Source organism: Coffea eugenioides, chromosome 1 (genome assembly GCF_003713205.1).
Source record: "Coffea eugenioides isolate CCC68of chromosome 1, Ceug_1.0, whole genome shotgun sequence".
In the NCBI taxonomy this organism is placed as follows: domain Eukaryota; kingdom Viridiplantae; phylum Streptophyta; class Magnoliopsida; order Gentianales; family Rubiaceae; genus Coffea; species Coffea eugenioides.
The window spans coordinates 30,252,181-30,324,269 of NC_040035.1; the positions used below are offsets into that span (position 1 = coordinate 30,252,181).

General features: G+C 35.9%; 2 protein-coding genes across 8 annotated transcripts; one reads left to right on the top strand and one right to left on the bottom strand.

Annotated features, from left to right (window-relative positions):
- Nucleotides 1-15,384: 15,384 nt before the first annotated feature.
- On the top strand, nucleotides 15,385-22,852 carry LOC113761951 (ABC transporter G family member 15-like). The gene is made up of 9 exons (XM_027305157.1): nucleotides 15,385-15,676; nucleotides 17,709-17,788; nucleotides 18,909-19,370; nucleotides 19,925-20,047; nucleotides 20,179-20,310; nucleotides 20,531-20,824; nucleotides 21,208-21,480; nucleotides 21,576-21,683; nucleotides 22,312-22,852. The coding sequence occupies exons 1-9, from the start codon at nucleotides 15,421-15,423 to the stop codon at nucleotides 22,672-22,674; spliced, it is 2,091 nt and encodes a 696-aa protein (XP_027160958.1). The 5' UTR covers nucleotides 15,385-15,420; the 3' UTR covers nucleotides 22,675-22,852.
- On the bottom strand, nucleotides 22,523-30,542 carry LOC113761958 (probable GTP diphosphokinase CRSH, chloroplastic). Of its 7 annotated transcripts, none has more exons than XM_027305203.1 (8): nucleotides 29,931-30,542; nucleotides 28,240-29,172; nucleotides 27,472-27,756; nucleotides 26,926-27,021; nucleotides 25,961-26,051; nucleotides 25,277-25,327; nucleotides 25,058-25,160; nucleotides 22,523-22,600 (listed from the first exon to the last, which is right to left on the bottom strand). In XM_027305203.1, the coding sequence occupies exons 1-5, from the start codon at nucleotides 30,462-30,464 to the stop codon at nucleotides 26,001-26,003; spliced, it is 1,899 nt and encodes a 632-aa protein (XP_027161004.1). In that variant the 5' UTR covers nucleotides 30,465-30,542; the 3' UTR covers nucleotides 22,523-22,600; nucleotides 25,058-25,160; nucleotides 25,277-25,327; nucleotides 25,961-26,000. The 7 variants fall into 7 exon arrangements, with proteins under 7 accessions (XP_027161004.1, XP_027160996.1, XP_027160979.1 ...); XM_027305195.1 differs by lacking the exon at nucleotides 25,277-25,327 and adding an exon at nucleotides 25,818-25,869; XM_027305178.1 differs by lacking the exon at nucleotides 25,277-25,327 and adding an exon at nucleotides 25,818-25,890.
- Nucleotides 30,543-72,089: the final 41,547 nt, after the last annotated feature.

Below are 72,089 nucleotides of genomic sequence, written 5' to 3' on the forward strand. Positions count from 1 at the left end.
TAATATCTGCATTCACATGATAAATTATGTATAACATATGGAAGATTTTACTACGTTTGCGCCTCACCTCCTTTTATTAATGTTCAAATATGTGAAAGAACACCTTGAACAATAACAAGATGTCTGAGTAGTGTTACTGAATTTTGTTGAATGTCGCATATACCTCAATACAAATAGTGCGAGCTATAATTTCAATAAAAACTTTTAGTGCAGATCCAATTTTAATCTCTAAGCAGGACGCAAACTCAATTACATGTTTAATTGAACAAACGATTTTCTATGTTTACTCATTTAATCAATAGAAACAAAACATTAACAACAGAACCAGATGCTATTGCGCTCAATTTAGGTTAATTAAAATTCCTTAAGAACTACAATAAAATGAGTAAACAAATTGCTAAAAACCAAGAAGAAAGCTCACTTTATAATAGTTGTATGTATTCCAAACCACGAGTGCAGTGACAACATGAACCTTCTAATTTTGGTGACTTTGATACTAAGAATGTACAATGGAAAAAGATATAAGCCTTTAATAGCTAAGCAAGACTTCCACCGAAAAAAAAGAGAGAGACAGAATTGAACACATATATAACCAGTGCCATTGAATGTAGTCTATTTAGTTCGGTGGTCAAAAAAAGAGTCTTAGAGTCTTTAAGTTTCATGGTTCAAATTCTATGCTTGGCACGTGAAGGTAGGAAGGACAATTGGGGAGTGGGGGGTTGGGAGGGTTTAAAAAAAATGTAGCCTATTAGTATGTTTGTCAAGTTAATTAGAAGAGAATATAAGTCAAGTGCCTAACACTATATTTAGTGAATTGTCAAAATCAGTCCTCTATAACAAATGCTATTATTAGAAAACAAATCGTACTGCAATGGTGTGTATGAGAAAAGAACATATGTCAAGTGCCTAACACCATATCTATTGAATTGTCAAAATCAGTCCTCTATAACAAATAATAATATTGTTAGAAAGCAAATCGGACTACAAGGGTGTGCAACTGTGCATGTATGTGTATGTGGGAATGCATGCGCGCACATGCTTATACATAAGATATGTATGTGTCTATTTAAGGTTCTTATAAAGTGAAATTAATTTAAAAATAAAAGGATGTAGTATCTAACTTCATTGCAGAAAACATTATGTCGGGTTACCCAAAAAAAAAAAAAACTTCAACAGCAACGCTACGAGCAATTGTGTAAGACTTGAAAAAATACACGCGCTTGCACGCACACACACAATTTTTACCCGATATAATGAAAAAAATTAGATGAGTACTAGGTTCTTATTTATAAATTAGATAAGTGCAGGTCAAGCAATTAAATGAAGAAAATTTTACCCGAGGGACTAGGGTGAGGATTGTATGATAATTTTGATCAAGCCCTAATCATAAGAGAAGAATAAACCTGCGTTTTTCACCTTCTCTCTCTCTCTTGAATAAAAAGAGAAAAGCGCGCCTAATTCTTTCAGTTCAAAGTGACGAAGAAGGACAGGATTTGGCGAAAGAGCGGACTATCAAGAAGAAAGCAAAAAGTTCCACTGATAAATTTTTCAAGAAAGCGTTTCTACTTTCATTGCAGTGAGTCTCGAGTTCCTGATGAATCAAATTACTATAATAGCTTTAATGTTTTATGCCACGAAGTGAACAATATTTGGGTACAAAGTTATTAGCGAGTCTCATTCATATGTTAGGCATCCACAGTCGCAATAATTTAATGCAACATTGCTCGAGTAACCTAACACCCCTTATCGATTAAATTGCCATTCAATTGATTATAAAGGAATTGAGGCAAATAGGTTACTGTATCCGAATTCATGGGTTATTCTGAGGATGGATTGTGGTCTTCACGTGCTTAGTTAGGTTGGGTGGTATTAATTTATTAGTCAATCACTTCACATTCATCCTAGTTCTCTTTGGAAATTTCTACCAAATGTGTACCATTGTTAAAGCTGGAAGAAGCGAAATTGCATTGCATGTGTGCTAACATGATTGGGGGTGATTAGTCATCCTCTTAGGTAAGCTAGGATTGAGCAGTATCATGGTGACAGTGAAGGTGAAAGGTAACCAGTAGGGTGGTCAGTACTTCTAAGCAGTCATGGTGGTGGTTTCCGACAATAATTAAATTAGCTAACGTCTTCCTCTTCTTTAAACTTAGGTTCCAATTTTTCATTGGGTTGACTTCATGGTTTTTCTAGTGCAAAGAATTTGAGGTAAGTGGCCTGTTCCTAACCAGTGTTTTCTTAAATGTATAAATTCATTTCGACTAAAGCTGTTATCGGGAACTTTGATTGTTCATGTACTCCAGAAAATGGATCATGTATGTAATTGTGTGACTTGTTTGGAGGTGTTAATTCTTGTGGTTTTGCTGTAACCTGTATTCTGTGGTTGGTTGATAAATTGGTGATTGTTGAGCCGCAAATGTTGATTAAGTTGAATTAGACTTTTTCAAAATTGGCTATGGCAACCAAGCTATATTGGGGTTGGAACTTGGAAGAGTGAAGTCTAACCTATGACCCAAATTCAGAGGGTTAAACCTGACTCCTGACCCAAGTTGCCAGTAGTAGTTGTTGAGTAAATTATTAATGGGACTTTTGTTGTGCTCTTAGTTGATTAATGTTGTACTCGTTTATTGAGTTGTAAAACTTTATTCTATATACTATATTAGTATATATTATGTGTATACTAATTGATCCAATTGATTAGGAGCTTGGTTGCTTACTAAACTGTGAACTCACCCCATGCTTTCACTCTTTTTTTTTTTTTTAAATCCTCAGGGATATTCCATTGGCGGCATTGGAGTAGAGTGGAGCAACGTAGAAGCAATTTTTTTTTTGTTTTTCATTTATTCATAGTGATAGTGGTTGAATAAATGTATTTCCTTTTGTTAAAGGAAACAATATCTTTTTATTTGATTATTAGACTAAGTTGAATTATTTGGTTGAAACATTCGGGAATTGATGTTTCCTTTAGAAGTTGGATAATTTTCTAGACACACTTTTACATATAATTTGGTGAATAAATTTTTTTCAGCTATTGGACATTTATGCTAGTTTGTAAGATTATGTTATTATTATTTTATTGGAGTATAGATGCTCTAAACCAAGTTTTTGGTTGTGTAGATAAATGGTTAGCCTTACACACTTGAATAGTATTGCCGAGGGTGTCTGATGGTTGTTATGTCCTTATTTGGGGCATGACAAATTGCTACCCATCACTTGGCTACTTTAACAAATGAACCTTTAGAGAAAATCGAAGACATTGATGCAATACCTATTGGCAGATCTAACCACAAGAGGGACCTTCTCTAAGACTTCCATATAGATAAAAAGCAAACGGCAATCTTTTTTTTTTTTTCTTTTAAGTGTAAGTAGTGGGAGGTCTCGAATCTGAGATTTTTCACTTATATTCTCTCTTTTTGAATCATCCAACTCATTTCTTCTGCAAGCAAATGGCAATCTTAAAACAACTAATCACTGAAAATTTCTAGAAAGAAAAGATATTAAGGGAGATTACGAAAGGATAGTGCTCTTCGGTTCCGAATTCAGCATTTACCTAAAAGAACCGATCTCATTTTTTGTAATACCCACCAATTATTTTCCTGATACCATAATTGAAACATACACTGTTGACATGTGACAGCACTTAAAGAAATTCTATATTTTTAAATATAGGAATTACATATGGAATTGAAATGTCACATACAGATCTAAATCTATATTTTTAAACTTGGATTAAATTAGTTAGTTTGACAAGTTGAACCGAGAACCGAATAAGTATTCGGTCTGAGTCCTCCTTAAAAGTTGCTTAAAACTAATTCGGTCAAACCCGATAAAAAATCTGGTTAAAGTATGATTTAGTAAAACAGGTAAGAATTGGCTTTTTTCATTTTTCCTTCTTGCTGCTTTTTTGTTTCAAAAAACAAATTTCCTTTACCCTACCGAGATTTCATCCCTTGCAAACCCATTTGCTTAAAACTAATTCGGTCAAACCCGATAAAAAATCTGGTTAAAGTATGATTTAGTAAAACAGGTAAGAATTGGCTTTTTTCATTTCTCCTTCTTGCTGCTTTTTTGTTTCAAAAAACAAATTTCCTTTACCCTACCGAGATTTCATCCCTTGCAAACCCATTTCTTTCACGCCCACTTCTTCCTCTTCAGTCAGCCAGCCTCGATTCCATCAAAACCAACCTCACATTAGTTTCTTAAACAAAATTTAATCATAGATCTTGTACCAAAATGCATTGTTTTGAAAATCGGATCGGATTGACTGGTTCGATCGTTGGACCACGAACTGTTCATAGCTTCGGTCTGGTTGATACTTTGGGTTGGTTAGACTTAAAAATCGGTACGAACTGTACAAATTGGATTGAACCGTTGAACCAACAATTTTTTTATTTTTGTTTATTAAATTGAAAAAAAATTAAAAGAAAAAAACGAATAGGTTTTCCATAACCCTAAAGACAAATTATTAAATGTCACACCCACTCACTTTCTTCTCATTTTTTTGCCTCTTATCAAATTTGTATCAAGTTTGCTGACATTATCTGATTTTTTGTAGTGATTTGATCAATTCAACCTTTGATACTTGAACCTAACCTCGTTTGAGTCATTGTCCAGTCTAAATTTCAAAATACTAATCTATATTGGATATCATGCATAAGAAGTGCCCTTTTGATTGAAAAATTAATCGCACGTACAATATCGAACATGTTGCCATTCTCCAACAACTTACGTTAATTCGGAAAACTATTAAGCATATGGATCATACCAAGATCATCCTGGAACATACCATTTCTTGTAACATACTATAAACTACTAGCTGATGCAAATTTCAACACTTGTTAGAGAATACTTTATTAAGTATAGCAGTTGATAAAATTAGCCTATTAGCTGATTTATTATCGTGCATATGATAATATATACAAAAATATAGGACAACAAATTATTAGGAAGAAAAACTTGAGAAAATCCACGAAAAAAGACTCAGTATCTAATTCAGGACCCCAATTTTGACTCTAAAATTTAATCTATTGGATTTCGAACCATTACTTACATATTAAGTGTCTTTTTTTCATTTCTTGAACCAATGTGGGACATAATTTTCTACTCGTAAACCTAACACCTAACAATCTCTCTCTTCATGAGTAGCCCTTCAGATTAAACCCAAGTTTGAAACTCTATTGAACTAGAACATCCGGTGAAACATGTAGTTCCATTAAACAGTGTGAAACTTGTAATTCCATTAAACAGTAAAATTGAAAATTGTATATTTCTAAACGCTATGGTATTGTCACCAATCACTTAATTTCAAACAGTTAACTAGATGTGACAGCCTCACCTTCCCCTAAGGCGAACCAAAGGGGTTAGCGGACTGCCTGCCCAGCTCTCGCCAGGACTAACGGTACGGTTTACGTCAATCTAAAACGTTCCGGAACATAACATCGCGCGCAAACAAGTCAAAACACAAAATAAAATAAAATAGAATAAAACGAAAACCGAAGCCGAAATTTATCTAAACCATAGCCAAGCATATATGTACAACGGAAAATAATATTTACAACCATAATGGCATGCCAAAACTATCCATTAAGGAGTACACATTCGATTTGCCTATCAAAAGGAAATGAACCCGTTATACATTAGGGTTTCACTTCAAGAGCTATACAAAAGACATTTACAAGCTCAGTATGGCAATTGACTATCCAGTCCATTTTCAAAAGCAATTATATCCCTGTAAGGAAAACAAATAACATGGAATGAGCCAAAGCCCAGTGGTATACTACCCAATAAGCAATCAAAGTCATATAAGAATGAACCTTCATTTAAAGTGCACAAATAAGCAATGAAGCAAACCGGTAAAAGGATACGGTCGGCTCTCAAGAGCCCTTTCCACGCTTGCAATCTTGAACCAACCTCATTGACTCTCCGTCAATGTTAAAATACCAAACCGTAGACAACTCTTTACTTCCATTCCTTCCACCCAACATACCCCAACCGGGCCCGCACTCCATTTCAGTAGCTTTTGGTAATACTCGAGTTTACCGGAACCAAGGGTCTCATTACCACAAGGTTCCCCAATACAGTCCCCGTGGCAATTCAATGTTCACGACCAAGCCCTCGCCGGCTCGATCCAATTGACTACCAAATGGGGTTGAGCTCAGTAATGCAGTAAGGCCGTTGGACATCGTCCAAACGACATCAATTCAGTTTCCATGAAATGGAATTCACCAACCAATATATCAAGTTCAGTAATGCAATAAAACGGTAGCCAATCAATGACAATATCAAAAGAGGTGAGGGCGGTCAAGTACACCCTCACCTTAATCAATTCCAATATGCAAGTAAGCCATCAAGGCATCACATAACATTTAACAAAGCCACATAGTAACAATTTAGTGAGTGGTATACTCACCAAGCAAGTAAGTGGTTTTTCATGTACCACGATCACCAAGCCGTCGAGCACTACCTTCAAGCCCTAGAACATGTAACACATACAATGAGACTCGAGAACGAGTCACCAAACAATGCTAAACACAACCCCAATAGGGTTTCATATGCATAAATGAACACGATAGCAAACCAGAAATTAAAATTAGCAATAGTCTTGGCCCCGATTAGGAAAAACTGTTTTACACTTATTATGCGGTAATGACACAACTCTCACTACGAATATCGATTGGGGGTGTAAGACCCACCGTTTCGAAGCTATGGAACAGGGCTACAACAATGTAGAAGGTCACTCAATCCAGTTCCTAGCTTAACTAGGTCGAAAATACGAAATACTATACCAGAATTCCCAAAACAGGTTTGCAAAACGCAGAAAACTGTAATCGGTATATCTCAGTCCATACAAGTCCAAATGCCGAAATTCCAAAGGCATACGTTAGCTAAGACATTCAGCTACATTTCATCAGAAGACATCAACTTCAAAATCCAAACCAAAACCAGTCAAAATGGCCAATCACTATCGCAGTTTTCGCATTCTGTCCAAAGCAGAACAGCTACAGTAATTTCGTCATAACTCACTCCACACTAATCCAAATGCCCTGAAATTTTACAGGCATCTCCATCACATCAATACCTACAACTTTCATGTTTTGAGCAAAGTCAAATTCGGCCTCTAACCCAGTGATCAAAAACCGGACAGAATTGGGGAATTAAGAACCCTAACTTTTCAATTTCACACCAAATCCAAAATTAGTTGCATTTTCCTATCCAATACACCTCATAGAGTCATTATCAACCATTACAATTCATCATACAAGCCCCCAACATCAAGATCATATTAAACCAGAAAAATTCTCAATAAAATAAAAACTTCACCATAACAAGCCAAATCAAGAAACAAATCACATATTACTCCTCTCATGCCTCCATTAAGCACAAAATAAGCATCATTAGAGATAGTAGGGTGTTTCAAGCTTCACTTACCAAGAACCAAGAGAGAGAGGGATGTGGAGCACCTTAGTCTTTCAAACAAAGTTCACCAAAGCTCTCACTATCACTAAAAGGTGAGATTTTATGGAGCAAAAACTAAGTTAATCACTTGAGTTGGTGGATTTGGTCTTGTTAGAAGCTTGAATGTTGAAGAGTTTTGTCTTCCTTGAAGCTTGAGAGGGCCGGCTATGGTGGAGAGAAAAATGAAGAAATTTTAATGAATTTTGAGATATTTAACCTTTGGGTCAAAAGGTCAAAAAAATGTCAAAAGGTGAATAGTGATTCATAAAAGGTATCCAATAAGAAAGTGACATGTGTCACCCTATTAAATGCAATCTTATCATTCTTTTCTCTCTCACATCAATCACTCCACACACTCCACTTATCTCTTAACACCCGATAATTATACACAGTATTCGAAACTTAACCTTATTGGCCGACTTTTTCCGAACTTTTCGCACTAGTGGGTCCCACGTCCACTATTTACTCTTAATTTTCTAAAAATTTTCCAATGCTAGAAAAATCCTCTTAAAACTATAACTGCGCATAAAATCCTCTCAGAAAATATTTCTAAGCCAGAAAATGCAAAATTATGCAATTAAAGGGGAAATAACCCTAGGAAAAATATTAGGGTTTTTACGGGCTCTCACACTAGAACCCAAACATAAGCTCTGATACTACTTGTTACAGAAAAAAACTCAAGAGAATTCATCAAAAGAGTCCGATATATAAGTCAAAACCCAACTTTGACATAAAAAGTTATTTGGTCTCAGACCTTTACTTATATATTAAGAGTTCTTTCTTCATCTTTCAAGCCAATGACAATTCCCTATTCATGAACCTAACACGAATAAGTTTCACAGAATTAGTATTTGAGCAAATTTTTTTACGACTTAAGGAGAAAATGTGCATGTTATAATAGGAATTTTTTTAATCCTTTTTATTTGTTAAACATATTCACTCCTATTGTTCATGGACACAAGTAAATTTTAGAACTTCATTCCAAATCGATATAAATCCACTTGTATATCAGAACTTTTTAAATCTGTTAACTATTTCTAATTGGTTTCTAGCTAGATTAAGGGAACAATATTAAATATCAAAACTTTTTCATGCCACCAAAGAGCACTTACTTTAAATCTTTTACTGAATTGTTGTGTCCTTAAAATCGGATTAGGTTGGCTGGTTCAGTCAATTGATTTAGGAATCAATTTGTTGTTCATTCTGACTTTTTTGAAAATTTAGGATGGTAGAGACCTTGGTCAAATTAAAAAAAATTTAGGATGGTAGAGACCTTGAGCTTAATCTAAAAAAATTGAAAAAAAAACAATTATTTATTTTTTCTTATATTGTACCTTTTTGTTTTTTTGTTTTTAAATTTTCTTTAGATTCTCTTAGCTTGAGTTTGATAGTTAAAATATACTATTTATTTTTTGCCTCTAGATAATTTAGACAACTAAAAAATCTCTCATGCACTTTTATTTTCTAGTTTCACTTACAATTTTAATTTCAATATTTTTTCAAGTTTTAAATGCATTTAGTACCCTTAACATTTCATACAATTTGTATTTTCTCCCTTAAAATTATTTTTGTTACATTTTCTTCTCTTGACTAGCGTTCAATACCAATGATTTAGAAAAAGACATTAATGCCCTCATATTAGCCTATCAGTGGAGGTAATACTCGAAAAAAATATGATTTGTTTTCATTTTGAGAAAAAAATTTCTTTAAAATATGATCTCAGCACTTGAAAGAACCACATACCTCTGGAATTTACTCGAAAATGTAACTATATAATAATTTCATGTTAAAAAAAATAAATAATTGCCAAAAAAGAATATTATGTAATTGTGGGAGTAGGGTTATGTTGGGTGACGAGATGAGAGGAATTGTAAGTAAGAAATTTTGGATGTGTGTGTGTACATGTCAACAACATGTGCATAGAAGATTTTAGCACATTTGCACCTCATCTTCTCATTTCAACTGTGATCTATTTTTCTTCAATGGAAGTGAACATTTTGGCAATATAGTTCATGATTTTCCAAAAGGAAAACGGAAAAAATCAGTGCCAAAATTGGGTGATAGGAGAAGTTTGGGTGATGAGAAGAAAATAGGAGAAAAATGGAAAACAGGGCAAACTTGGAACTTTGAACATTTTTTTACGATCAAACCTGCACTTGAGAGAGGGGGTAAAGTGGTTGCGTTACTGCTGCAGAGGTTGCGTTAGCTAGTTCTTCGGAGTTGTTGGCTTCCTTATCAAGGTCTCCAGGTCAGGAACAGGTCTTGGCATGCCCTAATTTGATTTCGTCCGAGGCTAAAGGTGATACTTCTGTGGCTACTGTTACAACTTCATCTGCTACCTTTGTGAGTAAGGGGTTGGGAACGCAGCCGCTTGTAGAACCAGCGATCACTACTGACACAGCTGTGGTTGTTACTGACCGGGTTGCGAGCTGGGAGGTAGTGCTTCCTGTACCTATGAGCTTGCCTTCGTTGGTTGATGATGGTATTCAGGCGGTGGCTACTGGTATCATTCACGACTTAGCTGGTCGGGTAGTGGAGGAAGAATCTTCATCAACGGAAGAGGGGGATGATGAGTCAGAAGGTGAAGATCATGATATTGCGGCCGACTTACCCAGTAGCGCGGGTTGTCTCTCTCCTCGGTTCCCAGGGTCACACGCGGGTGTACCTGGTTGCTCCCAATCTTTGCTTGAGCCTATGAATATTGATCAATTAGCAGTGCTTGAGCAGGATATTCAACCAACTAGGAGTCGTGCTATACGGGCTAAGTTCCCTTCAGATAGAGAGCTCAGGTCGGTAAAACAAAATTCTCAAAATTCTTTTCACTGCTTATCTAATGATTAATGCACTTTTCTGGAACATTCGTGGGATTTCTAAATCCCCAAATTTTCAAAGATTGAGAAAATTAATTGTGATGCATAAGCTGTCGGTGGTTGGAATTTGTGAGCCTAAACTTTCGACATATGACATTGAGTCAATTCGTATTCGTTTGAATTTTGATCATGTGGTGTCTAACCTATCAGGGGATATGTGGGTCTTCTTTAGCTTACCTTTCTTCTCTGTGGTCGTTGGGGATTCGGATCAACACTTATCCATTTCGTTTGGTCATCCACAATGCTCGTGTCCTTTTACGGTTTCCTTCGTTCATGCTAAGTGTACTGCTGTGGAAAGGAGGCGATTATGGCATGCTTTGTTAAGTGACAAGCCTTGCCAAGAGCCGTGGTATATTGTGGGAGATTTCAATCTTATTCTGTCTACGAATGAGAAAAGGGGTGGCCGGCCTTTCCAGCCATCTCAGGGATCGGAGCTATCCCATTTCATGGATGAGGCTGGTGTGTTTGATGCAGGTTTTTCTAGGTCCAGTTTCACTTGGTGTAATAATAGATCTGGGCAAGCAAGAATCTGGAAGCGTCTAGATCGGGTATTAATTAACATGGCCTGCTTAAATGCTTCGGCCTCGTTGACTGTTTCCCACTTGGTCCGGGAGCCTTCCGATCATGCCCTGCTTCTCATATCCTTCTCTACCCGATTGGACAATAAACCTCGCACCTTTAGATTTCTCAATATGTGGACATCTAATGCAAGCCTGCTGGATGTGATTAAGGTGGCTTGGCAAGTCGAAGATAGTGGCTCGCCTTTTTTTCGGGTATGGACCAAATTGCGGAGGGTCTCCCGAGCCATTCAACTTTGGAACAAGGAGACGTTTGGTGATGTGTTTCTCGTCGTGAGGAGGGTTGAGGCAGCGGTGGCTCATGCCGAGCTTCAGCTGCAATCAGATAGCTTGGATGAAAACATTGTCGAATTGCAACGGTTAAGAGCCGAGCTGAGGAGGGTACTAGCTCTTGAGGAGCAATTCTGGCAACAAAAGGCCAGGGTTAAGTGGCTTCAGCAGGGGGATAAAAATTCTAAGTTCTTTCACTCGGTGGTGAAGCAGCGGAGGTATCATGCAGCTATTCACAAGATTCGAGATTCGCATGGCACTTGGCTTACAGATGATGACTCCATCGGAGTGAGGTATTTTGAAGAATTGTTCTCGGAGGATTCTAGTTCGGATCCCCGATTGATCCATGTTATTCCCAACTTGAGCTCCGAAATTGATAATATTTGTCTAGAAGAGGCCCCGTCTCTAGACGAGGTTAAGAGTGTGGTCTTTTCTATGGATGGTGATAGTACAGCAGGATCGGATGGTTTCACAGGAAAATTCTTTACTTTTGCCTGGGAGGTGATAGGTCTTGATGTCTACCAAGCGATTCTAAGTTTCTTTTGTGGAGCAGAACTTCCTCGATTTATTATAGCCACCTCAATTATTCTTATTCCAAAGGTCCTGAATCCTCACTCTTTCTCTCAATATCGTTCTATTAGTGTGTGTAACTTTTTGAATAAAGTTATTTCTCGAGTTTTGGTATCACGGTTAACTCCTATTCTACCTCGTATTATCTCTCCTCAGCAGAGTGGGTTTGTGCCGGGTCGAAGTATGTCTGATAATTATCTCCTAGCTCAGGAGTTGATATCAGACATCGGGAAGAAATGCAGGAGTCGGAATGTGGTGCTTAAACTTGACATGGCCAAGGCATATGATAGGATGTCCTAGGTGTTTGTTCTTAAGGTATTGCGTCAATTTGGATTTGGGAAAAGATTTATTGATATGGTGTGGCGATTGCTATCAAACGTATGGTTTTCGGTGATTGTTAATGGTGTTTCACATGGTTTTTTTAAGTCCTTCCGGGGACTTCAGCAGGGAGATCCTCTATCACCGGCGCTTTTTATCATTGGAGCTGAGGTTTTGTCTAGAGGGTTGAATTTGCTTTACTCGCAATCAAAATTTGTGGCATACAAATTGCCGCGACACTGCCCTGCTATTTCTCACTTGGCTTTTGCAGATGACGTTATAGTGTTTGCCAATGGGTTGGCTTCTTCGCTAAGGAAAATTATGCGAGTGCTGGAATTGTATCAATGTGCATCTGGCCAATTGGTGAATACTAGTAAGAGTGGTTTTTTTATTCATCCCAGCATGTCACTGGCTCGAAAAAGCGTCATTGAACGGATTACTAAGTTTTCTAAAAAAGAATTTCCGGTCCGTTATTTGGGTTCTTCATTGTTTACTGGTCGGTGCAAGAGAGTGTATTTTGCGGATTTGTGCCAGCAAATTGTTGCTAAGGTGCTCTCCTGGAAGAACCGTCTTTTATCATCTGGTGGTAAGATCATTTTGATCAAGCACGTGCTGTCGAGCATTCCCCTTCACCTGTTGGCGTCAGCGATACTTCCAAAATGCTCCTTCCGCATGATTGAACGAGTCTGTGCTAATTTCTTGTGGGGAACGACTAAAGACTCAAATAAGTTTCACTGGATTAGGTGGAGAGATCTATGCTATCCTCCAGATGAGGGTGGTGTTGGATTTCGGTCGATTTATGACACTTATCGGGCCTTTTCATGCAAACTGTGGTGGAACTTTAGGAATGGTATCTCGTTATGGGCTTTATTCTTGCGGGCCAAATACTGTCACTTTTCTCATCCTTGTCAAGTGTCCATGGTCTCTACTAGTTCTGCAACGTGGCGTCGCATGTTGGATATTAGGGATTTACGAAGCTATTCATAACGTGGAGACCTTATAATGGCAATTGTCATTTCTGGTTTGATAACTGGACGAGCTCAGGTGCTTTCTACCTTAAAGTGGAGATGCAGGAACATTTGTCCTTTCAAAATTTTGTAGCTGATGGTATATGGAATAGGCAGTTGTTGGCTCAAGTTTTACCATCTGATATAGTCCAGGCTGTGATGAAGGTGCCAGTCCCTTATTCTTCGTCGGTGGGTAGAATGGTTTGGACGGCTTCGTCGTCTGGACGTTTCTCAGTATCCTCGGCCTTCCAAGAGTTGAGGGAGGCCAAGCCATCCTCTTTCATGTATAGGCAGGTTTGGCATCCGCACCTACCTCAAAAAATTTCCTTCTTTATGATGCGGTTGTTGCGAGGACGGTTACCGTTGGATGATATTTTAACTAAGCTTTTTCTTCACTTACCATCCAAATGTTTTTGCTGTGTGGAGTCTAGTGTTGAAACCCGACAGCATGTGTTCATGGATGGTGAGGTAGCAAGGGCGATTTGGAAGTTTTTCGGATCTCTCTGTGGTATTACATTTGGTCAGGACCACTTAAGAGTGTATTTGGCGAATTGGTGGTACAAACCTACTAAGTCTGAGAGGTTAAAGTTTGTCTTTCGACTCTTGCCCATTTTTGTGTGTTGGAATTTGTGGAAGGCAAGGAATTCAGCAGTGTTTGAAGGAATTACCAAGGATGCCCGATCTATCTGTGGAGCAGCTTTTCAAAACTTGAAGGATGCCTACTGGTTGCAATTTGGTGAATTTAATCAGGTCAAGACTTGGCCTCAGTTCTTGGGATTGGTGGAGCGGCGAGCAGAAGTGTTTAGGATTCGTCTGGTTCATTGGCAATCTCTAGTCTTGGGAACGTTTAAGCTAAATATAGATGGGTGTTCTAAAGGAAATCCGGGTCTGAGTGGTGGAGGGGGGATCCTTAGGGATGTTTCGGGATCCTTTATCTTTGCCTTCGCAGGATGCTTTGGCTATGGGACTAGCTTGCAAGCTGAAGCTAAAGCGTTATTGCTTGGGTTGCAACTGTGTGTCCAGAGGACGATGGTCAGGCAGCTGGTTATTGAATCGGATTCAAGGTTGTTAATAAAGATTCTGACGAATAATTCCCAATGCCCGTGGTCAATTAGTGGTGACGTCGAGCAGTGCTTCACACTTTCTAAGGGGAGTATACAATTCAAGCATTGTTACCGACAAGCCAATTAGGTGGCAGACATTCTGGCCAATGTCGGGTGTACCCTGTCTGAGTCGATCTGTCTCTATGAACATCTAAGTAGTCTCCCAGGGATAGCCAGGGGCGAATATCGGTTGGATAAATTGGCTTACCCATCTATTCGAAGACGTCGCATTAAGTAAGTTTCTTATTTTGGGCTTGTATGGATGAGGTCAGGTTTATGCCCCCCTCAGGAACTGATTTAAAGTAATAAAATTGGGACTGGCATCCCAACCCCAGCTCTGGGGATTGCCAAAAAAAAAAAAAGAGAGAGAGAGAGGGGGTAAAGTGCAATAAAAAGTAGCGTTAGGGGAAAAAGGATGAACTAGACCAAACTTTGCAGCGGTTTAGTGCATTTAACCCTTTTGTCAATTAGGTTTAATAGTATTCGTTGTAAACCTATCCACCTTTATTTAAAGTTTAAAAATATTGCAGTATATATTTTCTCTGCTATTTTATTTTATATTACTAGTATTACAATGAGTGTGTTTGGATTGAGATGATCTGAGATAAAATAATTTGCTTTACAAATTTCAATTACCTTTTTATCTCACATATATCATATTACAAAAAGTATTACAGTAATTATCTCAAATAAATCATCCAAATAAACTCTTATCCAGACAAACTCAATGTTTTGTGATGCCATTAGTTGGTTTTCTAATATTTTGAATCTCGATCCAACCAGTCAAATCTGTTAACCTTTTCTATTTTACTCCGGTCCAACCGACCAAACTCATTAACCCCCACATTGGACTAGGCTAGATTGACCAAATCTGTTAATCTTTTCTTACATTAGACTAGAATGGATTATACAAATATTATCGTTGTGACAAAAAAAAAACAAGTTTGTTTTGTTAGCATTACGAGGCATCACTAGACTTCAAACCATCTGCAAGTAATAAAAGCAAATTTTTCTCGTCACATCTTCTCCAATCTCCACTACACAAGCTTTATCACAGCATTGAATGGATTAGATGTTTGGTACCAGTATTAATTCTTATTCGACAGCAACATTGCTCGGGGACCAAAAATGAGGTGGCTTTTATCATGTGTACTGGCCATCACTTTCTACGTTCTATATAACCATGAGAGTTGTTCTTCCTCAGTATTACTTTCATGCCTTGAGGCCCCCAAAAAAGAGTTGTAAACATATGGAGATTGAAACAGCAACTGCAGCTAGGGTTAGCAATGCAGATCTTGAGAAAGGGGTTTCATCAGAGCATGATGGAGATAAAAGTGCAGCATATTTGGTATGGCAAGATCTCAGTGTTCTGTTGCCAAACTTTGGGAACGGCCCTACTAGAAGGTTACTCAATGGCCTCAATGGCTATGCTCAACCTGGTAGAATCATGGCTATTATGGGTCCTTCTGGTTCCGGCAAGTCCACCCTTCTTGATTCATTAGCAGGTCCCTCCCTCTCTCTCTCTCTCTCTCTCTCTCTGTGCAGAGTTTGTGTGCGTAAATGGGGTGCATTTAGCAGGTCACATCTTCACAGTTGTTCATGCACACAGTTGTTCTTTTACTGTGTGTAATAGAACACCTGTCTGGTCATCTTTTTTGCTTTTCATTTGGCAAGTTCATCTACTTCATCTCCCATTTTTCTACTTCAAATACTTGAAAAGATGTGGTTTCACATATTCTGAAAAGGCTGCTGTTCTTGCTCTGATGTATATAATACTGTTTTTGGTTTGACATGCTGTCTTTAAGATGCAAGAATTCAGTTGTACCCAAAGCATGGCTCCTAGATGGTAAGGATTTTTTCTTTCTTTCTTTTTTTTTTTTTTTTGTATTTATCTAGATGGTAAGGTGAGGTAAAGAAGATCCCTTCTACCTAATGAGAAAAACAAAAGATAAAATCCTGGATCCCAATCATTCTACTTTAACCTTCAGTTTATCATTTTTCTGTACGTAAAAGTTACATTCGAGGAGAAAAAAATTGTATCAATTTTTGTGATCTAGCTAATTCATGGGATAAAGGGTTGAAAAATCTACAATGGGTTGAAGACGACCCCATGTTTGGAACTTTTCCCAGTGCAAAAATGCAGACCTGCTCTTTAATGATTACAATTTTATTTTTAGTCATAGACAGAAGAGAAAAAAAATAGAAACTACAACTAATTCTTTTTTTTTAATTGCAACTAATTAATAGAACATCTTACCAAGTACTGTTATTCATAAAGTATCTCAGCTGGAATATAAAACTTTAGTCACCGACCAATTTTCCTCCACAGTAGAAACTATCAATGAAAAGCAATCTAGCATAAATGCTCAACATATATACCAAATCCTGTAGAAAAAAATGTAGTGGTTTTTTGTTATGCTTTGGATGAAGTATTGTAACATCTCTTGAACTTATTTTTTTTATATAGGTATAGTTAGTGCATTTGGCATATAGGATACACATTTTTGGAAATCAGAAGAACAAAATACCTAGTATTTTCTAAGTCATATTTTAATTTTACTCTCTTTTGGCAGAACATTTATTTCCATTTTACATGAAAGTTTTTTAAAAGGAAAATAAAATAAAATTCTTAGCTATAAAGCAATAGGAAAACTGCCTTGAGATCTTCTAGATGGGTTGCCACAAATTAGAGGAGAGATCTGCCTCAACTCAAGAATGGAAACCCTCATTCATTTTGTATATGAAGCATAGGCTTTAACTCCTGCACATGCAGCTTAACTATCCAACCTTTTGAAGCCATGCTACTTTTATACAATGAAATGGTCCGATAAAAATCTTAAAGAAACAATAATGAATCAACGGCGGACAGTTGAGGTGATATCCCAAATTAAAGGGCAACAGAGGCAGGGTCCACTGAACAACAAAATTAAAAGTGCAATTAAAATTAGAGTCTTGAAGGGGGGTGGGCATAGATGACCAGGGCATGCAGTGCATTTATATGTGTGCTTATTACCTTTCCGTTTACATGTGTACTAAATTAATGCTGGAGAATGCAAATAAGGTACTACGTCGTTTAAAGTAATTAATTCATTATTTCTATTTGAGGGGTTGAGTTAGGTTGTTCAGGTGAAAAATAAGTGCGAAATTTTGAATTCAGCCTTCTACTCACACTTGTATAGGGTTTTTTGACGTGTTTTCTGTGACCACTTGTTAGTACGCACAATTTATGCCAAAATTGGGTGTTACATTCGTTTCTTTTAAGTCTATGACATTCTATTTTCTCTTGCATTTAGATATTTTACTTATTCAACTTCAATTTTTTCAAAAACAATTAACATCTACTGCTACTCTTAAATGGAACTAATTAAATTTTAAGAGGCCATATGTAATTTATATGTATGTGCATGCTTGTGTGTGTGTTCCTAATTAACTATATATATATATATATATATATATATATGTTTATACTAATATGGTTTGAGGATACATTTTATTTTATTTTTTTCTGAAGCTAATTAATGGGTGTTCCTAATGCAGGTAGGCTCTCCGGAAATCTTGTTATGACTGGAAATATTCTTCTGAATGGAAGGAAAAGGAGGCTTGACTATGGTGGAGTTGTAAGTAATAGTGGGAAATTACAAAATAAGTTCTTTGTTTTACCATCAACTTGCCATCCCACTAAATCGAAAATTTTAATAGAAAATTTGATAGACAAAATTTTTTTTTTTAAAATTTTTGATAACTTCTTATTTCTTTTTTTACTTTCCTGGAAAAATAAAAAGACTGAATCATGAAGAATTTACCTGAATTTTTATCATAATTCCCGTATAAAGATCTTTCTTTTTTTCTATTTTTTTTTTTTTAAAAATCCAACCTCGTTGGCATAAATTCAACTTCGACCTGATGAGATGATAAAACAAAAAGAGTTCAGAGAGTATTCAATTTGTCTCATACATACAAAGAGAACAGTCTTTTGCAGAAGAATAAGCCACCTTCCGTACTGCCTACATGGTTAAGAAATGAATATGAGACAACTACAAAAACATAAAAAAGTAACAATGTAACATGAAAAAAGTAACAATAATAGCTGATGACAAAAATCCCTCAAAAAACTAAAATAAAAGCAAATGGATGTCTTTAATCAAATCTAAAAGATTTAAGACATTAATGCCTTTCTGCCATCCCAGTTTCCCATTCTATACAACCTTTGATAACAGCATTAAAAACTTTCAACTACACATAGATATAGCATGTGTTATGCCCGTTACAAATCTTGAACTTTGGGCCAACTGGTTGAAAAAATTGTCCATCAATTTCTGCCTATTTCTTGTTCTTTAAATTCTTCTTTAAAAAAAAAAAAAAACATTTGTACTGAGGAGTCGACAGACGACTGTGGACCTCTAGCAAGAAATGTGTTGACGAATTATTATTCTAGCCCCTTTACCTCGATCTATTTTTGTGCAAATGAAAAGAAAAAGACTATTTTGCACATTTCTATGTTTTTTAAACACATTTATCAACTGCCACGTTATCTTTCCAATCACCATTTTATTCTACCCATATATCATATTACAAGAATTGTTACAATCAGTAACTATTTAAAATTTGTCTAGATAATTTTCAATCCAAACGCACTTCACAAAGAGTTTATTTTTTACAAATTTTACAAATGGATGTAGTGAAAATATTGCATTATTATGCTCTTTAATCTAATGCCTATTTTTGGACTGTCGTCAGGCTTATGTGACACAGCAGGATACATTCTTGGGAACCCTAACTATCAGAGAAACCATCAAATACTCAGCACAACTGAGGCTTCCAAGCAACATAACCAAAGATGAAGCAAATGATATCATTGAAAAAACAATCATGGAGATGGGTCTCCAAGATTGTGCTGATAATCTCATTGGTAACTGGCATTTAAGAGGTATAAGTGGAGGAGAAAAAAAGAGGCTAAGCATTGCCTTAGAAATTCTTACGCAACCACAACTATTATTTCTTGATGAACCCACAAGTGGGCTGGACAGTGCCGCAGCTTTTTTTGTGACTCAAGTGCTCAAGAATGTTGCCTGTGGAGGGAAAACAGTAATTGCTTCCATTCACCAGCCAAGCAGTGAAGTTTTTACACTTTTTGATTATCTTTTTCTGTTATCTGGTGGTGAAACCATTTATTTTGGTGAAGCAAAGATGGCTGTCGAGGTATAATATCCTTTATCTTTGTTATACCCCAATTCCTTTCTTCTTCTTTTTTTTCTTTCTTTTAATCTGTTCCTTCTTTGAATTCAAAATAGTAACATAGGAAAATTGTAAAGGTACCACACGAACAGTGACAAAGTTAGGACTCGGGCTAGGAGACCACTAAAATTTTTAAAACATATTTAATCATTATTTCAATAACAGATAGCAAAAAAAAAAAAAAAAGTTTATGTATGTGTGTGTATATACAGACATACACATATATACATACACACATATTTACATATATAAATAAATAAATATACACACATATACATATGTACACACTGATACGAATGTTATCGTACCTAACGGCATCATGTAGCCCTCATTGGACGTGTAAATTGTCCATTTACACATGGAGTAAACACGAAAAGATTAGAAAATAATTATCAAAACAACAAAAATATTATTATTATTATTATTATTTTGCTTGTTTTTGGTGAAAGATCATCTAGGAATCCAGCTTTTTTGCATTGATGCTCAATTGCTTTTTTTTTTTTTTTTGCCCTTTTCAGTTCTTTGCTGATTCAGGGTTTGATTGTCCAAGTAGAAGGAATCCATCTGATCATTTTCTTCGTTGTACAAATTCAGACTTTGACGATGTCAATGCTAGACTGATGGGTTCTCGTCGTATAAGTGTACGTAAATGGTAGCGACTTTACTCCCGTTATTTTCTGCTATCCAATTTTCCCATGAATACTACCATTAACAATTGTACAAGTTAAAAAGAATTGTATTATCCACTCTCCTTATACCCTTTTTTTTCCAGGAAAATTACAAGCCAAGTGGTCTTTTATTGGATATGGCAACAACAGAGATCAAGGAAAAGCTCATCCAGAAATACAAATGCTCAAAGTATGCAGCAATAGTGAAATCTAGAGTTCAAGAAATTTTAATTATTGTAAGCTTTCACATTCACTAAAACCTCCAAAGTACTGTTTTTTCCTTTTCTTTTTTTGGGGTCCCAATTGCCCAAATGGTCCATCTTAATTTGATTTAACGTGTTCAAATGATAAATCAATCCAAGAGGAAACTCTAGTTCATTGATTAGGCCAAATTTAAGTTCTCAGTAAATAGTATTGGATATTGCAAATGATGGAATGGAATTGCGACTGATACAGGTATCACAGGAAGGCCTAGAGATTGAAAAAAGGGGAGGAAGCCAGGCCGGATGGATCAAGCAATTTTCAACGTTAACAAGAAGATCATTCATAAACATGTCTAGGGATTTTGGTTATTATTGGTTAAGAATAATAGTATACATAGTGGTATCAATTTGTGTTGGTACTGTTTTTCTTAATGTTGGCACAAACTATTCTGCAATCTTGGCAAGAGGGGCTTGTGGTGGATTCATATCAGGTTTCATGACATTCATGTCCATAGGAGGCTTCCCATGCTTCATTGAAGAAATGAAGGTAAATGATCTCATTAGTTGAATTAATTATGATAAAATTATGCTAAATTTAAACATTTTCTTTTCCTCCCACTAACACATTGCTAACAATTTACAGCATTGGTTCTGATTTTTACTTGTGAAGAAATTGGAACATTGAGATTTTCCTTTCATTTCAAAACCTTATGAAGTATATAACCCTTACTTTAAAACAAGGATTAATTACATTTAAGTAGCGCTTACCCTAATTTTTGTTTCTTCACCTCAATTAGCATGTATTAGCTTTTTTACAGGAAAAAGTCTTGTGTTTCACTTTAGCAAATATGTTAAATATAGGAAAAGTTAAATTGATTAGCAGATTAACAAACAAACTGCTTAAGATTTGCCATTTGATGTTTGAAGCAGATATTTTACAAAGAAAGACTCAATGGGCACTATGGAGTTGGAGTGTTTATTCTTGCAAACTTCATCTCTTCACTACCATTCTTGACAACAATGGCTTTCAGTTCATCAGCCATCACCTACTTCACGGCGAAATTCCGGTCCGGCTTCTTCCGTTTTCTGTATGCAGCCACAGACCTACTGCTCTCCATTTCTGTTGTAGAGGGCTGCATGATGGTTGTGGCTTCCCTGGTTCCAAATTTCTTGATGGGACTCATTGTTGGGGCAGGATTTATTGTAAGAACACTAACTTGTTCATGATCAAACATCAGAAACTTTTCACCATGGTTGCTCTCAATCCCCTTTCTAATCTTTTCCCGTGTTAATTGCAGGGAATTATGATGGCTACGGCTGGCTTTTTCTGCCCTCTGACTGAACTTCCAAAGCCTTTCTGGCGCTACCCAATGTCCTATATCAACTATATGGCATGGGGTCTACAGGTAACAAGTTTTGGATTTACACTCTGGAAGTTTGTCACAGTAATATGTTTTCTACTTTAAAACAAGACTAAAATGTAAATCTTACCCAGTGGAAAATGCTTCTAGTGTATAAAATCGCCATGTGCCAAATAGTACTTGTTCTTATACAAGTAGTACCCATTCAATACATATTAGAAGTAGCTTTTGTTGACAAGGCACTAGTTTGAGTGAGAATAGGCATTACTTGGCACATGCAGATTTCTCTTAGTTATTGCAGTTTAATTAAGTGATGATATTAGCAATCCATTTATTGTTACTGGCACTCCATTCCCTTTCCCAATTATTTTTTTTTTAAGAGAACATATGAAGCAAGTCAAATGCCATTAACAATAAATGGAGCATAGATATGGCTAACCCTGTTTTTACTGTTTGTAAGTGTAATTCATGGATATTCCAATAACAGAAAGAAGATGAGAGCACATTTATCCCCATGTTTACTACTGGATAGATTTATATGTAGTAAATGGTTCACTACTCTAAAGAAAGAAAACAGAAAACACACCTTTCATTAGGTTAAAGCTAATCAAATCCAAGAAGTCATGCAGCCGCAAATCTTGTTGATATAATATTTGTTTGGTGGATATAACAGGGAGCTTACAAGAATGACATGATTGGGCTTGAATTTGAACCTCTTCAGCCAGGAGAGCCAAAATTAAAGGGAGAATTCATCATCACAAAAATTCTTGGCTTTTCACTAGATCATTCAAAGTGGTGGGATTTGGCTGTTGTTCTAGCCATATCCATATCATACAGGATGCTGTTCTACATCATTCTCAAGTTGAGGGAGAAAGCTTTACCCATGATCAAAACAATTTATGTGGAAAAAACTCTGCAGCATCTCAGCAAGAGGCCTTCATTCAGGAAGACACCACCATTACCTTTTCCATCAAAGAGACACCAAACCATCCATTCATTATCTTCTCAAGAAGGTCTTAGTTCTCCAATTAATTGAAACCAGAAGCTTTGACTATATCTTGTCCTACGATATGATTAAAAAATCACACAAACTTCACTCCAACTGACATTCTTTTTGTCTACCATTTGGATAGGTAACATGAAAGAAGTATATGTTTATACACCATTTGAGATAAAATTTTTATGCACCATTTAAGGTGTTACAAACTACTAAAGTATGTGAAGTTTTCAGCATATTCTTGTCCATGCATGTTCAAAATTTACTAATATTCTTGTATTGTTGGTCACATATCCTGTCCTCCATCCCAAATTTTTCATCACTCTTCTATAATCCAACTTGTCAGAAATAGCAAATTAATTAGATGTCAGTGTTTTTCTTTCCAATCGTGCCCAGGGGAGTATCCAGAAGAGTTAAGGTCAAAGTTAACTTTGACTTCTTTAAGATGATGAAATTTGGACAACTGAAATGGACAAGCAGGGAACTTTCAATGGGATGGAGGGCTATCAATTGATATCGATTTAGTTTTAATTCCGAAAAAGTGCATTAGGTAAAGGACTTCTTCTTGCTTTTTTATTTAGTTGACTTTTGAGGAACCTAATTTAAGAAGTAATCACTGTCCCAATCTTAAATTTTTGACAAACGCTTTTTAAGATAATAGTTTGCCTGCTCAAATGAAGTTAAAAACAGAGGTGAAAATCAGCTTCAAAAAGTGCATTTATAGGCAGATGACCATCAACCCCAATGCTAAGTAAATTCTTGTATTGTAGATGCAATCAACGACAAGTTAAATTACAGTTTCTGACCCACAAACGTATCAAGCAGTGAAGTAGATGAGTAAGGAGTAATTTAAAAATTGTTGGTTGGTCAAGCTGGAAAGTTCAGTGTCCAAATTATTTGACCAATGCGTACAAGAAGAAGAATGCCAACCACATTGCGATTCAATAGAATCACATTTTATGGCCCAATTTTAGACAATTCTATCGTTAGTCTTAAAATGATTTCAATAGTATCACATTTGATGACCCAACCTTCATTGGAACCTTCTAAGCAATACAATCAATATTGGTGTTCCTTAAAAGCATTCAATCTCAAAATCACCTAAATGTTTTACTATTCTAGAACCTTGTTTGGAACCCAAGTTTTTTGCCAAGTTTGTCTGCTACAAATTTTTTAAAAACTTTAGTTACAGTAATTTCAAAAAATTTCTTAAAATTTTTAAACTATACACTTCAAAATATTCAAAAATCTACACATTTCAATTTTTTTTAAAAAAACTTCTACAGTAAGCTACAGTAAAAACTTTACTGTAAGCAAACCTTCATTGGCACCTTCTAAGCAATACAATCAATATTGGTGTTCCTTAAAAGCATTCAATCTCAAAATCACCTAAATGTTTTACTATTCTAGAACCTTGTTTGGAACCCAAGTTTTTTGCCAAATTTGTCTGCTACAAGTTTTTTAAAAACTTTAGTTACAGTAATCTCAAAAAATTTCTTAAAATTTTTAAACTATACACTTCAAAATATTCAAAAATCTACACATTTCAAAATTTTTTTAAAAAACTTCTACAGTAAGCTACAGTAAAGTTTTAGACAAACTCCCAAAAAACTCACCTTCCAAACAGTAGACCATACAACTCAGCAATTGTTAAGTTGTCAAATCAAATCATTTATATTACTTGGTCAATCAACAGTTGTTCTCAATTGAGATGAAACTTGGTATGTTGTTCGGCCAGTGAAGATGTTTATATGTTTCAAAGGTCACTTCTGAAGCTTGGGTATATGCCAATTTTGAACTGTCAACCCTATACTACAAAGTGAATTCATTCCATTTTTCCTTTTGCACTGAACACCTTACAGTATCAGCCGCACAAACCTTGGTTAACAGGATACAAACTTGTCAGTTTTTCCAGTTTTGAGAACAATGGTATTTCCAGCTGAAACTGTGGCCATTTCCATGACAGGTCGCATACACTGATCTCTAGCTACCACAACCAGGCCGTCGCAATTTTTCAGGCTCACAAACATACAACCCCAAAATCACTGGGAGAGGAGTCCTATGATAACTTGATGTCTATCAAGCTACATGTCTAAGACTATGAAGTTTAAATTGACATGTGACGGCATTCATAATAGTTTGAGGTGGAAGGTATAGCCCAACAAATCAATAAAAAAAAAAACATATTTTCAGGCATTTCTACTCCACCCCTCTCTCTGCCACAACCAAGCAAGGCATAAACCCTAAGCTGAATTATTGAACCAGCATTTACACAAACAACAATAGTCAAGGACAGAGGACATGGAATCATTTCAGACATACTCATAATTCGAGAATCATAGACTACATTTAACAATGAAGCCACATATCTTTCTAAAGATTCTCATTACAAATATAGAAAATATCTGACCTCAATGCATACCTCAAGCTTAATTGACTATTTCAGCAGCTTCCACAATTTTAGTACCTTGCTCTTTTATCACTTTAAAGCATGGGACACATTCTGCATGGACCCCAAGCACTACCTGTCATCAGAAAGGAAGTCTGTATTACATAAAATCCAACCAGAGAAATTAACCCCAAACCACTCTCATCTTGAATGAAGAACACAAAACCAAGCTAGTAGAATTGTTGCTCCTACTTCCCTTCACTCTTCCTTTTCTCCCTCTCTTTGACTCATAAACCAACAAATCTGCTCATTATTGACATGACACAAAAATTAATTTCGCATTCACATCAGCATTAAAAAATAATAAAAAGACAAATTTAAAAAATTCTTTATAAAATAGTATCATATTAGCAAGAGAAACCCCATAGAAGGACAAAAAACTCTCCTCAGAAAACAAAGAACAACCAAGAGATTCCTAATGATCTAAAATGATCTTCCTCAATCTTCGCCAAAAATGAAAGAAATTAACATCTGAAAGCCATCCAGACGAGCTATAGAGTTTAACAACAGGAAATTCAGGAAATTGATTAATACTCATTGCTGTTATTTTATTAAAGAATAATTATATGAATGATCTCAAGAAGTCAAGTTGGCAGCACACCACCAGTCTTAAAAGAGAGATTTACCCATCATCAAGTTACAAGACCTTCAATCTTAAACCATCTTTCACTTCAGCATATTTTAGTCAGAATTCAATAAGATTTTATAGCTAATTTTTCTTTGCTGGACAGACCATTTTCAACTCTGACATCAAGGCTATGGATCTTCGATCACAGGTCTTGGCACTATGCGTCCGCCAAAGTCCTCTGGAAAAGTTCAAAATCAAGTCCAAATTTAAACTTGACACAGCAATTAGGTTAGTTTGGAAGAGCATACACTGAAGCAGCTGGGAAACAATGACAGTCATAAAAATCCTTTAAGGCGGTGCCTTGACATACTGCATTCTTGAAGAAAGATATCTCGCTTCCTGCAGGGCAGAATTAGCATCTAATACATCATCTATGGCATTAATCATTATTCTCAGTATTGTATGGAAGAAACTAACAAAAAGTTTAAATAACTAAAGAAACTAGTATAAAATTCACAAGCCTGAAGAGCAATTGTGCATCAAGAGAAACACCTTACACATACAGGCAAATCAGAATGCTACTCCTTTTCAAATGCAAAAACACCAAGTACAAATTTCGAACTCAATCAAAACATTTCCCTCATATTCAACATTTAATTATATACCTCATACTCTGGTCTTTAACCAGTATTTTACTTGTTTTAGAGAAACTAGTAAAAAGGAACACTGTAGAGAGATAACTTCTTTCCCCCTAAACAATTAATAAACAAATGGAAATGCATTAATGAGAAGAAAACCCACAACTATAGATAAAATTACTAAATGTTATCTCTTTCTTGTCAGAAATTGAAAGAGCAATATACATGGGGTGGCTTATGGTCCACAAGTAAACATCACTGCAAGAAAAACATTGATCAGCAATAAACCCCATTCAAGAAATTGCAAAATAAAAGAACAAACAGAAGATAATTGAATCCCTGAGAATCATATATGACATAAAAGCGTATAACATGGATTCAAAATCTCTAACTAGCTCAGCCACAGAGAGAGAGAGAGAGAGAGAGAGAGAGAGTGCACTTTTAGGACCCTCTATTGTTAGTGGGAGGTCCACAGCTTAAAATATGAGTAAAATTCAAATCGTTCTGTTTACTTATTCATTATGACAAAAAGCCCTTCAGGGACATAGCAGCAGAGTGATTTCTAATATACACCTGTAGCTGTACAAGCAAGTCCTATTTGTTACAGACGTGTCTATGAGTTGTTAGGTGTATGCCTGAATCACACCACTGCTATCTGATATTTGGAGCTTCTCGTCTAACAAGGTCTTGTACTGATCATCTCTAGCATCTAAATTGCGCATCAATTCAGCCTGCAGGAAGAACAAAGAACATTATCACTAACTATTGATATCATGAAATCAACTAGCTGCAGCAGAGAACAAAGTTAATTCACCATGACCTCTTCAGATGAAAATAGATGTTACTTAAACCTAATTAAACATAATCCAGCTAGGTGCAGAATGGTGCACCCAACTACTAGAAATGTTTACAAGATGCTCCCACATCAAAAGAATCCTGGTCATTCATCCTCTGTACACAGTTTTTTTTTTTTTTAACAAACATGACTTATGATTGATACATAAGCAAAGTGGAAAAGTAATTATATTTTATGGCCCCAAGCAAGATTGACAAGTACACGTGGTAGCATTCGGTGTCATGGAGCATAGCAAAACAATAAATGCACCAGCAACGCCCATGAAGAAAAGTAGTTTTCGTCTTGGTACCATCATTACCCTAAAGCAAATTTTTGCAACATGTACCTGCTTCTGAAATAAATCAAACTCATCAGAGCTCAAAGAACCATCACTATTTGAATCAAGAAGTTCCATCATCTCCCGAGCATCTTCTCCTTCAGCACCTAGCTCTTCCATTACTTCCATAAGTTCTTCAATGCTAATTTTACCATCACCATCCTTGTCAAGAAGACAAAAAACTCGATCTCTACGGTCAATCTCAAGACACCTAGTATTAGCAGACGGGAGGTCTTGCAGGCGCATTGCTGCAAATTCAGCTGCAGCTATCATGATCGCCTTGAGACGCTTTGCCTGAAGGATCACGAAGCAAAATATAAGAATATCTTAGATGTGACTGCCAATTAATTGGCTAGAAAAAAGTAATATTCAGAAGAAGTAGAACAAATGTCGTTCAATCTTCTGCAGAGGCTCTAACCCGCAGAACTGCTAGCACAAAAGAGGTGGGATAGGTCAAAGTTGGAGTCGCTTTTCTTTTATTTAAACAAGTCACAATGAAAAGGCTGGAGCATTTGAAGTAAAACCAACAGCACAACCGTTACATAAGCAGGGATTCAACGGAGATTACATAAGCAGGGATTCAACGGAGATAGCTTTAAAGTGCTGCATGCAGAATGGCATTAGTACCACTAATGTGTGGCTAAATAATTGACTTAACAGCCTAAGGAGTCTTTCTTGTTTCCATAACTATTTTGAGAAGATACGTGCTGGTTAGACATTTTATACAGAGGAATTAAGATCAGCTCTACATCTTTTACAATAGATCAGACAGCTTACCTCTTCAGGATCAGTAAGGCCACTCTTGTACAGTGCATGGGAAGCCGTACCATCAGCTGCCAACATGTCCATCTCTGCTGTCCGTATCTGTATTTCCATCATCGGTCTATGCCTGCCATTATCACTGATATCAACAACCATGTGCAAGCTCCTGTACCCATTTGCCTTTGGCCTGGTGATGTAGTCTCTTGACCGACTAGGAATCTCCTTCCATAAAGACCGAATTATTTCATGAGTTCTGTAGCATGCCTTTTCTCCAAGTTGTGATGAATTAACTTGGGAAGGACTTAAGATTACTCTCAGTCCTAAGATGTCGTACACCTCTTCAGGCTTGCGTCCATCTCTCAAAAGCTTCTTCATGGTGCTATAACGACTTTTGGAACGAGCTTTGACAGAGATATCATCAACAATTTCTGTTAATATTGGATCCGACCTCAGGGACTGAAGCAGCTGCTCCTGGTAGATGTCTAACAGATGCTCGCTTCCACTGGTCTGGTGGCTCCCCAACCATGCGTCCACATAGACGTAAGAATAAGGAAACAAGTAGCGGAAGGAAAGATCTTCCAGCTCCAGAGACAAAATGTTGGTGGACAAGGCATGAGCTAAAGGGGCATGTATCTTCATGACCTCGAGAGAAATTAATTGCTGCAGGTACCTGGGAAGGTAATTGAGATGGCGCATGGAATCAAGCTTGAGAGCAAGGTCAAGTATTAAGGCCCTGGAGTCATAGCAAGTGAGACAATATTTCCTTAAAGCAGCAGCAGAATCATCATCTAGGATTTGGACTTTCGAATAAATGTTGTTGAGGCGTAAGCTCTCGTGAAGCAAATGAGCAGTACTGGTACCAATGCGATCCTTGACTTGAAAGAAGGACATGGCACCTGCCTCTAGAACTTGTCTCAATATACCAGCAGAGATAACTTCAGCATCCATCTGTTAGGGATTGCAGAAAGGGGAGAAAAAACTGGTTACAAAGGTTTCAAGGCCCTGGAGTCATAGTAATCCTTTTGGTCACAGGAAACAACAATGACATTCAGGTGTTTTATTGTCGTTTAACCTTTTAAATGGAACTGGAAGTATCAAAAGGAAAAAGGATGGAGCTTTATATAGCAGTATTATAACCTTCATTTTGCAAGGTCAGTCCATCAATCTCTTCTGAAACAAATAACAGTAATAATACTAGTGTACTGGATACAATTATTCCCATGAATATTATATTAATCTCAAGTTTCTTGAGCCAAAAAAAAAATTGCACCTTTTATCTGCCTTCCAATGTTTACTAGTAGAGTTTGACAAAAACAACTTCAACGAAATACCACATTGTCTAGTCTTGTTCCTCTCACCCCAGCTTTGAGCTACTCCATTTGAAAGCTTCCCCTCTCTCCAACATCTATCTCTTTAAATACAGTCAAAAGCCACCTTCTACAAACCCACAGACCATTTCACGCCATTTAACCATTGAAGACCCATACACAAAAAGACAGACGGGAACAAGCACACTGGTCAACAACTGTCTCCATTTACATAATCTATAATATGATGAATGAATCATAAAAAAGATTAAACTATGAATCCTGCAAGCAGGATTTCCACAATATGCTTCAAGAATAGTTAAGTATTAATTTTAAAAAAACCCAGAAATAGTAGCGAATAATAGGGGGAATAGCAAGTGATTGGAAGGGAGAGGGAACCTGAAGATCGGCGAGAATGAAGGCGACAGAGAGGGCTTTGGAGAGAGGAGGGCGGTGGCCAGGAGGGGTAGGAGGGAGGGCCTGGAGAATAGGAATTGCAAGCTTGAGAGTCTTGAAGAGCAAGCGAGAGGAGCTGGTGGAGAGATTACTACTGCAATTGCTATTGCCATTGCTGCTGCTGCTGCTGTTGCTGTTGCTGGGCTTCATCATCGTCATCCGGTGAGTCAACTGATTAAATGCCCCCACCAATTCAGCCACCATCTTCCCTCCTGGCTGTTCCGGAGTGCCCACAACCCGGACTGGCACCGGAACTCCTCCTCCTTCCTCCACCGGAACTCCTCCTCCTGCTCCTGCTCTTTCAGTCCTAGCAGCTCGGCCCCGAGAATCAAATGAAACCCGTACAATAACATAATTTGGAGCTGCTCTTGTCCCTGTTGTTGTCGGGAGAAGAGGGATTGATTTCGATTTCGATTTTGTTTCCAGTAGGCAGGCGTAGTGGGGGATAGAGCGGTGACAAGCGACCCCAACCTGCATTTTTATTGGACTCTGCCACTCCACAGCTATTTCTAGTTAGTCCTTACTGTGCAATTCTTCCAGCCTTTTGGGCAGTAGTAAGAGATTTGTGCCCGCCCAACTTTCGTTAGGCTAATAATACGTATTGTGAAATGAAAGGGGAATAAATATTAGGAAAATGTTATGCGCACTTCTATTTTTGTTAATCATACTCTGGCTATTATTTTAATTATATAATTTTTATTTATTAAATTATATAATGAAATAAATGATGAGAGTGTAAATAACAAATAATTGAGTGCCCTAATATTAAGTGATTAAATGGAAGGATGCAAAGTAGTATATTTTGTCAAGTGGAAGGAGTAAAAAATAGTTATATAGTCACTATCATCGGCTATGTTTTGAAAGTCGGACCACATAATAAGTCGGTTAAGGTTAGCAGTGACGAGTGAATAGTGTCGATCAGAATCAGATTCATCTAAAAATCAAATGACATCATCATGATATCATATTTATATTTGAATAAATAACACATAAAAATAGTTACAAATATATAGTTATTTTCATTTTCATCACATACACATAAAAATAATTATAAATATATTAGTTGTTTCATTTTCATCACATATTTCTTACACATCAAAATTCTTAAAACATAACTAAATTACAAATCTAACGAATGATAAATAATATCAAGTACTTGAAAAGAATTTTAAATAAACATAACAATCAAGTTATAAATTAATTTGTTAATGATTCTTGAACAAAAATTGAGACATATTCGTACAAAACACACAAGCCAAGTTGCACAAAGAGATTATAAAGAAGTTTGGGAGCGCATTTTACAACTGTTCAAAACATAGAGGGGTCAAAACAATATACTAGAAAAATTTTAGAATTTATAAGGCAATTCCTTATCTTTAATCATCTTCTCCAGGTTCACCATCACACAGGTTTCCAGCAGTCCTCTCCCTTCATCTCTTCTTTGTTTCTTTTTTAATGTTTTGATGATTTCCAATTTCTGTTCACGTTCTTCAAATAGGCAAGAACCTTCTCTCTATCTTTATTTTTGTTCTCTTTTAGTTCCTTCCTTTTTTTTCTCGTTTTTTATTTAGATCTATGGATCTTTAGAAAATAACAATGCATAGATTTATAGATCCATTTTCTCTCTTCTTGTCATGCTATTTACTTGAAACTTTTCCCTTGTGATTCAAATATGTTGAACTAATTGCTTAAGAGATGAAAGTATAGCTTTAGGGATGAAGAAATTGCTGGAAAAAATGATATTAGCAATGAAAAAAGATTTAGAAAAGAAGAAGAAGAAAACTCGAATTTTATGGTTTTCAGTTGAACCCAATTTTTTACTGAGTTTTTGACTAGCAGTTTTTCAAAGTAACTCGAACCGGATGCTTGGTCAGTTCTCAATTCGATTGATCAGACTAGATGGTCTAGTTTGAATTTTAAAAAATAGTGATTATCAAGAACATTAAAAAATATTGTATGTAAAAGGGATTAATAAGAGTAAAATACTAATTTAGTCCCTAAACTATTTTAATAAAGTCAAAATAGTCCCTAAACATTATTATGGATCAATTTAGTCTCTTAATTATTTTTACAAAACCAAAATAGTCATTAAACTTTATTATGAGCCAATTTAGTCTCTCAACTAATTTACTTAAGCCAAAATATTCCCTCAACTATATTTATGTGCTAGTTTTGTCCTCACTTTGCCAATCCACTAAATGTATGAACTTTCTGCACCAAGATGAGGGACACAAAAGGAAATCCATTCATTTTTCTTATTTAAACAATGGCAAAATAGATATTTGTTGGGAAACAGACAAGAAAATTGAATATTATAGAAAGGAAAAAAAACATAGAGCTTCTTATGAAGGAAAAAAAGAAGAAGCACATACTCAAAATAAAAATTCACATGGAATCAGTTTACTCCATTAAATGAAGAAAAGAAAAACACAACAAGAGTGTGTAAACAATTTGAAAGAAATATTAACACTAAGATTATCCTTTTAAGAAATAAAGTTGAAAAAAGCTTGCTTTCTATATGATTAAATTTTGTTGCAAATTTTTCGATAAATATCTATTGTTTAATAAAGAATATAGATTGATTGCCTATTTTGCCCTTGATTGTTGGTGCAAAAGGTTAATTAGGCAAATCAACCTAATAAGGACCAAATTGACCGCGTAAATACAGTTAAGGGACTATTTTGATTTAAGTAAAATAGTTGAGGGACTAATTTAGCTAATAATAAAGTTTAAAGACCATTTTAGCTCTGTTAAAATAGTTGATAGACCAAATTAGCTCGTGATAAAATTCAAGGACTATTTTGACTTTAACAAAATAGTTTAGGGACTAAATCAATGTTTTTCTCATAAGATTAATAATTATGTGTGCATTTTTTCACACAAGAGTGGAAAAGAAAATTTGCATTCTATGATTGGGCAGATTACAAAGAATGAAAGCATAATTTTACATTGTTGGGAAGAGCAGTAGCAATCTAATAATAACTATTCTGTATCCTATGAATATCTAGGGCTAAAAATGTGACGCCCCCACTTCTCCCAAGGGCGAATCTAAAGATATCCACGGGATGCCTGCCCAATTCTCGCCAAGACTCAAGACAATTCCAATTCAAAGTTAAAGTCTAATACTAACAATGAAAATTGGAATAAAGGTACGAAGTCATTTCCATACATAAATATTCAATCTTACATCACAATTTCAATCTTACAATCACTTTTCCCAAAATATATAACATCCAAAAGTGTATAGTCGATTACAATCAAAACATTAATACAAAAGTGCCTCAAGTCGGCATTTCCTTAACTTCTTCCATTCCAGTTCCTGTTAAGGAAAAAAAACTAATGGGATGAGCCAATACTCAGTGAGGCCAAGAAAATCATGCAAGTACGTAGTTCAAGTATCAATAACATTTATACCATGAATAAAGTGATAAAGTCAAATAATTCACGATTAACAATTAAACACACTTGAGTAGGAATTGCCTTATAAGGTCTCCTTGAGTGTCTGAGCAAATAATTTACAATTACACACTATCACTTTTAAACCCCTTATTAACAAGAAAGAGATTGTACACTTGTACAATCTAAGAAAATATCATGAAAGAGAGCCTTAATTACTCGTAAATCGAGACTCAAAAGTGGGGTTTAATTAATACAAGGAAAACTGATTTTCATCTTTGAAATCAACTGTAAAATGGTCAAGCAATATCGAAGGGAAATGGAGAGTTTCTAAAAACTCAATTCCCTTCAAGTTCAGAAATTCCAGATTTGAGGTGTAATCTTTGAAAATCGTATCTTACACTCCGTAGGTCCAAAATTGGAAAACTTGGTACCGTTGGAAACTACTTCCAAATTACTAAAAGTTCCTAAAAGAAACTTTTCCATGATTCTAAATGAAAGACACTCAAATTTCAGTTTTAAGTTGCTGACTTACACTTCCAAGACAGATTCGGGGTTGGTTTTTGGCAAATTTTGGAAATTCGGCAAAATTCACAGAATGTGGACTAGCCTCTGAAATTTGAAACTCAATTAGAGTTACAATCAAAGTTTAAAACACAACAAACAGAATAAGAATCGGAGTTTTGAGCGCCAAGATATAGCAGCTCAAACTTAGTTCAAAATGACGACCATTGGGCAATTTTCCAGATTTGAAACACAATCTTTGGGACTTCAGTTGGGCATCGAAATGGACTTGAAATAGCACCAAATTTGGTATGATTACACTACCATATAAGCGCTACTCCTCTGTCAAATTTCACTTGAAAATTCACAAGGGAAGGTAGTTAACTAAACTACCAAAGTTCAAGGGAATCCGAAGACAAATCTGTCTTCAAGCTTCCGTTTTCCGTTTTCAAACATTTGGCCAATGAAATCATCTCAAACATGGTTCATTTAGGAAGGAAAAGTCTGAGAAACATCCAACATATATTTGGTAGGTGGTTAACACCAAGAATTTCAAAATAACAAGTCCCAATTCAAATTAAGGCATTCAACTAGCCAAAAAGAGGGTTTTCCATCACTAAGACAGTTTTGCAATTCGGCCACAACTCACTCAATTCAACTTAGAATTGAGCGTGGTTGGTAGAGTTGGAAACTAAATTCATAAGGCTACAATTTCACAGAAGGAATTATTTTAAAATTCTGTCCATAACTAGCTCATATTCAAGCAACAATTTGCAGTACTTAACAGGCTCTCTAACACAGCCGAGAAACAGGACAGGTGACTTTGAAAGGCTGTTACGGTTCACTCAAGTGGAATCGGGGGATGCATTTTATACCGTTAGAAAAGTATAATGTCTAGTTTCTAATGCCACAAACGGCACTCAATTTCGACGTCGGAGCAAAGAGTTATAGTCATTTGAAATTCGCTGCTAGAGCAACTCTGGACACGTTTTCCAGCCATGAAACCATTTCAAAAATTCGACTTTGGCCAACCAAATCAAGTGATTTTTGGTGGAAACTTTCCAAACAACCTATACAATATATCTACATCAAAACCAAGTCAATTTAACCACAAAAAATTGCACCTAGAGGCACGGCGAAGGCAGGGCAGAACCGGCCCTTCAACATGCATCACTTCCTTTGATTTTCTTTTCACTCTTTCAACTTAAATCCACTATATTAACACTTAATCAACACAAATAACATCCAAACTCATCAAATCAGATCATCAAGTCCATTGTGGAATATCATAGAGCCCATTCACATGATTTTCAATAATCCAAAGCTACCCACATAAAGTTACAAGCTTCTAAGTGTAATCTAACTTACAAAAGTTAAGATTCAAGGGTTAGATGATTAGCTACCTCCTTAGATGATGAAGACCAGAATTTTCGGCCACAAGAAGCTCAAGAAAACCGTGAGAATGAAGCTCCTTTCCTAGCCCAAGATGATCTCCAAGTTATTTGCTAGTTGTGGTATGAATTTGAGAGGATTTGGTGCAAGAAAGTGAGATGAGATGAAGAAATTTTTTGGTCTTCTTCTCCTTGGTGTTGCACGGCTGCTTGAGAGAGATAAGGGAGAGTTGTTGGCTGATGGTTGAGGCTTCCTTGAGAAGCTTAAGAGTTTGTGGCCAAAATTACTCCAAAAGTCAACTAAGAATAGTGCGCGTACGCGCGCGTTTCGTGCCCGTTTCCTCTCGGGTTTATTTCACTTGTGCACTAAACCTCTAATGCACTTCTATTGATACTATTATTATTCACCCTTAATAGTCTAAAAATAAAGGTCTAAAGTCCCTCAATTAATCGCGCACGCGAAAACGCGTACTTCCGATTTGTGCGCGATAGAGTGAAATTTCTAAGAAATTCTCACAACGATAGTATTACTAATTAATACTTTAGTACTTAAACATAAAAATAACCATTTTAGGGTAAGCCAATAAATAAGTGAATAAATCGATAAAATAAATAAATAAATAGATATAAGAATTTCGAGTTCTCAAATTTCCAAGGTCACTGTACTCTCAAATCGACTATTGCTTCCAAACGCATTTTCACTAAATCTCACTAAACGAGCTTCTGAAAATTAAATTTATTAACGGGACATTTTAAGAATATATGCAAATCATAGTTCCTTGTAAATGGTTCCAAAAGGGTTAAAATAAATTATTCGGAAAAAACGAATGAATAAATATTTAAATAAACTAGTAATATACGATAAAATAAGAAAATTTTCGGGTCCTTACAGAAAATTCCAACATCGGTTGAACATCTAGTTTTCAAAGTGGGATGGCTAAGAGGTTAGAGAGTCCTTCATTCTAATTGCCAAATTTGTAAAGATGAAAAACAAAGGATGTTGTAAAAGAAAAAATGTAAGGCATATGAATAGATTTTGGTAATCAAGGTAAGAGATGCTCTAGCATTTATATAGTACTGAAGATATTATCCACGCAAAGTGTGCATAATATTTACTAATCAAGGGTTATAGTTTTGGTTATAAAGAAAAAGTAATAGCACTTATGTTTGTGAATTGGAAGAGGATTCTTTGTCGTGAATAACCAAAGTGCTCATTTTTCCCTTTTTCTCTTGGGCTTCCCTTTTGCTAATCAACTATTGATAAACAGCTCTAAAAGATGAAAAATCTATGATAGAAAGTAGTATGTTGCAGAATCCAGTGGCCATTGAATCATCATGTAAGCATCGTTTGACAAATTCTCTAATTTTTTCATCTTTAGTTTTTCTAATGGGAAAAAAATTCTGGCTACCATAACTATTGATTACATGGCTATTTTCATTATGATTCTAGTAAACAGGTTTGGTCTAGATACCCAATTCAACATTGCCAACAATAGTATTTTTGGTTATAGGGTTGCAAATCATATTTTTCAAATTCTGCAAAGCGCCTTGCTATATCATCATTAGTTTTCATTTTGTGGTGCTATAAAAACATAAGAAGAATTTGCTATTAGTATTTATAATTTAATATTACTAATTTATTAGATACTAATCTAATAAACTATACGAACTTGTTAATGGATAGCAAAATAAGTACTTGTTTTGTTTTCTACGAATTTGGTAGCTACTTCAATCGAGAGGGATATAATGTGTTTGCCAGAAAGATATGAAGACCTTGTGGAAAGCATTGGCAACAGATTATACAGCATATTCAATATTGCTTTAGATAGTACAGGTTTATAGGAATATTAGTATGGAGTTAATTAGATAAAGTAAGAAATAATTGCAAATTCCAATAGGAATAAGAGATTAATTGTCCATAGTATAAATTTTGTATATAATGGTCATTGCTATAGCAAATTTAGCTTACAGCTGTAGGAATTTGTTAGCTATGAATATAGTAGACTTTCTGTGTTAGGAAACAATAGAATATGTTAGCAACAAAAAAATGATGTTCTTTTTATCCTATAGTAACTTAACTATGTCACATAGGTAACTTTTTCCTAATTAAAGTGTGTTATATGCATGTGGAGATGAAAAAGCATGATATGTTCTTTAAAGCATAGATTTGCTTACATGATGCTGATATAAATTTACAAGTTGAGATTATCTGTAAGTGGATATAAAAGTTAATGTAGATGCATTTTTCTAGAAACTTTGCCACTAATTGATGGACATGTCAAAGAAGAGCTGTATTGAGAAAGATTTCAGTGATAAATGACTACTGTTTTTAAATAGTATCACAAGTGAAAGATAATGTATTCATGGTTTCAAAGCTACTCTAAAGTTGTTGTTTGTTAGATGGATAATGATTATAATTGAGGAGTCATTTCCATTAGAATAATATCTATGCAGTCTAAATGGAAGAATGTGTAACTTGTGGCATTATATTTTGTCAGGAAAGTATGAGTTGTTGAGGAGTAATTTGATCTTTTTTTCTAAATTGCCATAGAGCTGAAGAGAAAACTTCAGTTAGTAATGCCATCTTTGGAAGGAATGCTATGGATTCTATATTGGATGTTAGGCAAAAAAAAAAAAAAAGAATGGAAAAGATAGTAGCTTAGTTCAAAAAGGCTAATGAAATTATAGGCTGGCGCTTTTAAGTAATATAGATTTATGAGTTAGTAGTCATTATTTTTTTGACCATTTGGTTTGCTCGTTGTCTAGTATATGGAAAGATTATATGTATTGGTGTATGTTATTGCATGAGTTGCTATGTTGGCATCTCCTTGTAACCATCAGATTTTAGGTAAGTCAAGTGGACAAGCAAAATATGTCAACAAAAGCCTACATTCTCATTGAATGTCTTTCAATAGCTTTCAATGGTGGATAATAGTGGTAAACTTTTTTTCACTCATAGTTTTGAATCCTACAAGTAGGAACTTATAAATAAACTATGCATAATATTTGTGATACCAAAAAAAATTTTGTAACCCCATTTAGGTTGTAAATTTGCATAGTAAAGCTGTTAATGGACTCTGGTATAAAAGCTAATGTTTCTCCCACTTCTAATTGATACTTTTCAAAAAATGATTCCCAACAGTTAGTAAACTGTCTTGCATGTATCTTAATTTCGAAAGCTATATATCCTATTTTGCAAAGTGAAAATTGGAGGCTTACTTCTATTCAAAAAATGATTGATAAACCTTGGGATTTTCTGCCAACAACCACAAGATAGAACACATAGTTGTAATTTATATAGTGTTTCAATAATAGGCTGCTGTGGTTAAAGATCAAAGGGTAAAACATATAAATTTACAAGGTAATGTTTATTTTTTTTAGTATAAATGTGATAGAAGGCAATAGAATCAGCTAAATCTTGAACTATGTTTAGCTTTATAGATGAGCAAACATGTTGATATAATATAAATTTAGCTTTCCTATTGTGAAGGCCCGTAAATTTTTCTAATTTTATCTTATTTATTTTATTTCCTCGCGTGTATTTTTCTTCATTATACTCTACTATTTCGATTTTCCAGAGATTTTATACGTGAATAGAGTTTTAAATTCATTTTCCTAGTTTAAGTTAGTTCATGATAAGTTTGAAGTGTATTATTGATGTGGGACCCGCTATTGCGGTAAATGCGATATATTTTTGACAACTTGTTGGAGTTTTGTATCAAGTGATATTATTTTACAAAGTGCTAGAATACAATTAGAGGTTAGCTAAATAAATTACCATTGGTAGACAAAGGATGAGAATGAAACCCTAAGGTGCAATTTGTTACAAAATCATTGGAAGTTGGACTTGCCTAACTTTCTTACCTTTACTAAATACCAAAATTTTGACCAAAATTTTCCAATTTCTTCTTCCTTCTTGGCCGACCACATTGAGAGAGAAAAAAGAGAAAGCCTTTCATTTTGCCACTTCAATTCTTGTCCAAATCTTGAGTTCCAACCATTAACATCTCAAATCACTCCATAAAAACTCTTTGCTAGGAAGGATTAAAGTGGTTGGTGGAGTTGTTTTGAAGGAGGAACCCCTAAACTACTACCTTTCTTGAGGTATCAAGGTATTTTGCTTGGAAACTCACTCTTTGTTCCTAATAATGGTAGATTAGTAACTTGTGGTGGCTAAATAGGTTGTTTTATGGAAGATTTCATGGATTAAAGTAGAGGAGATAAATTTCTGATTTTTTTGGGGATTTTTCTATTTTCATATGATAGTTATGGTTGGTCTTAGATTGATAGCTCTAAATTGTGTTAAATGGAGCCTTTGTGCGTTAATTGCGGTTGTTTGCAGAGAATTTCCGAATTTGTGCGTAAATTCCAGTTTAGGATTTCTTCTTACCTTGTTCTGTCCGATTCTGTTCGGCCATGATGGAGACCGAATTAACCTTAGGTTAAAACATGAAAGTTGTATGAAATGATGTTTTATAGTTGCCTATAAAATTTTAGCTCAATCCTAGTACTATAGCACATGAAAAGATAAAAATACCCCTGACTGCCATAGGTAGAGCTCTGTAGACAGTGTTGACATTTCACCAATCTGACCGCATCTGTTCACCCTGATCCGTACTAAATTAGCATTTGGCCAAAATACAGAAGTTATAGTGCTATGTCTTAGCTTTCCAACGGCTCTGAAAACACCTCAATCGGACTTCAGTAGCCTGAGTTATTGTCGTTTAAGTATAGTACGGTTGACTAGCCTGATTGTGGGATTCTAGTTCTGTAATTTGAAATTTTGATCTGGTTACACTACAAATTGGACTGAGTGGTCTTTATCAAAGTTGTAGCCCTTTATCTTAGCTTCGAAACGGTATAAATTGTACAACAATTGGATAAGCGTAGCTTTGGTTGTGTCCGATATGCTAAGCGACGTCAAATCTGTCTTTTGTTTTATGGTTTAAACTTCATTTCCGCACATTTTCCTAACTTGATTTTGCACTGGTATGACATTGACCCTATTGAACGGTTATTGCAATGAGATTATTTTGTGTGTAACATTGGGGTTGATTTGAAGAAAAATGAAGCCATGATGGCTGGAAAAGTAAGGAAATTTAGGGGGAAATGCTGTCCAATTTTCTAGGCCGTCTGATTCCTTTAAGTTGGAGTTGCATTGTGGTAGAATGAGGGGGTTTGGGATTGTTTGTAACCCTCGTACCAACTGTTATCCGTTGCTCAAAAATTACATTTTTATTCTTTTGTACTCGTATATAATTTGGAGAGGCACCCGACTAGTAATCGAGCATCACTTGTGCATTCCGTTTACTCGATTTTTGACGTGGAAACTTCAACTACTTTACCTTTGTTATTCTTAGGGTTTCTCGGTGATTAAGGCCACTTTGGGTGAAAATTTTGACGTACCTGTACTTGAATTGGTGAGTGTACCACTCCCCTCATTTGTTGTTTAACTTGGTTTCTGCACCTGCAATCTATGATTTGAATGACTGTACTATCTGTTTATTCTGTTTGAGACGAGCGCGTACTTTATCACACTCTTCTCTTGTCTGTCTGTATGCCTATTTACTGTGTGTAATCTGTTATCTGTATCTGAGTCTGTTCGGACGTCGTTTGGAGGCTGGTATCCAACGACCTTTCTGTGACCTCTGAGCTCAACACCTGTGGCTAGTTACTCGAGTCGGGCCGGCAAGGGCCTGGTCGATTAGATAATGAACCACGGTAGTCTGTTTCTAGGAATCTTTGGGTATTGAGACTCTTGATTCTGGTATACTCGAGTATTACCATTTCTGTTTCTGTTGAGGTGTTCGGGCCCGGTATGCGGTATGTTTGGTGGACGAAATTTGGTGTAAAGTGGGGTCTACGGATATGTTGGTTCTATATACGTTGACGGAGAGCCAACGGGTTTGGATCAAGTTCTGCCATGAAAATCTGGCTCTTGAGAGCCACCTGTATTCTTCCTATTTGAATCATTGTGTCTACATGCTTTACTTTATATCTGGTATGCATACCTGATTGGTTAAATGTGAAATGCCAAGATTTGACTGCAGTGGGGCAAATTATTTTTGAAAAGATTCTCTCGATAAAAAAAAAATCATAAATCCAAAAATCAGAAAAAAAAATCAGAAAAATTCAAAAAGTCAAAAATCAAAAAATCAAGTTCAAATTTTTGTTTCTTGGAAAATCAAATTTAATTTCTTTTTGAAAAATAAATTTAATCGACCGATTATCGAGGCAGACTCGGGTTTAATCCCACTGACCAATCATTAAGACAGGCTCGGTGTAATCCCACTGACCGATTATCAAGGCAGGCTCGGGTATTATCCCACTGACCGATTCTCAATGCAGGTTCGGGTGTAATCCACTGACCAATCATCAAGGCAGGCTCCGGTTTAATCCCACTGACCGATTATCGAGGCAAGCTCGGGTTTAATCCCACTGACCAATCATTAAGGCAGGCTCGGGTGTAATCCCACTGACTGATTATCAAGGCAGGTTCAGGTATTATCCCACTGACCGATTCTCAAGGCAGGTTCGGGTTTAATCCTACTGACCAATCATTAAGGCAGGCTCGAGTGTAATCCCACTAACCGATTTTCAACGCAGGCTCGGGTATTATTTCACTAACCGATTTTCAAGGCAGGCTCGGGTGCTATCCCACTGACCATTTATCAAGGCAGGCTTGGGTTGTATCTCACTAACCATTTTATCATGTTAAAGCTCGGGTTGTATCCCACTGACCATTTTATCATTTTGGATTTGAAAGTTTGGCAGACTCGGGTTGTATCCCACTGACCATTTTATCATTTTGGATTTGGAACCTCGGCAGGACCGGGTCTTATCCCGCGGACCATTTATATTTTGTTGGGACCGGATTTTATCCCGCCAATTTCGGCAGGCTTGAGTTGCATCCCACTGACCCTTTTAATGTGTTGTTTTCTCCTTTCACCGTTAGCATCGAGTTTTGACTCACTAACGTGTGTTATATATTTTCATATCCGTTAGCATCGGATCTAACCCACTAACGTGTCCTTTATCACCGTTAGCATCGAGTATTGACTCACTAACGTGTGTTTTATCCTTTATCACCGTTAGCATCGAGTATTGACTCACTAACGTGTGTTTTATCTTTTATCACCGTTAGCATCGAGTATTGATTCACTAACATGTGTTACATTTTTTCATATATGTTAGCATCGGGTCCAACCCACTAACGTGTCCTTTATCACCGTTAGTATCGAGTATTGACTCACTAACGTGTGTTTTGTCTTTTATCACCGTTAGTATCGAGTATTGACTCACTAACGTGTGTTATAGTTTTTATATCCGTTAGCATCGGGTCCAACCCACTAACGTGTCCTTTATCACCGTTAGCATCGAGTATTGACTCACTAACGTGTGTTTTAATTTTTCATACCCGTTAGCATTAGGTTCAACCCACTAACGTATCCACCGTTAGCATCGAGTATTGACTCACTAACGTGTGTTTTTATTTTTCCAGCTCCGTTAGCATTGGGTTCAACCCACTAACGTGTCCGCCGTTAGCATCGAGTATAACTCACTAACGTGTATTTTGTTTTTCCATCTCCGTTAGCATTGAGTACAACTCACTAACGTGTTGTTTTGGCTTTTATCCACCGTTAGCATCGAATACAACTCACTAACGTGTGTTTTATTTTTTGTATCCGTTAGCATCGGATCTAACCCACTAACGTGTCCTTTATCATAACGGCACTGGCCATTTTATCATGTTGAATTTGGATTATTGGCAGGTTCGGGTATTCATCCCACTGACCAAATTATTACGGCAGGCTCGGGTGTAATCCCACTGACCGATTACCAAGGCAGGCTCGGGTTCCATCCCACTGACCAAATCTCGACAGGTTTGGGGTGTATCCCACTGACTAATATCATATCAGGTTCGGATCAGTCCAGTTTTAAATTTCTTGTTCGGGTCAGTCCCATTTTAAATTTGTCGTCTGGGTCAGTCCATTTTAATTTTTTTGTTCAAGGAGTCAGTCCTCATTTCAAAAGCGTCAGTCATTCGAGTGGTTTGCAGCAAATAACCATAGGTGAGTATTTGGTGTCTAGGCTTTTGTCTCGAGTTTCTTCGAAACTCAGACAAAGAGGGGCAAACTGTAGACACCAAATTTTTTAATTTAGTTTTATTTACTATTATTTTTATTTTTTATTTTTATTGTTTAATTATTAATTATTATTAATTTTTAGTCTCTTAGTTTTATTTTTTTAAGATATTTTCAGCATAAAATTTATCGGAAAAGAAAATTGTTCCCAGAAATAGGCTTTGATTCCTTTAGATTCAATTTATGAAAATTTGTAGAAAAATCATCAAAAAATAATAATAATAATAATAATAAGAGGATGAAAGCAAGCTCACGCATATTTGAGTTTCACACGGACAAACATTTCTCTAGTTTCATATCCGAAATCATGCACGATGGTACAGAAGTAAAATGCAGCTTGGTTCTATCCCATTTCCCCCATTTTTTTTTCTTCCCTTAATTTTCCTTGCCGTTGGATCATGTTAAATCCATTCCACTTGACTCTCATCCGAAAAACTAAGAATGGTCTAGGCAAAGGTTAATCCAATGGTTTGAAGGAGGGGAGTGAGCTAAGGTTTATCAAGAACCCTTGAGATCAGGGTTTTTGGAGTGGCCATTGGATATAAAAGGAAAAAAGGAACTGACGGTTTAAGGTGGGACGGATATAGAGGAGTGCGTGACGGCTGAGAGCAGAAGGTCTTGAGGGCTGATGAAGCAAGAAAGTTGGCGGCTGGGCTGAGTAAAAAAAAAACACAAGAAACCGAGAGAGAGCTACGGCTGAAAGATAAAGGGAATAGGAGTTGGCGGCTGTGGATTGAGGAGAGAGCAAAAGAGAGGGGCTGAGCGAGGGAGAAAACCAGAGGAGATCTGGGGAGCGGAGTAAGGAAAAGAAGCCAACTTCGGGGGGTTTTCGCGGGAGAAAGGAAGCAAAGGAGAAAAGCTTGAAGAGGTTACGGGTAGAGGAGAAAGATTTCAAGAAGCTGGAGAGGAGGAAGAAGATCTGAACCAAAAGGGAGAGCTTCGGCAAGAAAAACCAGAAAAAAAAAAAGAAAAAACGCAGGGACTTCCTTCGCGAAACCCACCATGAGGCTGACTTTTCAGCCTATTTGCGCAAGGATTTTCTTCCCCAACTCAGCTTCATTCGTGAAGCTATCAATTTCTGCTCAATCCACAACGCGAGAGGAGTGATTTTTGTTCAGATATCTTGAAGGAAAACCACAGGAAGCTAGTCAAATTTGGCCACAAAAGGACGACTTCACTATCGCTGCAATTTTCGGATGCAAAAGTTCATGGTTTCATTCTTGGAGTCAGATCGCGTTTCCAGGCGTATCTCACATTCAATTGGTCACGCGAGAGTTATCAGGTAACCCCAGTTTATTTTCCTGCCATTTTAACATAATTTGGTGAAGATCGAAATTCATTACATCAGTTTTCTTGTTAGTTCTTTGTGCGTGCATCTGTTATTCCCCTTTGTGGTTCCTGATGCTTTGAAAAAATTAATTTTGGTTGACTCAAATGCATTTAAAAGGCTTTAGGGTAGTTTGATGTTCAATGACTAGATGGGTTGGCTAGGAAAGCAGTGACTTTCGACAAACCCAGTTTCAGTTTTACCGCAAGTTTATTTTCCTTTCTTTCATTTCTGCATTTTCATGGTCAGTAGTATGGTTGAATCTTCTGGAATTGGGCAATATTGTTTGGGTAATGTGATTAAAAAAGGGCTGAAGCCATTACACTGGGGTTTGTTTAACGACTTCGTGCGGTTCCTCTGAATTTTTTCGCATGAGCAGATTTAGGTTGAATGAAATTGCTGCATAAGATATTTGTGTGTGTGTGTGTAGATGTCGAATTGTTGTAATTTTGTTGCTGTGAGAATGAGTGATGTTTACATGGGTTTTTGTTTCAAACGAAGCTTTGGTTCCTTTCGGTTTCATGGTGTGGCGACTGCCATTCATACAGAAATTCTGTTTTGCTCACTTGCTGTTTTTGTGCTTAGTGCCGTTTCTTTTTCTCATGTTCCTCTTGTTGTGAGCAAATCACCTTGAGTTTGCAAAGTAAGTTCATGCACAGCTTTGCTATCACAAATTCAAAACTTGGTTGAAAGTTGTGGGGGGCTTTCTGGCTTGTTGCAGCAGTAAATATTGACCTGCAATGATGAAACATTAGCTGCTCCAAGTTCTAGTCACTTTGCTGCATTTGATGTCTAGCTGCTGTGATTAGTTCTTTTAGGGATAGATGATTGTTTTTGGGTGATGTTAATGGCAATGGGACGAAGTTATAGCATCTAGGGGTTTGATTCAATAGGCTTCGTTTGAGTTACTTTGCATAGAGCTCTTAGTTGAATGATAAAGTTTCATTTATCAAATTCAGAAGCTGGTTTTTGCTCTTCCGTCGCTGTATATGTCTTCCATTTGTTTCTTCACTTGATCTTTAATGGTTTGGTGTTCATGATTGGGTTGTGTTAATCAAGGTGTTTAGTTGTTAAGGGATGTTGAGTGATGGTTTTCGCTGGCTCTTGTTTGAAGTCTTGTATGAAGTCTGCGTTTGAAAGCTTAGAATTGCAGAAGAAATTTTCCTAAGCTGCTGAATATCTTCTGTTGCAGAAAACTTGTTTTCGTGACTTTTGCATGCGAAATAGTTTTCAAAAATTACACTTTACTCCCCTTAGCTTCTATCTATGCTACAAAGGCCCAATTATGCTCCAATTTCTTTCAATTAGGTCCTAGAGTAATTGCAATTTGAATCATTACTTGACCTTTTCATTACTTATGGACCTTTGAAGTTCCCAAAATATTTTAATTGGACTTGAATGATGGGTTAATGTTTGCTATTGGGTCCTTAGTAGTCTCTATTTTAGGAATTTGATTGATAATTTACCTTCTTTGTAATTATGCATTATTTGATTACATTTAAGTTGCAATTGGGGAGGATTTGGTGATTTGTTGGTTTAACTTATTTTTTTGTTTTTGTCTATATTTTACTATTTAATTGGTGCCTTGACTTTTTTATTGTTTTGAAGCTAATTTTTTCTCCATTAGGGCCCCATTGCAAGGGAGGTAATCTCTATCCCTTATTTTTGACTTTATTTGATCCTATGTGCCCTTATGTGACTTTATGTGTTTAAATTGCATGTCTTTTGAATGTTTTTATTTATTTATTTGCTTTATTTGTTTCAATTTTGTATATATTTTTTATTAAATTTGTAATTATTTGGGAAGGCAATTAAGTGCCATAATTGTAACAGTTAGGTATTTATTTTATTTCCCCTTTTAGATTGTAGTAGGCCCCCCTTAATGTAATAGTTAGGGCTCGTTTGCCTTGTGTGATTTGCATGCTTATGTGCTGTGTTACTGCTTTCTTAGGGTCTTGCATCTAGATATTATGATTATGTGTTTTGTGTTTATGTGATATTATGTGTTTACATGTTTTTATTAGGTCTTACATGATTTATTTGATTGTAACAAATGCATGTCGTTACCACGCTAGTCCAACGCTAGTTGTGGCCCCTTTTCCCGAGTCCACACTAGTCCAATGCTAGTTATGGCTCTTTGTTCCGATTTTCCACTAGTCCAATGCTAGTGAGAATTTGTAGACATTGGTTAGTCCAACGCTAGACCCTTAGGAGCCCATCAAGCGTTAGATCATGATTGTGTGATAAAAACACTTCATCTCATGCATATCCTAGGGTCTTTTATAATTTTTTGTATATTCCCCTTATACGTATACTCTTTATCCCGAATTTCCCTATATACATATCCCTATGTGTGATACATAACATTAGACTTGCATTTCATTTAAGAATTAGAATTAGGGTAGTGCATTTGCTTGTTTAGATAGGAAAAACCCCTTGGATATGGGATATGTACGAGTTTGGCTTTCTAACCTTAGCACGCTCGTATTCCCTCTATTAAAGGGAAAATTGAGTCACGAACATTAGTTCACCGTACCCGACATGATGCATTCCTTTAGGACATGTATATTTGTATAATTATGATTATTTTTATTATTTTCCTTTTCTTAGAGTCTCATATTTTTGCATTATTCGTGACTTTTTCGAAGAGTCTTCATTGGGCATCACAATTAATGTGATTGGTACCAAATAAGTTTTGAAGATACATTTCGACCCCCCGACACCCTCCTAGATTTAGAGTTTGCATTCATATAGTACGTCCAAATGTGATAAATTTTTAGGTTAAATTAAGAAAATTTTTGACTAAATCACGCAACTGGCCTTGGTTAGGTTGAAAGGGTGCCTTGGATTTTTATCTTTGCCTTCCCTTTCTTCAAATGTGACTCCCGAATCTTTTTCTCTGATTTTCGTAGACTTGGAGTCGTTTAAAAATGGTTTTTCTACTTTTTCTTTACAAAATTTATTTTAGGTGACTTGGTACACCTTAACTCAATACCAAGTGGCGACTCCGTTTTAATTTCAAAAATCCTTTTTAAACTATAATTTGGGCCCAAATCGTCGCATTACAAGTCCCATTTAGGCCCATTTTCTTTTTAAATCAAAAATCATTTTTTTCAATCAAAAATTGAATTAAAATTCACTTTTTTAAACCATTAATTTTTAATTTTTAAAAAAATGGGGCGCGACAGCTGGCGACTCCACTGGGGACTTAGAGAGTCCGAGCATTCGATTTAGTCAATCATTTTTTTTCTAACCTTCTTATATATCACATTTGGGGGTTTTTTAAGTTGTATTCTTCTTTTATTTTTCTTTTTCCCTTCCTTTTTTCCTCTTTTTAGGGTTTTTTTTGCATCTACGCGTAATCACTCCTCGCACACCGTGTATGTAATGAATGAATGGTTTATTCATTTGTTTTACTTGTATCGCGCATGCATTTTGGGATGGGGGTAGTTGCCCTAGAACCTTCGACCGCATCTGATGGTATAATCCCTCCCCTCAAAAGAAATGCACTTCATACGTGCATGTATAGTTTTATTTATCCCATTTTTCTTTATCGCGGGTGCTATCCCACATCTTCCTGTAGGATTAGGATTGATTTCCTTAGGTAGGCGGATGGTGTACACTGCGCCCATAGCGATGCCTAAGGGATCACTCGAGCCACCGACCGAAGGCCTTGGGATTGATGACCCTTCGCCTTTAGGTCTGAAGGCTTGGGAACCTTGAGACTTATTAAGTCTAGATGCATTAGTGAGCCAAACCTCATGCATCCATATTAGAATTGCCTAGGGTAGAGTTGACCTTATCCTGAATTAGGAACACTAGGCACGAGGGGAGGGATTCCACCCTTTTTTCCTTATTTTTCTTTATTGCCTTTTATATCAATTAATTGCCTCAACGTGTTATGTGATTATTTGTTGAACTAACATTTCTTTATTTTCTTGTCTTTTGCATTCACAAACGTTAGGAAATCTGGCATGATCCACTTTTAGAACTTACCCTCTTAGATAGGTTATTGCATGTTTAAGATTCCAATGAATTGCATTTATAGATTAAAAATTGAACATCATTCTAGGCCCACCCTGGCATACAAAGGGTTCCTTAGGTTATATTTTGCATATTTAAATTGTTTTGATAAATTGGCATCATGCATAAGCCTTAGAGGGAATGCCACTTAGGGAATCCCGCGTTAGGAATAAACCACCTTGTGTCTCGGATATGTAATCCAATGAGACTTGCACGTTTATATTTTTGTACCATCCAAGGAGTAGTGCACGAGGTAAGGTAGGATCCGATCTCTCCCGTGATAATAAAACAACTTTTGCACATTAGAATATGAGAATCATTTTTTTGGCCATTTTAACATGGTTGTTAAAATTCCCTTACTTAAAGGACATCAACTTGAAGAAATTCACAAATAATTCCTCATTGTTGAGATTGTAAATATATTGAGGCCAAATCTTGATTTTAGAAGACTCATAGGCTAATGCATTGCAATGAATTTTTGAAACTACCAATGGGTAGACAATTCAATCGATTTTTGAAATAAACCATCAATTTCATTCAATCCATTGGATCATTTTATTCATCAATTTCATCCAATCTATTTTTTTTAATTCATTCACTTTTAGGACAATCTAGTCAATTTTGAATCGTCAATTTCATTTGACCAATTTACCCTTTTTTGGCTGATCCGCTCAATGTTAAATAAATCATCAATTTCATTTAATTCATTTGACCAGTTTACCTATTTTTAGGGTGATCTAGTCAATTTTGAATATATCATCAATTGCATCCGATCCCTTTGACCTGTTTGTTCCCTTTTAAGGTTTAAGTCTAAGGTTCACTAAATAAATTAGTCGAAGTATTGTAATCCTTTCAAAAGTAAGCTCTTTTACACAGCATTTTATGTGTTGATCAAAACAAGCGATCCATTCGCACTTTGTCCTCATTTTTTAGGACAAATGTCTCTTTTCACTCCAACTGGTCAAATTTTTCAAATTATTTTTCACTCAATCTGTTGATCGGATTCATCAGGTTTGTATAGTGCCTACCATAGAGGATTGCATTTTCATGTTAGGCCTATCCTTGGCATAAAAGGGTTCCCCCATAGGACATGCATACCGATTTTATAGTCTTGTTTACTAACTCTGGGTATTTTTTTCTTTTTATTTTTTCCCCCTCCCCTGCATTTATAAAAGATGTCTCAATAAGGTGAAAATATTTTTTATATCTGATAACAATTTTATCCAATAAATTTTGAAAATTACAAATATCACTTGATTCTTGGGCAGACCCTACAATGTAAAATTTGAAGAATCCATCTGGAAGCGCTAGGCTAAAGTATCTAAGAGACTTCATAATTGTTTGTCAAAGAGAAAATTTTGTTTATTTGATTTTTTTAAATATATTTTTGTTCCAAAAGAAAATAAGTCAAAAAGTGTGTATATGTGAAGCTCTTTAGAAGTTTTTCTCGTCTCATTTGTATTATAATTTTGTCTTAAACTTTTTCAGCAATAAAGTTTTTATTTAGACAATTATTATAATCATGTATATTTCATTCTTTATTGGCTATTTGAGGGATTTCATGATGAATTTTAAAAAATAAAACTAAATTGAGATTTTTTTTCAACCTCTAGCCTGACAATTCACAAGTGTATGCTTTCTAAAATCTTTACGTACACTAGATTGGTGATCCGAGCTATACAATGAGAGTGCTCAGAATTAAAAAAATGTCACTCAAAAGACCCAATGAGATACCTTTTTCTCCTTCACTGTACAATTCATATTTTGTCCACTTTTATTAACCCCAAAATAAAATCAATCACATTGATTGATAAATTACAAATTGGGGCAATCTTTGCTTGAAAAATGTCCACTGTGTCTAATCAGATTCAATCCACATCTAAGTGAAAGCAAAAATGTACATTATTCTTGTTTATTTTTAAAAATTTGGAATGATACATCAACCGTTCGTTTCTATACCTATACAGATGTTATCATTTGTTCTCTCATTTGAACCTTTAAAAGAATAATTTCGCTTCAAATAAGAGTCTTAATGATCACTACCCTACATTGGAAAACTTTACATATATCAAAGGGGAATGAATTTTCAATAAGCTATTTGTTACTTTGGTTGTCATGAGGGGTAAGAATGATGCTTTGGCCATCGTTTCTACAATCTAAACACTATTTATCCCTTACATCCTCATTTGAGTTAAAATAGATGGTTCTTTTCAAAAGCACTTATGATCGCACCACACATTAGGGGAAGGAGATTGGGGAATTTTGCGAGAAAAAGAGAAATGGGCACAAATGCTAAAATTCAAGAAGAAGAGAGGGAATTGCAAATTGGGGAAATTTGATTCTCCCTGAACTTCAATTATGAAAAAAAGAAGAAGAAGGAGAAAGAGAAAAGAAAACGGAAGAGTATTGTCCGACGGATCACTTATGTTTCACATATATGGATAAACAGTTTTCCTCGATCAATTAATTCAGATACATGCAAGAAATTCAGCATTAATGAAAGTTCCTTTCAGAGTTATTATAAAGAACGGAATAAAAAGTCAGGCCCTCTTCTTTTCCAATCAAACATTCTATCCCTAGTTATCCCTTTCGAGCCTTCAGAATAAAATACTTTGTTTGGCAACCACTGAGGATCGTAAACCCCACACTGGGGCAAGTTTGAGTTGCAAAAGAAAGAAAAGTTTCAAGAGGTGAAAAGTGATAAAGTAACAAAAGAAAAAAAAATGAAAGAAAAGAGAACCTCAGTTAAGTATAAATTGGGGCAAATTTTGAAAAGTTCAAAAGAATGGCAGAAGGCCAAAAACAAAAAAGAGAGAAGAAAATGAAAGAGAAAAGAGCCTCAGTTGAGAATAATTTGGGGCAAGTTTTGATTTAACCCTAAAATAGGGTTGGCGCAACAATGCGATCTCAGATCATTTAAATCCCTTTTAAAATCCGCTTTCAAGCCTTAACCTTTCTTAGCACCTCATCTGACCCCATTACAAAAGCCAAAAGTCCTGATTTCTGTTCTTTGCAATATCTTTGTCAAGAAATTTTCTAATTGGCAAGTGATGCTCATATACTGATGCCAAGGAATTTGAATTGATTAGGTGTGAGGTTGACACTGCTCTTCATGTGAAAACCCGCAAGGGCACTTTTGAAAAAAAAAAAAGAGAAAAGAAAAAGCGAGCGAAATAAATGCAAAAGAAAAATGCAAAAAGATTCGATGTTGAAAGTCCCTGTTGAGTGATTATAAAAGTCAAACAAAGGTCGAGATCTTTGAGTCCAAAATTGGGGCAATTTTTGGGAGAAAATGCGATCTTCAGTGCAATGTCCTTAAAAAACTTATTTATTTAACTATCATTTTCAAACCACATTACAAGTTCATAAAGTCCATTGCTGACTTATCCTTCATGACGACTCGAAGTGAGGATTATGCTTCTACGGAATCCATCAATCATTCGGGATCATAAGGCCATAACCGGTTTCCACATGCTTAGCTGTCATTTATACCCATATATTACAAGCTTATAAATCTTATATGTTGACTAAGTTTTCTTAAGAAATAAGGGTGACAAACTATTTGTTTTCACTAAGATGTGATATTGAAGGGATTACATACAATTTGGGCACAATAAGACAAATCCTGACCTCTCATTTCCCTTAGCCCTCTCAAAATCAGAAATAAGATCACTTGATTGGTCCTGAAAGATGAGCTTACAAGAAGTGGTGACCCATTACCCTGAGCATCGATGCTAAAGTGAGGAAGAAATCTTCTGTAATTTGGTACTATTTTGAGAAATTCATCATGAAATTTTTTGTATGAGTTTAAGCAAGACGTTTAAATGTTTTCACATTATATGTTAGAATGAGATTATTTCCTAAATTTTAGGAAACACAGTTTCTTACTTTGTTCAAATAAATGGAGAGTCCTCCAAACAGAAATTTTGTAGTCAAATAGGCCCACACTGGGGCAAATTTTTGTAGTACATTTCAGGATTTTTGTCAAAGAGTCAAGTAAGATATTTTTGGAATCAATCATGCTGCTCTTTACCTAAGTAGTATGTGCATCAATTTTAAAAAATAAGATAAGGAAGTTAAGTGCATGTTGTATTTTGGTAAGCCCCTTGTGCAGGTATTCATGGCTGAAATCAATGAAGAAGCACCTAGTAATGTGGAAGGTCGATGCCGGGAAAAAGAGAAGAAAGAAGAAAGAGAGAAAAAAAAGGGCCCTACACTGGGACAAATTATTTTTGAAAAGATTCTCTCGATAAAAAAAATCATAAATCCAAAAATAAAAAAAATCAGAAAAATTCAAAATGTCAAAAATCAAAAAATCAAGTTCAAATTTTTGTTTCTTGGAAAATCAAATTTAATTTCTTGTTTCTTGACCAAATCAAATTTAATTTCTTGTTTCTTGACAAAATCAAATTTAATTTCTTTTTGAAAAATTATCACGGCAGACTCGGGTTTAATCCCACTGACCGATTATCGAGGCTGGCTCGGGTTTAATCCCACTGACCAATCATCGAGGCTGGCTCGGGTTTAATCCCACTGACCAATCATTAAGGCAGGCTCGGGTGTAATCCCACTGACCGATTCTCAAGGCAGGTTCGTGTGTAATCCCACTGACCAATCATCAAAGCAGGCTCGGATTTAATCCCACAGAACGATTATCGTGGCAGGCTCGGGTTTAATCCCACTGACCAATCATTAAGGTGGATTCGGGTGTAATCCCACTGACCGATTATCAAGGCAGGCTCCAGTATTATCCCACTGACCGATTCTCAAGGCAGGTTCGAGTGTAATCGCACTGACCAATCATCAAGGCAGGCTCGGATTTAATCCCACTAAACGATTATCGAGGCAGGCTCGGGTTTAATCCCACTGACCAATCATTAAGGCAGGTTCGGGTGTAATCCCACTGACCGATTATCAAGGCAGGCTCGGGTATTATCCCACTGACCGATTCTCAAGGCAAGCTCGGATTTAATCCCACTGACCAATCATTAAGGCTGGCTCGGGTGTAATTCCACTGACCGATTATTAAGGCAGGCTCGGGTATTATCCCACTGACCGATTTTCAAGGCAGGCTCGGGTGCTATCCCACTGACCATTCATCAAGGCAGGTTTGGGTTGTATCCCACTGACCATTTTATCATGTTGTTATTCTTGGTTTTGATGATCACAAAAGTTCGTTTATACTGACCAAGATTGATCAGGCCTAATGGAACAAGGAAAGCATATGTTTGATTGACTCCAGTCTACGATGCTTTGGATGTGGCAAACAAGATTGAAATAATATAAACGAATTTAGTCATTGTTTTGTTCCGATCAAAGATACTGTCTTTTAAGTATGTCTTGTTTGTCATTCTTGGTACTTTGAAATGTTTACCTAACCTCCTTCAAATACAAGTGTTTTTGTCTATCCAAGAATCAGGTTCAAATATGTCATGAAATGCAAGACAACCAAAATGAGAAGCAAAAACAGGACAATCAGGTCGGACGTCCGGAAGGATCGGACGCACACCTCGGACGCATATCAACCAGATCGGACGTCCGAAAAATTCCAAGATAACTTGCTAACTCTCTGCCTACGATCGGACGCTGTGCTGTCGGACGACAAAAATCTCATCGAACGTCCGAACTTCAACTTGGCGGTTTTCGGACGTTTGGTTCGGACGATGATTTGATCGTCGGACGTCCGAAAGCCCCAACGGCTAGCTGACCCTTCATCTGCCTTCTATCCGTTGGAAGCTTTAATGAAGCCCATTTTTGTTCCCCTTTAAAAGCAAACTGTTCTGAACGAAGGAAGGACTTTTGCACACTTTGTTTACAAGATCTCAAGAGATATTTTAGCTAGAAAATAGTCTCCAAAGAAAGATTTGTTTTAAAGTGGTGTGAATTTCTGGTGAGCATTTCTTTTGTGACTGAAAGGATCTTTAGTGTAGCTTTGTTGAGGGTTTTTCTGAGTGATTGTAAAACTTCTTAGCTTGACTAAGTGAGGCTTAGGGCAAGGAAGAAGTGCTCCCTTCATTGTACATCTAGTTGATCTTCTTTCATCTAAGAGAAGTTGCTCTTCCTAGTGTGTGGTCTTCAAGTTTGAGGATAGCTTGGTAGACACTTGGTTTGATTCCCTAATTTACTTTTCTGTTTAATAAAATTCTCATTGCTTGTCTATACTTGTGTTTCTGATCAATATTGCTCTTGTCTTCTAATCTACTTGATTGATCATTACTAGAAAAGAAGGTAAATTTTTATTAAAGAAAAAGTGCATAAATTTGGTTAAGATTTTAATCAACCCAATTCACCCCCCCTCTTGGTTGTCTTTGGGACTTACACATGTTAAAGCTTGGGTTGTATCCCACTGACCATTTTATCATTTTGGATTTGGAAGTTTGGCAGGCCCGGGTTGTATTCCACTGTTCATTTTTTCATTTTGGATTTGGAACCTCGGCAGGATCAGGTCTTATCCCGCGGACCATTTATATCTTGTTGGGACTGGGTTTTATCCCGCCAACTTCGGCAGACTTGGATTGCATCCCACTGACCCTTTTAATGTGTTGTTTTCTCCTTTCACCGTTAGCATCGAGTTTTGACTCACTAACGTGTGTTATATTTTTTCATATCCGTTAGTATCGGGTCTAACCCACTAACGTGTCCTTTATCACCGTTAACATCGAGTATTGACTCACTAACGTGTGTTTTGTCCTTTATCACCGTTAGCATCGAGTATTGACTCACTAACATGTGTTTTGTCTTTTATCATCGTTAGCATCGAATATTGATTCACTAACGTGTGTTATATTTTTTCATATCTGTTAGCATCGGGTCCAACCCACTAACGTGTCTTTTTTCACCGTTAGCATCGAGTATTGACTCACTAACGTGTGTTTTATCTTTTATCACCGTTAGTATTGAGTATTGACTCACTAATGTGTGTTATACTTTTTTATATCCGTTAGCATCGGGTCCAACCTACTAACGTGTCCTTTATCACCGTTAGCATCGAGTATTGACTCACTAACATGTGTTTTAATTTTTCATATCCGTTAGCATTAGTTTCAACCCACTAACGTATCCACCGTAGCATCGAGTATTGACTCACTAACGTGTGTTTTTATTTTTCCAGTTCCGTTAGCATTGGGTTCAACCCACTAACGTGTCCACCGTTAGCATCGAGTACAACTCACTAACGTGTGTTTTGTTTATCCATCTCCGTTAGCATTGAGTACAACTCACTAACGTGTTGTTTTGGCTTCTATCCACCGTTAGTATCGAGTACAACTCACTAACGTGTGTTTTGTTTTTCGTATCCGTTAGCATCGGGTCCAACCCACTAACGTGTCCTTTATCATCATGGCACTGGCCATTTTATCATGTTGAATTTGGATTATTAGCAGGTTCGGGTATTCATTCCACTGACCAAATTATTACGGCAGGCTCAGGTGTAATCCCACTTACCGATTACCAAGGCAGGCTCGGGTTCCATCCCACTGACCAAATCTCGGCAGGCTTGGGTTGTATCCCACTGACTAATATCATATCAGGTTCGGATCAGTTCCGTTTTAAATTTCTCGTTCAGGTCAGTCCCATTTTAAATTTGTCGTCTGGGTCAGTCCATTTTAATTTTTTTGTTCAAGGGGTCAGTTCTCATTTCAAAAGTGTCGGTCATTCGAGTGGTTTGCAGCAAATAATCGTAGGTGAGTATTTGGTGTTTACGTTTTTGTCTCGAGTTTCTTCGAAACTCAGACAAAGAGGGGCAAACTGTAGACACCAAATTTTTTAATTTAGTTTTATTTACTATTATTTTTATTTTTTATTTTTATTGTTTAATTATTAATTATTATTCATTTTTAGTCTCTTAGTTTTATATTTTTTTAAGACATTTTCAGCATAAAATTTATTGGAAAAGAAAATTGTTCACAGAAATAGGCTTTGATTCCTTTAGATTCAATTTATGAAAATTTGTTGAAAAATCATCAAAAAAAATAATAATAATAAGAGGATGAAAGCAAGCTCACGCGTATGTGAGTTCACACGGACAAACATTTCTCTAGTTTCTTATCCGAAATCATGCACGACGGTACAGAAGTAAAATGCAGCTTGGTTCTATCCCATTTCCCCCATTTTTTTTCTTCCCGTAATTTTCCTTGCCGTTAGATCATGTTAAATCCATTCCACTTGGCTCTCATCCGAAAAACTAAGAATGATCTAGGCAAAGGTTAATCCAATGGTTTAAAGGAGGGGAGTGAGCTAAGGTTTATCAAGAACCCTTGAGATTAGGGTTTTTGGAGTGGCCAATGGATATAAAAGGAAAAAAGGAAAAAAGGAACTGAGGGTTTAAGGTGGGACGGATATAGAGGAGTGCGTGACTGCTGAGAGCAGAAGGTCTTGAGGGCTGATGAAGCAAGAAAGTTGGCGGCTGGGCTATGTAAAAAAAAAACACAGGAAATCGAGAGAGAGCTACGGCTGAAAGATAAAGGGAATAGGAGTTGGCGGCTGTGGATTGAGGAGAGAGCAAAAGAGAGGGGTGTGCGAGGGAGAAAACCAGAGGAGATCTGGGGAGCGGAGTAAGGAAAAGAAGCCAACTTCGGGGGGTTTTCGCGGGAGAAAGGAAGCAAAGGAGAAAAGCTTGAAGAGGTTACGGGTAGAGGAGAAAGATATCAAGAAGCTGGAGAGGAGGAAGAAGATCTGAACCAAAAGGGAGAGCTTCGGCAAGAAAAACCAGAAAAAAAAAGAAAAAACGCAGGGACTTCCTCCGCGAAACCCACCATGAGGCTGACTTTTCAGCCTATTTGCGCAAGGATTTTCTTCCCCAACTCAGCTTCATTCATGAAGCTATCAATTTCTGCTCAATCTACAATGCGAGAGGAGTGATTTTTGTTCAGATATCTTGAAGGAAAACCACAGGAAGCTAGTCAAATTTGGCCACAAAAGGACGACTTCACTATCGCTGCAATTTTCGGATGCAAAAGTTCATGGTTTCGTTCTTGGAGTCAGATCGCGTTTCCAGGCATATCTCACGTTCAATTGGTCACGCGAGAGTTATCAGGTAACCCCAGTTTAGTTTCCTGCCATTTTAACATAATTTGGTGAAGATCGGAATTCATTACATCAGTTTTCTTGTTTGTTCTTTGTGCGTGCATCTGTTATTCCCCTTTGTGGTTCCTGATGCTTTGAAGAAATTCATTTTGGTTGACTCAAATGCATTTAAAAGGCTTTAGGGTAGTTTGATGTTCAATGACTAGATGGGTTGGCTAGGAAAGCAGTGACTTTCGACGAACCCAGTTTCAGTTTTACCGCAAGTTTGTTTTCCTTTCTTTCATTTCTGCGTTTTCATGGTCAGTAGTATGGTTGAATCTTCTGGAATTGGGCAATATTGTTTGGGTAATGTGATTAAAAAAGGGCTGATGCCATTACACTGGGGTTTGTTTAACGACTTCGTGCGGTTCCTCTGAATTTTTTCGCATGAGCAGATTTAGGTTGAATGAAATTGCTGCATAAGATATTTGTGTGTGTGTGTAGATGTCGAATTGCTGTAATTTTGTTGCTATGAGAATGAGTGATGTTTACATGGGTTTTTGTTTCAAACGAAGCTTTGGTTCCTTTCGATTTCATGGTGTGGCGACTGCCATTCATACAGAAATTCTGTTTTGCTCACTTGCTGTTTTTGTGCTTAGTGCCTTTTCTTTTTCTCATGTTCCTCTTGCTGTGAGCAAATCACCTTGAGTTTGCAAAGTAAGTTCATGCACAACTTTGCTATCACAAATTCAAAACTTGGTTGAAAGTTGTGGGGGGCTTTCTGGCTTGTTGCAGCAGTAAGCATTGACCTGCAATGATGAAACATTAGCTGCTCCAAGTTCGAGTCACTTTGCTGCATTTTATGTCTAGCTGCGGTGATTAGTTCTTTTAGGGATAGATGATTGTTTTTGGGTGATGTTAATGGCAATGGGACGAAGTTATAGCATCTAGGGGTTTGATTCAATAGGCTTCGTTTGAGTTACTTCGCATAGACCTCTTAGTTGAATGATGAAGTTCCATTTAAGAAATTCAGAAAGCTGGTTTTTGCTCTTCCGTCGCTGCATATGTCTTCCATTTGTTTCTTCACTTGATCTTTAATGGTTTGGTGTTCATGATTGGGTTGTGTTAATCAAGGTGTTTAGTTATTAAGGGATGTTGAGTGATGGTTTTCGCTGGCTCTTGTTTGAAGTCTTGTATGAAGTCTACGTTTGAAAGCTTAGAATTGCAGAAGAAATCTTCCTAAGCTGCCGAATATCTTCTGTTGCAGAAAACTTGTTTTCGGGCTTTTACATGTTTTTGCATGCGAAATAGTTTTCAAAAATTTCACTTTACTCCCCTTAGCTTCTATCTATGCTACAAAGGCCCAATTATGCTCCAATTTCTTGCAATTAGGTCCTAGAGTAATTGCAATTTGAATCATTACTTATGGACCTTTGAAGTTCCCAAAATATTTTAATTGGACTTGAATGATGGGTTAATGTTTGCTATTGGGTCCTTAGTAGTCTCTATTTTAGGAATTTAATTGATAATTTACCTTCTTTGTAATTATGCATTATTTGATTACATTTAAGTTGCAATTGGGGAGGATTTGGTGATTTGTTGGTTTAACTTATTTTTGTGTTTTTGTCTATATTTTACTATTTAATTGGTGCCTTGACTTTTTTATTGTTTTGAAGCTAATTTTTTCTCTATTAGGGCCCCATTGCAAGGGAGGTAATCTCTATCCCTTATTTTGACTTTATTTGATCCTATGTGCCCTTATGTGACTTTATGTGTTTAAATTGCATGTCTTTTGAATGTTTTTATTTATTTATTTATTTATTTGTTTCAATTTTATATATTTATTTTTATTAAATTTGTAATTATTTGGGAAGGCAATTAAGTGCCATAATTGTAACAGTTAGGTATTTATTTTATTTCCCCTTTTAGATTGTAGTAGGCCCCCCTTAATGTAATAGTTAGGGCTCGTTTGCCTTGTGTGATTTGCATGCTTATGTGCTGTGTTACTGCTTTCTTAGGGTCTTGCATCTAGATATTATGATTATGTGTTTTGTGTTTATGTGATATTATGTGTTTACATGTTTTTATTAGGTCTTACATGATTTATTTGATTGTAACAAATGCATGTCGTTACCACGCTAGTCTAATGCTAGTTGTGGCCCCTTTTCCCGAATCCACACTAGTCCAATGCTAGTTGTGGCTCTTTGTTCCGATTTTCCACTAGTCCAACGCTAGTGAGAATTTGTAGACATGGGTTAGTCCAATGCTAGACCCTTAGGAGCCCATCAAGCGTTAGATCATGATTGTGTGATAAAAACACTTCATCTCATGCATATCCTATGGTCTTTTATGATTTTTTGTATATTCCCCTTATACGTATACTCCTTATCCCGAATTTCCCTATATACATATCCTATGTGTGATACATAACATTAGACTTGCATTTCATTTAAGAATTAGAATTAGGGTAGTGCAATTGCTTGTTTAGATAGGAAAAACCCCTTGGATATGGGATATAGACGAATTTGGCTTTCTAGCCTTAGCACGCTCGTATTCCCTCTATTAAAGGAAAAATTGAGTCACGAACATTAGTCCCCCGTACCCAACATGATGCATTCCTTTAGGATATGTATATTTGTATAATTATGATTATTTTTATTATTTTCCTTTTTTTTGAGTCTCATATTTTTGCATTATTCGTGACTTCTTCGAAGAGTTTTCATTGGGCATCACAATTAATGTGATTGCTCTTAGGTTTAGAGTTTGCATTCATATAGTACATCCAAATGTGATAAATTTTTAGATTAAATTAAGAAAATTTTTGACTAAATCACGCAACTAGCCTTGGTTAGGTTGAAAGGGTGCCTTGAATTTTTATCCTTGCCTTCCCTTTCTTCAAATGTGACTCCCGAATCTTTTTCTCTGATTTTCGTAGATTTGGAGTCGTTTAAAAAGGGTTTTTCTACTTTTTCTTTACAAAATTTATTTTAGTTGATTTGGTACACCTTAACTCAATATCAAGTGGCAACTCCGATTTTATTTCAAAAACCCTTTTTAAACTATAATTTGGGCCCAAATCGTCACATTACAAGTCCCATTTAGGCGCATTTTCTTTTTAAATCAAAAATCATTTTTTTCAATCAAAAATTGAATTAAAATTCACTTTTTTAAACCATTAATTTTTAAAAAAATGGGGTGCAATCCAAAAATTTAGTATGCATATAGCCTTAACTTACCACTCCACACATAAACTTACATAACATGAGTCGAACTTATAGATTTAAACTTACATGATTCAAAAGTAAGGTCTACTTAAGCAAAAGGTTACAATCTCTAATACAAGTCCAAAACAATGTAAAACTAAGAAAGCTCTTGATCAAATCCATCCCCGATCTGTTAAGGAAAACAAAGGGAGTGGGGTGAGCTAACGCCCAGCGAGGTTCTAAGTAAAACAAGTAAACACATAGCCAAATAAGGTCACACAATAATTAAATAAACATCGTATAGTAAGATAGTAGTTTAATCACAGTTCAATTCAAGGATACGGATAGCTTTCAAAAGCCAATAACCGCTGGAGCTTGATCATAGCTGGATCCGTTGACCCTCCGTCACGTTTGTATTCATAGAATGTAAGTCCGTAGAACACTGCTTTCACCAATCTCCGTCCACCAATCAAGCCCCTATTGGGCCCGCACACCACAAACAGTAGTTTGGTAATACTCGAGTATACCGATTTTCAGTGTTCAGTAAACAGTCCCCAAGGTTTATCGGCCTTCTCGACCAAGCCCTTGCTGGCTCGATACGACTGATTCACCTATGAGGTTGGGTACCCAAACAATAGCAGTAATTGATGGGATATCACCCAAACAACTCAAACACAATCATACATAGAGATATCACATCTCATAATAACAGTATATAGAGCTTCAGTAGAAAACAAGGAAGGTCGAGTGCGATTAAGTACACACTCGCCTCCATTTTATCAAAACAGTATTTGGCTCCAACAGTCATAAATCAAGTATTTCAGATATTCAGATATTTCACATAACAGGTAGCAGGTAGTGGAACACTCACCTCTCAAGCAAAGTGGTAATCAAACGTCAAGTGTCTTGGTTACGACCACCTTCGTTTCCCAATCCTAGGGCAACGAGTGAAATCGTTAACATTCGAGGTTCATTTTCCCACTCAAATGTAGGCTCATTAAAAGACCAAGTGAGTGGTTAAAGCCATACAATTCATCATGTAAATTTAGCCCAAAATGCAGTAAAAGTTCATGAGAAAACAAGTTTAACAAGTGCAAGAAATTTGGCCAAAAGAAAAGTTTCATTCAAGTTAAAAATGTTCTTCGCGGGTAAAACAGTCTCGCCCGTGCAGTCTTGGGAAAACAGTCATATCTCACTGTAGGAAGGTCAGAATTAGGTGCCGTTAGTGGCGTTAGAAACTAGACTCGAAGGGCTTTCCAACGGTACCAATTACACACTCTAGTTTGTCTCCTAGCCATACCAGTAGCTCAGACAAGTTAGCTGATTTTCCAACCCTGGATCATCCCTAATCTCAAGCAAAACTACATGAGTTCTTGGTGCTATCTTCATTTGTTTGTGTTCAAATTCACCCAAATCAGTCCTCAAATGTTCATGTACAGGGATTCAAGTCACCTAGGACCTTTGGAGTTCAAAAAGTAACACATAAACATGATTGAGAATAACTAGAGTAGCCTAGCCATCAAGGAAAACCAAACCAGTCCACTATAGACCAAACCACCACTTTACTTGCTCAAATTTCATTTCAACTCACCCATGAGTTTAACCAATGTCTAGCCATGTTTATTAGGCCTGAATAGGGTACGTTTGAACCACAAAATCAAGGGAAAACCCCTTCTTCCAATACCGGTCAGCCAAGGCAAGGAAATCAGTCCACAAGTTTACATGTTCATCTAACTTTCATCCTTTCATGATTTTCACTTGAACAACATAACAAGTATTAGATCTAACTCAAAAGAGGTTTAAAACATGTTAATACTTCATAAACAATCATGAACAAAGTTCAAACATTTCATCAAACATATGGTAGGCATACTAACTAGCTCAACTACTACTTGTTTAATTCAAGAGATTAACCCCAAATCTCAACCAAAACAACTTGTAGTTTACCTTTAAAACTTAAAGTAGATGATATAACATCATAACACCCAAATTTAAAGGTCATTTACCTCTCTTACAAGTTGCTTAAGTCACCACAACAATCCACCAAAATGAAAGCTTCAAGCTTGGAACAACCACTAGGATTGGAGGAAAGTTTCTCAACTAACTCAAGATCTCTCTCTTTTGGTTCTTACTCTTGATCTACTAGGGTTAGAAAGCAAGGAAAAATGGAGTTTCTCTCTTCCTCTCTAAGCTTCAAGAGGGCCGGCCACAAGGAGAAAAAAAAAGGCTAAGACTAGTTTAAATTATCTTCTAATCTTTGGTCAAACAAAATACTTGGCTAGGGTTTTGCCACATAGCCACTTCTTGTCCATAGCTTCTCTTAATCTTTTGACTAATGATATTTCAACCCTTCCAAATGTACCAATACCTATTTAGCACCTCTAATCTCCCATATAAAGTCCCTACCACATATAATTACCACTTGGCAAAAAGTAAGTGGTGAATTATTTAAAACCAACTCAAGAAAATGTTTTACTTCAAGTAAAAGAAAATGAAATATAATGCATGGGAAATGTTATAACACCTAGGGAATATAATACAATGGCATATAATAAGTGGTCTAGATCTTAGAATAATGTATGTAGTTAAGGAAAATTATGGTCTAAAGTGAGGGTTCTCACAGAAACACTGATCTGGACACCAAAAAGGAAGTATGCAGTACACTAGGGAACCTAAAGGAAGCTTCTAGTGGAAAAAACCTAGATCTTCTAATGGTCATAGGTAGAACAAAGAACCAAATGTTTAGAGAAATCAAAGGAAGTGTAACAAAAAAAAAAATTCCAGGGGTGGAAAAAGAATCTACTAAGCTTGGCAAGAAAAGAAGTTCTTTTGAAAGCAGTAGTAATAGCACTCCCCATGTAAACAATGTCTTGTTTCAAAATTTCAAGAGGATTATGCAAAGACATAAGGAAAAAGATTGAAAAATTTTGATGGGAGTAGATGAACAGTAAAGAAAAGTACACTGGATAAAATGGAACATACTAGCAAAGGTCAAAGGAAAGGGAGGATTAGGATTCAAGAACATGGGAATGCTTAATATAGCACTGCATTGGCAAAGCAGCTTTGGAGAGTAATTGTAAATCCAAATCTGCTTATTAGTAGAGTAATTAAAGCAAAATACATGAAAATAAAGTAGGATTGGATGAATGATGCACCAAAGTCAGCATCCTACATATGAAAAAGCCGACTAAGTACTAGACACATGCTCATAAATGGAATCAAAAAATAGGTAGGAGATGGGAACATGGTCAAGATATGGCGTGACAGGTGGGTACCAGATGCAAGGAATATGAAAGTAACACCAAACAAAATAATTCAAACTGAGGTTCAATATTTGAAGGAATTAATTAAAAAGAGATACTATTTAACAAAGAGGATGCTTACAAGATAGCTAACATCCTTCTCAGCATATAGCAAAGAAAGGACAGGGTAATATGGAAATACTCCAAAATTAGATTTTATATTATGAAATGAAGTTATGCACTGGCAAGATAAATGGTAGCACAAACAACATGCACAGTGCATAACAAAGAGTAAACAAGCAATCATAATAGAAAAGAAAGCTTGTGGAAGCAAGTGTGAGGAACGAATGTTAAACATAAACTGAAACAATTCATGTGAAAGTGTTTGAAGAATTGTCTCCCAGTTAATGAACTGGTGCATAAAAGAATATGGAAATGAAGTAATTTCTGGACAAGTAGTGGAAATGGGGATTGAAATTCTAGAACATCTTTTTTTTTTTAATGTGATTATGCCAAGTAGATTTGGAACTTAGTCCTATCAATTGGGATGGATTAGCATACCCGCAAACAAATTTTTGGAGGCGGTGGGAAGGAGGAGTTTTAGAGGCAAGCCAAAGAGCCAACAACCAAGAGCACATTGAACTAACAATAAACATCCTTGGGCAAATTTGGAAAGCCAAAAACAAAGTCAGTTTCAGCAACTCTAAAATGGAGGAACTCAACATAGTGAAAAAAAGCCCAACAAAAATGACTGAAATTCAAGGAAGCTGAAGAACAAGAAAGCACAAGAGGCATTGCTAAAATAACTCTATCTCAGTAAAGTAGAAGCTGGAAACCACCAATGAAAGGTGTATATAGAATAAACACAGATGATGCAATATTCTCACAAATGATCAGGACTAGCAATGGAATTGTAGTTAGGAACTGGAAAGAAGAGATAGTAAAAGCTTGGGCAATCAAGGAAGAAAAGAAAAGAGCCTAGATTAGAAGAGATCTTGGCAATCAGAGCAACTCTACAAATGGACAAAGAAGCAGGCTGGAGAAAGATAGATATCCCGTTCGACTGCAAAAGCATAATTGACAGCATTACGACAAACAATAGCCAAGACTATAATATTGCAATTGTGTTGGAGGATATACAAGAGTTGAGAGAGGTTTTAGATCAATGCACTTTGTCTTTCATTTATAGAATAGGCAATGAATTGTGTTATAGGCTAGCAAAATTTGCTTTGAAACTAGTTAATGATTTAAAGTGGGAAACCAACTTTCCAAAATGGATCAGAGTTTTAGCACAAAAAGACTAAGGCAACTTGCCCCTTTTGTAAGTAATATTTGTATAATCAAGCTATATTAACAGAATAATGTTATGTTTTGACAAGCAAAAAAAGTCCTAAAAGCTTGGGTAGAAGGTTCAGTGTGTACAGCATGGTCATTGAATCCAGAATGCTTCTGTCGAGACAAAGTTAGACAATTAGATTCTGGAAAGCACACCCCAATTTCTACATGACCTAAACCTCGACAAAGTTAGACAATTAGATTCTGGAAAGCACACCCCAATTTCTACATGACCTAAACCTGTCCAAGTAATATAAGTTTTTCTGTCTTTTCTTTCGGCAATTTGTGTCTGCTATAGTAGTTATAGGTTGAGGCTTACTTGATTAAGCATTTTTTTTGCTACATAAGCCTCTCGCTAATAGTGTTGTAACTCATCTTTCTTATGAGATAACATTTCTACATATCGTTAGTAGTAGCGAGCATTTTTATCCATCTAACTTAAGGGAAAATTCGAAAATAAAGAAAAGATTCAAATGATATATGTATCTGATGAAAAATATTAGTGATATGGACAATAGCAAAAGAATATATTCTCACATACATGCAAAGTAGGAAGTTAAAAACAAAGGACAAGCTAAATTTCGTTACAGTAGATATAAAATACAACTGGCAAAAATTACAAATTCATAACCAAGTGGGAATGGACAAGTAATATCTATGGCAATAATCATCAAGAATGACTTAATCAAGTCGAACAAATAAAATCTAGCCACTAAATCTAAAGCATTTTGAGAATGCATTCAAATTGTAAAAGAGACATGTAAGGTGCATGAAAGTTAAAGATCAAACAGGACGATAATAAAGGACAATAAATGAGTCAGAACAAATATAACAAGAACATAGATGAAACCACACTAATAACCACTACCTAGTACAAAGTGGGCAAAAATGGTTGATAAGTAATACATTAAAACTCTAATAGTAAAGTGTATACAACAAAAGCACATACTAGCATCAACCCTTCCATAACAATAGCATTACATCTATTCACAATAAAATTTATCCAGAGATGATAGCTATATGTAACCACAAAAAAGTTTGGAAAAAACTGTATACATGTGTGTGTGTGTGCCTATATTTATATATATATATATATATATATATATATATATAGACATAAGAGAATGCACTACAAGACAACTATACTACAAATATAAGTTTTTTCCCCCCAAATAAAGCGTAAAAAGCGTAAAAGTACACAGGAATATGCTATAGAATTATAAAACAGTTGTTCACCTTTAAATGTATAAAAAATTAGAAAAATGAATAAGGAAAGGATATGCTGTTATTATTAATGATTTTTTATCGGGAAAGCCAGAACCATGAGTATGAAAAAAAGGATGTTCGACAAATGCACAAAACTAGCATACTCTCGGCATAATAACAAAAATAACTAGCCAAATATAGTATAAGAGAAGAGGTTAACCAATGGCCATGAGAATAAACAAATAAAAGACCAAGGCAAGCAAGGAAATTGAACAAAGTTGTTTACAAAAAGGACATGTAAAGGCATGAAATTTGGAGGTCAAGTAGCATAATGACATAGGAAAATGAAAGAGGCAAAACAAATATAACAAGCACATAGATAAGACCTTATTAAGCACTAAAAGATGTATAAGATACAAAAGATAGCACATAAATACCTTGGATAGGACTAGTATAGTAAGTTCCAAAAGATACTTAGCAGAAAAGTAAAAAAATGGTTGATAAATACTAGGGGGAGAGATGAGTCGGATAGTATGGGGAAAGGGAGTGTAACTGAGAGATCCTAAATTTGAGATCTCCTATTTACACTAAAAAAAGTTTTAAAAAAATATTATGAAGTAAAAACTCTAATAACAAAGTTTATACTTCAAAGTGCATACTACGAGATATAAATAGCATGGGTCAACCCTTCAATAACAACCACATTATATCTATTCAAACATCATTACTCATATAGAATAGTTACTTGTCAAAATAAATCTATCCTAAAAAATGAGGGGGAAAAAGGAATTAGAGGAGGCTTATATAGCAGGTCTAATCCGTGTTTTCTTAAAACTAAAGGTAGAATTAATCCACATCTTTTCTAATTCTGTAATTTTTCCCCTTTTAAGATGATTTGGTCCTTTGCTCTGTGGAGTTGATATTTCTAATTGAATTGATTGTTTTACTCTCCCTTTTTCTTTTCCTAACCATGCAACAAAGAGATTGCTAAGGATTTCTTCTCAAAGAAGGGGGAATCATGAGCCTAGGAAAACGGTCTTTGGCAAATGCTTGGAACAAGCACACTAAAGGCATAATAATAATAGCAATAACAAACTAAATGCAATATAAGAGAAGATGATAAACCATGGAAATGATAATAAACAATTGAGTGAGCGAGATAAGAGGGAAAAGTGGGAAAAGCTAAAGTTAAAAATGATAGAAAAAAACATACAAAAGTTAAGAATGCAGGAGAAAACCACAGGTAAAGATTACTAATAGCAAGCATGATGATGATCATCAATTTTTTATAAAAGAGGGCAAAATCTTAGCTAGTATCATTACCAATAATATAATAGGCAAGAGTGATAAACTGCAGGAAGTTGTGGGATTGAAAGCAAGTAGGACCAAAATATAGTAAAAAGGAGCAATGAGAAAGTAACACATCTGGAATGAAAAAAATAAGCAAATAACGATGAGTCCAGAAGATAGTAAAAAGGAGCAATGAGAAAGTAACACATTTGGAATGAAAAAAATGAGCAAATAACAATGAGTACCTCTTCCATCAAAAAGAACTATTCTAGTAGAAGATTGCCCATTATCAATCAAACAGTGTAGCCTTAGAAAGAAGAAAAGTGGCGCTTCGGAGCACAAGTATAGGCTTGACAACATCTGGAGGCATAAAGTTATGCATATAACTCCTTGATAAGAGAGTGGTAAGAATACAAGGTAGAAGAACTAAGAATACAATGTAGAAGTAAAAAAGATGTACACTACAAGGCAATCAAAGAGATCCAATCAACATGTGAAAATTGTACACCTCAAAAATAGTAGGAAGAAAGGTCTGACAGCAACAAAGTGGCAGTGCAAATTGAGAGAGGTTGTGAGTAAATGGTTAATTAATAACTCTATGATGCATAAAGGATTGTTAATTCCGTGTTCAGGTTAGTTATGTAATACTCCTATGATATTATCTTTGATAGAGGGCTGTTGGAATGGGATTCAAGATGTCCAAAAGAGAAAACTATTGCTTAATAGTTTTGTCTGACTACATGGAGATTGTAGTGAAGCGGGAAAATTAAAAATTCATTAAGAAGAAAGAGAAGAAGTGGTTCAATAATAGAAGTGGAAAAATATATAAAAAAAAAGGAGTGAACAAATAGGAGAAACACGAGTAGCTAAACCAAGGAGATCAAAAAAGAAAATCATGTGCAGAGGAGCACATTGGAGGACGATGAAAACTTTCAAGTTTGCTAGCGGCTTTTATTTAGATGTGTAATTAGTCCTTACTATGTGTGACAGCCCCACCTCCCTCTAGGGCGTACCTAAGGGGTTAGCGGACCGCGTGCCCAACTCTTGCCAGAACTCACTATAATCTATAACAAGAATTACTTGAAATTTCTAAACAAACCAAAATAATATTCATTACACCTCAAAATAACATTTACATACATCCAAAAGCTATTACATAGGTTCACATATAAAAGATTCATCATTCGGTGTCAATCTTAACTACAATCCAAAAATATATACACTGCAATCATTTCTACTAAAATAAAAAACTTAAAATCTCTCAAAATATTCCAACAGTATTCTTGAGTACTCTTGGATCCGAATCCTATTAAGAAAAATAAAACGTAGGATGAGCTTACGCCCAATGAGCATTCTAGGTAAACAGACAAAATAAGATAATAACACAATTTAACATGTAAGCACATTTTCTCGAGTAATATAGATTTAAGTAAATCGACACTCAACTTTAGAAACTGGTAGTTGAGCAATTAATTGTAATAGGAATCTTTCAATGTAAAATACTTAATAAACAATAACATTCATGTGTGCATTCAATCATTCGTTCAAGTAAATGCAAGGATGAACAATAATTTAAATATGAAAAGGATACGAGACTCACAGGGAGCAACATTCACCTTATAACTGCCAATAAATGATCTCCTACATTTTACCACCTTATAACCTCTGAACTCCCACCTTATGTCTTCCAAAAGATCAACAATCCCCTCATTTAACATTCACCTTATACCCTCCGAAAAATCAACAATCTCCTCATTTAACATTAAACATTTAACATTATACTCAAGGCCTTTCGACAAAGAGTTTTGAGATTTACAAATAACATTGGTAAATTATAAATCCAAAACTGTCCAACTGATCCGACCTCGCAAATGGTAGGTCTCGGATAAAGTACTAGCATAGAATTAAGCTCAGTTCAGCCGATGCGATAAAGTACATATCGGCCTACATTCTTGCACATTTATCACGCATTCATGCAATGTGATCATGCACTCATACCAAATTAGCAAGACAAGAAAATCACAACAATCATTCACTTATTCGCATATCATTCAAAGAAGAGCACTTAAACAAGTAATAACATTTTCTCAAGTCATGCATAATCAAATAACATACATTGCAACACTCACCAATCAATCACAACCCTTCACTTTAACTCTGATTCGTCCTCTTGAACTCTTTCGAGTCCTGTAGTCATATACTATATTAAAAAATTAGCAATACAAAGCCAAAATATATGAAGAAATTGAGATTTCAAAACTTCATTTAGAAAATGCATCAATTTACAAGTTGTATGCCCATACAACCTATCAAAATATAATATTTTCTTTTTGCAATTGAGGAGAAAACCTCACGTGCTTACTAAATCAATGTTGCAAAAGTCATTTGGAGCACACGAGCATCAATTATAGTTAAACGTTTAAAGAAATTAGAACAAGACTTTCAAAATATAAAGTTGAAAATTGTCCGACCTAAAATAATTTGAAGAAACTTATTTTCTTTCATTTAAACCTCAATTCCACTCATAAAACCAAGATCAAAATGGTTTAACAACTCCGACTTAAAGTTGAAATGGAAGCAAGAACAAGTTTAGAAAACAAAATTTTTTCCAATCTTGCGCGACACTGTTTGAAAAATCGTATCGCAAGCTGTTTAAGTCCAAAATTTATAAATTTTATACCTTTGAAAAATAGACTCAAATGACAACAATTTTCCAAATACATATTTGTAAGATTCTGTCCATAAATCAGTCAAATTCCAATCTCAAGTTGTTGCTTCATCAAGTACAAAAACAGAGCAAGTGTAATAATTCAGTCAATTTTGGAAAATCATAGATATTCATAAGAATTGAGAAATTTTCTGAAATTTTCACGGTAGAATCCTTTCTGAATCTAGTTTCAAACTCAATAAGTGAAACTCAATTTGAATTTTTCTATACCAAGATATAGTAGATTTCTCAAAACTGTTCAGAGTCTCCTGCGGAACAAAATTTTTGGCAACACTTGACTCAACCTTCCCATTTAAACTCATGATTTTGGTTCAAATCCAACTTACAATCAAAGTTTAATATCCAACATAGTTTGTGGAGTGAGATTTCTCCCAAAATTTCTTGAAAATTAAGGGTGAATAGCACTTAAAAGTTTCGGCCAACAAGAAACTTTCAAAACAGAATTTTTCCACCAAAATTTGCAACAAAATCCAACCAAGATTCAAACTTTTCAAGAATTATACACACAAGCCACAACAGCATGTTTTAAAGCATTAAAATCTACCGCAAACATTCATCATAAAAGCACAAGAATGAACTTCAAGTCATCTATCTAACTTGCCATGAAAACACAAGGAATTTTCCTCAAGTCATCGACCTAAATCAAAGTTTCAAAGAAACCCATCAACAACCCATCAAAGATTCAATTTTTCTAACTACAAATCTACTAAAAACTTGAAAGAAAAAGAGGGTTTCAAGCCAATACCTCTCCTAACAATTTCAATCAAGCAGTAAGTCCAAGTTTCCTCCAAGAGTTGCCACCAAGCAAGACTTTCTTCCACACTCAAGCAAGAGTCCAAGACATCATCCAAAGTTAAGGAAGATTTGAAGCAAAAATGGAGGTAGAAAGTTGAGCTTTTCTTCTTTTTTTTCTAGCTCTCGGCCCTCTCTCTCTCTCCTTTCCTCTTGATTTTGATTGTTTTATTTGTTTTTTTAAAGCAAGAAAGGAAAGATTAAATGATAAGAAAACTTGATCAAATACTGACTTGGTTCCTATGGTGACACTTGTTACCTTCTAGAATTCTTTAGTTCCAAGTGTTCCAACACTTGTCACCTTCTAGAGTTCTCTAGCTCCAAGTGTTCCAATTCTCTTTCTTATTGCACTAAAGTTCTCCCTTTTTCTGTTTTTTCAAAAGTTTCTTTTACACCCCACTAAAAAATAAATTTTCATTTTACCTCGCACATTAACTTTCACATGTAAAATTTAATAAATGTATTAAGGCGAAATCATCATCAAATCAATAAATACCCAAATAGATGACTAAATAAAT

Bases quoted from the DNA above. Each gene is read 5' to 3' on its own strand.
- LOC113761951 (XM_027305157.1), top strand. From the start codon at position 15,421: ATGGAGATTGAAACAGCAACTGCAGCTAGGGTTAGCAATGCAGATCTT. The intron at 15,677-17,708 runs GTCCCTCCCTCT...TTCCTAATGCAG, and splicing joins CCTTCTTGATTCATTAGCAG to GTAGGCTCTCCGGAAATCTT. The intron at 20,048-20,178 runs GTACGTAAATGG...TTTTTTTTCCAG, and splicing joins TGGGTTCTCGTCGTATAAGT to GAAAATTACAAGCCAAGTGG.
- LOC113761958 (XM_027305186.1), bottom strand. From the start codon at position 30,464: ATGCAGGTTGGGGTCGCTTGTCACCGCTCTATCCCCCACTACGCCTGC. The intron at 29,173-29,930 runs GTTCCCTCTCCC...AATCCCTAACAG, and splicing joins TCATTCTCGCCGATCTTCAG to ATGGATGCTGAAGTTATCTC. The intron at 27,022-27,471 runs GTACATGTTGCA...TTCTTCCTGCAG, and splicing joins TTGATTTATTTCAGAAGCAG to GCTGAATTGATGCGCAATTT.